This window comes from Lycorma delicatula, chromosome 8, assembly GCF_047948215.1.
Source record: "Lycorma delicatula isolate Av1 chromosome 8, ASM4794821v1, whole genome shotgun sequence".
Classification (NCBI taxonomy): Eukaryota; Metazoa; Arthropoda; class Insecta; order Hemiptera; family Fulgoridae; genus Lycorma; species Lycorma delicatula.
Window position 1 is genome coordinate 19,700,719 of NC_134462.1, and position 67,190 is coordinate 19,767,908.

General features: G+C 28.9%; 1 protein-coding gene across 2 annotated transcripts; it reads left to right on the forward strand.

The window, feature by feature from the left end:
* Positions 1-15,309: 15,309 nt before the first annotated feature.
* On the forward strand, positions 15,310-48,798 carry LOC142328824 (uncharacterized). 2 transcript variants are annotated; one of them, XM_075372892.1, is made up of 7 exons: positions 15,310-15,445; positions 21,361-21,510; positions 27,443-27,601; positions 38,979-39,058; positions 45,112-45,249; positions 45,712-45,895; positions 47,600-48,798. In XM_075372892.1, exons 1-7 carry the CDS (start codon positions 15,368-15,370, stop codon positions 47,741-47,743), a joined length of 933 nt encoding a protein of 310 aa, XP_075229007.1. In that variant the 5' UTR covers positions 15,310-15,367; the 3' UTR covers positions 47,744-48,798. The 2 variants fall into 2 exon arrangements, with proteins under 2 accessions (XP_075229007.1, XP_075229008.1); XM_075372893.1 differs by lacking the exon at positions 45,712-45,895 and having other exon boundaries at positions 47,600-47,685.
* Positions 48,799-67,190: the final 18,392 nt, after the last annotated feature.

Here is a 67,190-nt window from a genome sequence, read left to right on the forward strand (position 1 = left end):
TCACATATAACGTAATAAATGAGAGTGTTGATAATGGAGGCGAGTGTAACATAAATGTCAAGTAATTACACATATATTTGTAGCTTCACATTCACTTTGTAATCATTATTTAGTGCATTAACCCTAAAACACTGTTCTAAATTCAACTCTTATAGTTTCCCTTTATTTCAATTTATTTTAAATTTAATAAAATCAATTAAACTAACAAGATATAATATTGGTATTTTTAGAAATAAGTTATGTTTTTTAACAAAAACTTTAACAATACTGTAATTAACATTATTATTATGGAATGTATGATAATGTAGTTGAGTTGTATAATGACAAATTCATTACTTAAAAACATTACACTAAATCTTAAATATATATTTTTTAATTTAAACAAAAATAATTACTCATAAATTATTAGTATAGTAAAAACAAGTCCAACATCTTCTGTAAGTATTAGTTAATGAAATAAAAGAAAAACAATTTTTTTAATCAAATCTAGCTATCTATATATATGTGGTATATATATAAAATATACTTCATATATATATTATATATATATATATAGTTCATGTGGTAAAGTAACATGAAATATATATGTATAGGAACTTACAATTTTCATCTTAATCAACTACATTTTCTTGTTTTAAATATGTTATATGAGTATCAATTTCTTCATGAAACACTTATATGATATTCTTTATTATGGATTTTGGTAGTGTCTCAGCTTTCACTTGGAAAGGGCAATTCAAACATTTTAGGCTTGATGTTTTATAGAAGCTAAAAAATTTGTATATTGACTTTCCATTAACAAACTTCAAGCTTGTAGTGAATTAATAATATTACTAATAATAAAAAAACTAATAATATTTAAACTAATATTAAAAAAATAAATAAATTATAGTGTGTCTTTTATCCATAGTTATTGTGATGTGATATTTATTTTTTCTACAGATGTATTATAAAATTTGAATTACACAAACCTGTATTATAATGAGGGTCAATATGAAAGTGATTTTCATTATGCATTATGTTCAACCAATCAAAAGCCTACTCTTATCAACCACGACTAATCAGAAGCGGGTACTGTTTAATGTATAACTTGTTTTTTTACTTTGATTTTAATCCAATTCAGTAGTTAGTAAGCTGAGGTTAATGTGAAAATACACCAATAGGTAACATGTTACATTCTATGTTACATCGTTTATCCTTTTGCTAATTATATCAGATTCTGAGGAAGAAATGCTTTTAACAGCTCTTGATATTAAAGAAAAGGCATTGCTAATAACTTAAAATTATTAGTCATAACCTAAAAGTTAGTCATAGTTCTATTAGCCATAACCTTTTAGGTTATGACTGGTAACTTATTGCCAGAGAAGTGTATTTATTTGAAAAATTAAAAAAATCCTTAACAATGTATTCTATCATTGATTTTATTGATTAACCATTTTGTACTTTGTGTGAATTTTACAGATGTTTTGCTTTCATTTTGTTGTGTATTAGTTATGAATATCTTAGAAGTTCTTTTATGAACTTGATATTTTGTTATAATTGATCATTTTTCTATCAATAGATATCCTGAAACTGGCTGAATGCATAAATCATTTATCAGTTTAAAATAATATTAAATACATGTAGTATGGATAGCATATCAGTGAAGTGCTTACTGAAAACAGCATAGTACTCAAGATTTAATAAGCAAACCCGTTGTCTCTTTCAGTTGAAGCTGCATATGTTAACTTGTTTATCAGTGGGTGAGTATAACCAGTGAAAAAAGTATAGCGAAATAAAATATTAATTAATGATATATTTGGATCTTACCAGAGGAAGGCACATAGATTCAAATCAGACTTCATCTCCTTTTTTTTAACTTTTGTTTTTAATTTAAATATACTGACTTATTAGTAACTATTAACCTCTGATTGTAAAAAAATACTTTAAATAGTAATTCAATGATAACAATAAAACTAATATATGAAAAAATATCGGAAGTTATTAATGAAATAAAATTTTATGTATTTCTCATTTTAAAAAAGTATTTATGTAATTAAATAGGCGTACAAGGAAGTAATGTGGGTTAAAATTCGATTTTTTTATATGGCCTAAAGGTAAGCGAGTATATATATATATATATATACACACCATTTTATATATATATATATATATATATATATATATATATATATATATACACACCATTTTATATATATATATATATATATATATATAACTTACCAGCAAATTAAGTGCGACTCGAGGACTTCGGGTTTATTTCAAAACCACCATCAGGAGTTAAAAATATTTTAATTAAATCAAAAAATTAAAATAATGTCAAAGGTTAAAATACTAAGATTAATATAGTTTTAAACTTAATTATAATATTTTTAACTCCTGATGATGGTTTTGAAATAAACCCGAAGTCCTCGAGTCACACTTAATTTGCTGGTAAGGTATATATATATATATATATGATTTTTACTTTCTTGTATGAAGTAAAGTATTACGATCAAGAAAAATTTCGGTTTTCAGATTTCAACGGAAATATCCATTTTGACTAGTTTCGGCGTGACGTCTACTTACACGTACTGATCTTGCTTAACTCAAAAACGATTAGCCGTAGGATGTCGGAAATTTTGGATTTAGGACTGCTTTAACATCTAGTTGTGCACCTCCCTTTTTGATTGCAATCGACTTAACCAAAAATGTCCAAAAAAGCCCAATATCCAAACAAATTTGGATTTGGGCTTTTTCTTAACTGCAGTAATAAGCACTCATTGAGAGCTTTTCAACGATATAACAATAAGTGGTACTTATTTTCATTGGTTCCAGAGTTATAACCAAATAAAATTTTAATTAATGAAATATTATTTTCTTACAAGGGGAAGACATATGGGTTCGAATTCGACTTCATTTCCTTTTTTAACTTTCTTTTTTAATTTAAATATATTGATTTATTATCAATTATTATTATTGTAAATAAAACTAAAATTATTATTATTGTAAATATTATTGTAAAAAAACTTTTACAATAAATAATATTCAATAACAAAAAAAAAAATGAGCAGTTATTAGTGAAATAAAATTACTTTTAAAAACCTATATGTAATTTAATAGGCGTACAAAGAAGTCATGTGTGTCCACATCAGTTTTTTTTAATAAAAGTAAAGATCTAATTAAACTAATCTTTGATGAATAAATAATGAGAGATTTTAAAAGTTTTACATTAAAATTATTATGTTGGTGAAAATGTTGGTTATAAAACGTCACCTCCCATATTACCATGTGGTCAGACATCTTAATATTACATCAACCATACACACAAAGTTTTAACATATTTAATTTTAAAGGTACTTGTAACTGGTTTACACTTTAATTCTTTGGGATTTTAATATATATGTAGTTATTTTTAGAGAAAAAACTATATTACAATTTATAAACAGAAATTATTTTATTTTTATTCATTTTCACAATTCTTTAATTTTTTTTTATAAGATTCCCAGATCAACTACTATGGTCATTAGCCTAAATGGAAATTTGTAGCATGTGAATAGTGCCTTGCCTAACCAGGATTAAAACCTGAGACCTCCGTTTGAAAGGCCGAGATGCTCTGCCACAGAAAATGCTTTCATATCTATTACTTGGGTTTGTTTGGTAATGCTATTTATTCGCTTAAATATATGCAAATTATATACGACAGTAGAATATTATTTATTTGTAAACAGTAATTTTTTATGTAAATAATAATACAGGTGTCCCAAAAAAAAATGTATACACTGCTAAAGGGTCATAACTTTCTAATTTTTCTTTCTTTTCAGGGTGTAATTAATAGGATATAATGAGTGGACCAAGGTTAACTTTTGAAAAAAGAAAATTTATTTTAAAATACTGTTGGAAGTATGAAAACGTTTCCAAAGTACAAAGACAATATTGCAGGGAGTTTCAGGAAGATCCACCTACTCGACTTACAATTAATCAGATAAAAGATAAGTTTGAAACGAATGGAACCATTCACGATGTTCATAGACAACGTTCCGGAAGACCATGAACATCAACAAGCTTCATAAGCCAAGAAAGAGTACTGGAAAGTTATTGTAAAACATCCAAAAAAATCTGTAAGACAATCAAGTCATGAGATTGGCATCAGTAAATCAAGTGTTCATCGCATTTTAAGACGTTGTAAATGGAAAGGTTACATTCCAAAAATGGTACATGCTATCAATGAAGATGATTCGAACTGAAGAAAATAATTTTGCAAATGGAACTTGAAAAATGTGAACAGGATGTACAGTTTTTGGGGAACATGGTTTGGCCCCATGAAGCTACATTCAAAAGAAATGGCACAATTAATCGATATAATTGCACTTACTGGGCAACTGTAAATTCTCATGTTACGTAGGAACACCATGTAAATTTACCGGAAGTTTTCAGTGAAAATGAAGTTCACACGACTTAAGGACTTTTTTCGCGGTCTTTTCTTCGGAGGGGATATCAGTAATCGTACACTATTATCAGCTGAATCAGTATCAGACATGTGTCTAAATAATGATATAACTCAAGTCGTACAGAAACAAATCTAGATAACTACACTCACATTTCAGTAAACTTACAAAAATTGCAAAAATGTTTAAGTAACATTAGAATAAATAAATATCAGTAACCCACAAAAAATTAATACGAGAACAAAATGTGATCATATGGAAAGATCAAGGGTTTTAATAAAATTGAGAAGACTTAACGTTATTAATATAAACTTTTGATTACATTAACTACTATATAACAAATTAATTATATGGTGACTATGAGTAATGATATAGTGTTGTGTATAACTATGGCCACATTATGAGTCGACACTAATGCAAGGGATGGACTCACAGAATCATGATGGACTCACTTACACAAAGGCAACTTCTGTTTATTTTTCACTCTATAAGCTAACTGAATTCAGTATAGAAATACACTTTAACTAATTTGGGAATAAATAAATTAAATTGTAGTCTTTGCCCTACATTCTATTGTATCAAGCAAATTGGACATGCATTAATCAACAAATTGTAATTAAAATGAAATGTTTAATGAAAAATAAATGGCTATATTTGGAGAATGGAGGATGGAGTATTTGGAGATGGCCTAGGACGATATTGGAATAGACTCCAGGGGAGAGGAGGAAACATGAATGACTTCCAAAGCAGTGGATATCTGGAGTGATGTAGGCAATGGAGAGAAGGAATTTGGAGGAGGAAAGTTGGTGGGCTAGAAGAGTTTGACAGTTGGGATATAAGAGATGGTTTTTGTAGCTGTAAACACTTGCCTAGAGGAAGGGTCGGTCAGTAAATATTTTAGTTGATGCTTGTTGACATATTAAATAACATTATATTTTCTGTTTTTGTAAACATAGAAAAATTGTGTAATGTAGGTTCTTAATTGTCTATTGCAACATTATTGTATTTATCTGGATTTATTGATTAATTTTACTGATTTACTAATTAAATTTACTGATTAATCTTTTTTATATCTTTTAATGCTCTATTTTATTTTATAAATAAGTTTATGGCACTCTATCATATTAAAAACTGGCCGATCAGTTGGTATACTTGTTAGCATGTTGGCTGCTAAATCTGCTGGTCTTGGATTTGAAATTCCTTATTTTGATTCGTTGCCTATGCATTCAGTTTGGATATGTGCACTTGTTTGAAGATCAGCTAAATTTTCTGAATGATTTACAATTAGATAAATGTAATTTTCTGGGAGGTTACAAATCCTGTGATATGATGCCCATTCGTCTGAAATAATAGTAGTAGAGTCTGCCATTATGCAATTAGTTAGCAATGGAAGCTATGAGTGAGCACTTCTATCCAGTATAGCATCCATGAAGCACTCCCTCATTTCACTACAAAACCCATCGAAGACCTGCTGCTGAGGTAATATTTGAATTGACATGATTCTTCCATTTTGAAAACATCCTTTTGTCTATTTTGGCAGTCATGCCAGGCCCGCCAATTTGTACTGGATTGTTCATTTAGTTATGAGCGCACATCTCCCACATGTAAGACATGCAAAATTTGAGCTGATTAGCATACATTTTCCTTTCACAGTTACAGCTTTACAGAATGTTAACTGGAAAGTAAAGAATTTATAACCAATTTTTTATATTTAAAAAAAATATTGAGATTATATTCATTATTTATGAAAATTTCCTTAAAAAAAGTCAATTACCATTTGACCAGAAACCCTAATAAAGAACCCAATGGAAAAAACCCTAATAAAATAACCCAATGGAAGCATAATTGTATTCTTTATTATTATGAGTTACATAAAACTAATTTTGCCTTCTGAAATGATAAACAAGATTTATCATATAATATTAATAAAGAAGAGTCTGATATGACCCTCTGCCCCTCACCACCTTCTCTCCCCTCACAACTACTCCTATCTCATGTCGTGCTACTGTGCTGTACATACAATGGCAATGTCAAACAAAGTTGTTCTGTGTTCTCACAATAGAGTTGAACGACAAAAGCTGTGCTCCTTTCCATTAACTTTTAGATGTAGTAGGCAATGGAGATAGGTTAAAATTATTTACATTGTACTATATTTTATTTTTGTATCTACTCAATAGAAACAATGTTAAATAAATAAAAGGTATATAAGGTGAGATAAATAAATAAATTTAAATAGTTAGCTGTGCAGTTTTATAACATATTCATTGTTATTAAATATTTTAAGACAAATTTGTTTTATAACAAAACAAATACTGTTTGATTATTCTGATTAAATAAAAATATACATTAACAAAAATATTTAAGTACAAACCAGGAAAGTAAACTGAACTGTTCCTTCCATTTGCCTTATAACCAAGGGAAACCATAGTAAAACCTTAGTCAAAACATCGACAATATTTTAAAACATTCAGTATTACAAAAAATAAATATTACAATCAGAAATAATTGTAAGTTCTTCTAATTACAACACAGTCTGAAATAAAATCAACAAACATATAAACAATAATTATTTTAACTTTTTCAACATATTCTAAGTCAATTGTGACAGGAAGGAGTGCTACATTAGTTAACATCAAGGTTTTACAATTGCATTTGCAAATTCATGATTACAAATTCCTTATATATGAACAAACCCTATTTTTAATATTCTAAAATATTAGGTTAGTTCCATTAATCTAGAGGTATTATTTTTTATGCAACATGAACATTTTTCTTTACAATATTTGTTTAAGACTTAAATATTATTTTTAGTGGTAAAGAAATAACAACATAATTACATAAATGAAACATTTCTAAATAATAAAATATTTCTTATTATAAATTTGACACACAATAAAATCAGAAAAAAATTAATTGCATAAATATAAAAAGAAATATTGTATTTACAATAAAAACACTGATAGACAAAAAAATTTTTTAATGTTTCTTTAACTATGATACCATTTCTTGAACTGCTTTTTTGAATACATTACAGATCTGTAAATACAATTTTTCTATACCCTTAGTTTTAAATAAATTATGCTTAAAAAAAAAATTAAGGGAAAATCTGTAAAATTTATAATTTTGCATAGCCATACCTGTGTTAGAATGATTTCGCTGATGCTTTTCTTTTATAAATAGCCTCAGGCACATCCCGAATTAATGTCCAACAGTAATTGGCTAGCATGTTAATATTCCATTTTACTTTATAGCGGCTTTCCATCACCAAAATATCTTGGTGGAGATGTTCACTGTGTTCGTCACTTACATCTTTGAGGTTGTCTGGGAAAAAAATCCAGATCTGAGAGGAGGAAATGAATTTTCAAAGACACATTACATCCCATAGCTCTGTATGAAGTAAGAAGTTGATTAACAATATCGTGGTAATTGTCAGATTATTAAATGTCTTTAAATGAAGCCCAATCTGCATTTCCTACATTATTTAACATTGAGTTAAATACATCATCTTTGACCAACTCTCTTATTAGAGGACCAACAAATATTCCTTCTTTAATTTTTTCTTCACTTACATTCACTTCCACTCTCTGGTAACATATTGTTTACCCCTAGCTTGGCTGTCCCATTCACAAAGAAAACACATGTACTTAGTATAGCCTAACTGCATACATAACAAAATAGCTATAACTTTCAAATCACCACATATGTTCCAGCTATGTTTTTATAATTTATTTTTTCAAGAATGTCTTTCATCAAATCATATGTTTCTTTCAAATTAATACCATAAGTGATTGGTATTGAAGTATATTTGTTACCGATGTGTAGTAGAACCACTTTTAAACTATACTTGGACAAATCTATGAAAAGGCACCAGTTCTCAGGTTTATGAACTTGTCCTAAACACAACATAAGCTCATCAATATTTGTGCAATAAACCAAATTATTTTCATCAATATAGTACTGAGAAAGTTCTTTTTGTTGGCTTCAAAAGCCCGAAATGTTTGTATTTTATTGAATTACATTCCAACCTTGCAGTCTTGATCCTAACAGTTAGCTTGATTTTTTGATAAATTTATATCCCTAACCAAGTCATTTAATTTACCTTGTGATATAAGATGCGGCTTATTGGAAGATAATTCAAAATCAAAATCATTGTTGTCTTCTTCAGTACTGCCTGATTCTTCATCGCTTCTTTCGAAACATACATTCACAGGTGGCTCAGGAACTGGAATAATTTCACTGTGAGGTACAGACCTGATTGCAGATTGCAATGAAGGATATTTTACAGTATGTTTAGATTTTTTAGAAATTCCAGACACGCTTGTTAAACAAAAGTAATAATCGGTTACATGATCCTTTGATTCACATCAAACCATAGGTACACCAAATGGCAAAACCTTCCGTGTACCTTTCAGTCATCTTCTTAAATATACAGAACAATTAGTACATACTATATGAGTAGCCCACATCTTATCCTGATCACCAATTTTACACCGAAAGTACAAATGATATGCTTTTTTAATTAAAGATGTAATGTTTTTTCTGTTTGATTTTACTGTAAACTCACCACATACATAACAAAAGGCATCCACATTATTTACATAATTTCAAAGCATTATGACACTGCACTGTTAACAAACTTTAGACAGCAATAAGACTGAACAAAATTATTTCATTCCTAAATCCAGTGTTTAATACAAACTACACAGCTGTGTCTTCAGCTACATGTTTTGACCTGCACAGGCATGATTAATCTTGTCCATGAAGGCTCACCCTTTAATATTATATATGATGTCATAATATGTAACTATGGTATGATTTAATTCTTTGTCTAGTATTGTTTATTTATAGCATACAATTTATGTTAACAATGTTAAACAATAAAAAACGAGCTAACAAAATACAATATAGGAGCTTAAAATGCCAACTATACGTTGAAAAATGAAAAAAATCCTTTAATTAATATTTAAGTTTTTTTAAAAAATGGTGGGTGATAGAAAGATTCTGAGTTCATATTAATTTTCAACATCAAAAAACAGATTGAAATCATGTATCGCATGTTAGGAAATAAAAATTATGTTTATTAGTGTAATTAACCATACTGAAATACTGTATTAAAATAAAGTTATACTGTTTTAAAATAAAATAAAATTAGTTTCCAGCAATAATAATGTCATAATTCATGCAATAATTATTTGGATATTTTTAATTAAAATATCACAATAGGCGTATATTTTTATAAAAATAAAAGTAATAATAATAATAACAACAATAATAATAATCAATTTGAAATATCTATGTAAATTAATCTCGCAACCTTGACAAATGTGTTTTGGTAAATACTATAACTAAAAAAATAAAATTCTTTGATTCCATAAAATAATTATGTATTATTATTTTTTTTTAAAAAAAAAGATAAGTAATGGTAATTTCCAATTCTAGAAATTCTATTTTAATTAAAATGATTAAAGCTTTAGAAAGGTATGTGTGCATAAGTAGTTTCTCAACTGTTATACAACCCCACTCAATAGTGTGAAGCTTAACAAGTTGGCACTTATGAAATTACTTATCTTAGTTCCTTTTATCTATCAAATTCTATTTATTAATTTCATTTATTTATTCATCCATTCTGTTTGAGAGATTTTTTCAGTTTTCTTAATTTTATTATATAAGTTTGATCAGTCAAAAATCAGGATAAGATTCTTTGAATATGGGAAGGATATTATCACAAAGTTTTATGCAGGTCCAGACCCTTGCGACATTGTAAATCAAAATAGAGAAAATTTAAATATTACAATAATTGTATTGCAATTTTTTTAATTGATCTTGTGTTTGAGATAAACCAAATTTCAAGTATTCTTTGGACCCATTAGTATAAAAATCATCTTATAAAATCAAAATATTTGAAATATATAAAATTTGAATTTCTCAATTCAATACAACTGTGTTGTAGTTTCTTCTAGTATATATTTTGGTTTTTATCAGTAATTATTATTTTCCAATATTTTTATCATTTATACATTCTATTTATAACCTAGAGGGTGGAGTACCCATTATAATGAACAGCTTTGGCTGTATCTAAATCACCCCTTCGATAAGTAATAGTGATAACAGTAATCATCTTTCTTCCTAAACACTGTTTTTTTTTTTTTTTTTTGTATTTTTAATTCATGTAGATTGCTTATAGACAGATCCCTTCTCCCATAAACAGATATACAAATGAACATTGCTATAATACCGAAAGAACTGGAATGGATCCATTAAGGATATCAATTGGAAATTCAGTTGATGAACTGTCTATGTAACCCACAGAAACAAAATAACACTCCCTCTACTTCCTGACAATCTTAATCCATCCTGAGCTTCCATGTAACTGGACATTGTTCCCAATCTTAGTCCTGAAAAATTCTGTAACAATAACAGTTCAACTATATGACTGTGCAAACTTCAGCACGTGGCCCACAATTCAATCCTAACAATTATTATTTCATAATTAATTGCTACTTTTAAACACACTTGTTTAATTAAGGTTTCAGATCACATTTGGACTCATCCTAATAAGATACACTGCACATCTACTATGCTTAAATTAGTTTGTAAAATAAATAAATTAGTCTGTCAAAGTAAAATAACACATCTAGTGAAATTTAACCTATCAGTCCAAATGGATACACCATACAACAATGACGGTTTGTAAAATTTCCATTTTTTACTCACTGCTACATGGATTCATCCTTATTGAATCCATCATTAAATAAGATTTCAATTTCAAATTTTCATTAAAAATTATGTTCTAATACATTTGCCACTGAAATATCTAATATTATAATCGCACAACTTAATGAATATCTTAACTAGGTAAAAAAACCTCACAAAGGAATCATAATTTTTATAATATTAAACCTCAAATTTTTTAATCAGCCACATTCCTCTTCAAACTTGCAGGCCTTCCTTTATTCAAAATTCTACCCCTTCCCAGGATTGCATCCAATTTACAGCACCATATCATCAGCAAACACAAATTGCTTACAACTGCCAGGATGGCATATTTGCAAAATAAATATATTGAATGGAACATTCCCTTACTGAGGAACTTTTTTTGACAGTAAAACCACAGGGCTTTCTAAGATTATTTACCTATCCGTAAATTAGCTTTCATTTTGCTAATCTGCTCCTAATTTTTAAGGTTATAAAATTATTGAAAATCATCAAGCATTATTAAATGTGCCAAAAAAATCCAGAAAAATGACCAAAATATACTAGTCCTGGCTTCCCCTAGTTTAATTGAGTATATCACTAACAATTTATTTTGTTCCACTGGTTGATTTATAATCATAATCATTGTCATTAAAGTTGCATTTTTACTACTTATGCTATGTTAGTTACTTACATTTTGGAGTAAATATTTAGTTACCAGCTGTTTAAATTTATTTCTTATGTATTTTACAAAACTAACCTTGTTTTACGTACATGTAAGCCAACATGTAAACTGAATTAGCTTTCCAATTGCAGGAAACGCATAAAACAGAAAACTTGTAATCTGAAAGTGAAATTTCTCAAAAAAATTTTCTCATTGGTTGTTGAGAGCTACCAAACAAGATTAGAATTTTCTAGGATCAAAATTTTGTAAATTACTGTGAAAAATGAATAAATAATGTTTTGTGTTAATATATTATAATTAATTCACTTTTTAAACTATTAAGGGTTGTGAAGAAAAACATTCATTTGTTGTTTTTTAATACCTCCTAATTAACAGCTGTACTCAATTTTAATAACTAATCAGTTAGAAAAGTTAAAAATGCAATGATTTAATTTTTAGGGGTTGAACCAATTTTAGTCCTCTCCAACTGAAAAGGTTTTACATTAAAAGTAGAAAACTACTTCAGACTTTTTAGACAATTTTAAAATTTGCATTACTTACTCTGTACGCATATCCCTTTTTTTATTCACAAAGTTTTGAATTTTTAAAAAATTCCTTTCTGCATTCTGAAAGTTGGAGAAAAATTTAGAAGAGATCAGGCTTTACCTGTTAGGTGTTTCAGCCAATAGATTTATTGTAATAAAAAACAAGAATCAAAGTCCCTTGGTTGTAACAGTATCTCAATATGATCTAGTAAGATCTACATTCACATTACCCAAAATTTTTATCCATTTTTATCCAGAATGGAAGAAGCATACTACAATTAAAATCAAGTAACTTAAAATTATACAACAATAATTACTTTTCCTCCCCAGGTTGAAGAGTCATCCACTCATTACTGAAGTACAGTTTCAGGCTTTTTAAAAAAACAATTGGAAGAAGTACACTGAACTTAAATAATTCAGTCATACCTTCATTAGACTTTTGGCTAATTCTCAAAGTGGAATCCTAGGCAATATTTCAACTTTAAAGATCTGCAAGTTTGGGATATACAGAGTGTTCATACGTCTTTCTATGATTACAAAAATTTATTACAAAAAACTATTACAGTTACAGCTGTGCAGTTTGTAGCAAGAGAAAGAAAAATAATTATGAAGTTTTTTTTAATATTTGTTTGTTGCAGGTAGAGGGCTGAGTAGAGGGCACTGTGATAATTTTTTTATAAAATGGCGTCAATCCAGGAGAAAGCGCAATGTGTGTTATGGTATCACGAGTTGAAATCACCAATTACTATGCAGAAAAATTTTGGAAGGGAATACGGACAACCAGCACCTGATAGCAAGAGTATCGTTGGATGGTATGCAAAGTTTAAGGAGACTGGAAGTGTAGTTGACCTTCCGTGATCAGGGCAGCCATCCGTTAGTGAAGAGAAGATTGATGTTATGCAGCCAGCATTTCTACATAGCCTTTCTAATTGTACTAGTTGTGCATCTCGTGAACTAGGAATTTCCTGGTCAACAGTGCACAAAATTTTACTCAAGAAACTAAGGTTGCACGCTTATAAAATTCAGATATTGCAACATCTACAGCCAGGTGACAGCACTTGTTGTGCTGCCATTGTGACTGAGATTTTTCAACAGATTGATAACAACAGTTAGTACCTGCAGCATGTGTATTTTTCAGACCAGGCTACTTTCCACATCTCAAGGAAAATAAACAGGCATAATGTGAAAATATGGGGCTCAGAAAATTTGTACTTTACCAGGGAAAAAATGAGAGATTCCTCTAAAGTGAATGTGTGGTGCAATTTGGTGCACAACAAAATCATTGGACTTTTCTTTTTGATTGAACAGCTAACAATTACCTGGATATGCTGCAACACTTTGCTATACCTCAACTAAGTGACTTGCAACCTACGGTGATTTTCCAACAGGAAGGCGCACCACCACATAGGGGATTTTTAGTTTGAGATTTTCTGAATGAATCATTTAATGGCAGATGGATTGGGTGCGATAGTCCCACTCACTGGCCACCATGATCACCAGACATAGCTCTCTTAGAGTTTTTCCTCTGGAGTTATGTTAAGGATAGAGTCTATGTAATACCCGTACCTGATCTGGACACATTGAGACTGAGAATAACTGAAACTGTTGTTAGTGTTATCAAAGAAATGTTGACCAACACATGGCATGAAATTGATTGTCAATTGTACATTCTACGAGCAAAAAAAGGCGCAAATGTTGAAGTTTATTGACATGGTATAAAAACCTTGATAATTTTTTCTTTCTTTTGCCACAAACCACACAGCTGTAACTAATAGTTTTTTTTTGTAATAAATTTTTCTTAATCACGGAAAGACTTTATGGACACCCTGTAAAATAAAATTGTGAAAACAGTTTTCACTATGAAGAGGTTCAGAACATCTCTTGGCTGTGTATATTTTATTTACTGATCAATTTGAATGAAATTTTCCATGAATATCAATATAAACCTTTCAAAATTCTGTCTTTTTTTTTGTATACAAGCAAAATGGTGAAAATAAGATTTCACTTTCCAATGGTTTAAAAAATTTTTTTAATAATAAAACAAACACTTCTTTAAAAAAAAACTGGATAAATATTACTACTCAAACTGAAGTTCCTCCAGAGCTACAAATTGATATCAATGCGTTGTAAATGATATGTAAGTTCCCCTAAAAAGGTCTGTAGGATTTGATGAATTCTTGCTAAAAAACTTTGAAATTTCTCATTAGAATTTATGATATGGTAATACACATGTTTCTTCAAATAGCTTTATAATAACAAAAAAAGTTATTAACTGTTACACCCAATAACCAAGTAATTAATTATTTACAGCATTTTCATAATGAGATGAAACACCAGTTTATTGGAAAATAGCTTACCTTATCTTTTGGAATAAGTGGGATTACATGATGATTTAAAACACCTAAATCTGTCAATAATCTGTGAAAACTTGAATCACAGATGTATAACTAACTATAAAAGTAAATAATTGTTAGTAATTAAAGTATTTGAAGATTATAATTTTATTTTGAAAGATCATACATCTTTTACAAGCAGTAAATAACGTAAACAGTAATAAAGTAAGTATATTTTTGGAATCTTGTTTATGAAAAATTTCAGCTAAATTAGTTGGTAAATAAAATAAATATGACCAATCAAAGATACAAACATTGTGGGATACATTGAGATTTTAAAATGATAAAAATTCATCATAAAATTACTGTGGTTTGATAAACCTATTGTTGCTTAGATAACAAATACTGTTAATTAGATTTTTTTGGTGAGATTTAGTTTTTATACATTTTAAAAAATAATTCATTTAATCAGATATTTTTAATCAATTATGAATATCAAATATTTTATATTCTACCTTTATATTGTATGCTTATCTATAAAATCAAGGTTATCGTAGTATTATTTACCATATTAGAAACAATATATTTTTCTTTCCCGTGGCATACATTAAAATTAAATTCATTTCACTTTTCTACATTTCCCTGGAATAATAGGAAGTCTTTTTTTTATTGTTGCTAAAATATTCTTGTTGATAAATCTTAATAATGAAATTAATAACTGTCATTTGTCTTATATATTTATTGTATTTGGGTGTAATATTATGTCTCTGGGAAGAATTTGCGGTAAGTATACCGCATACCATATCATTTACTATTTTATTTATGAAATTGTTAGAATTTCATAAGTTGGAAGTGATACTGAGTGATACAAACTAATTTCTACTTGATACATAGTAAAATAAATGTAAACATGAAGGGAGCATATAAATAAATATTATTTTAAGTAGGAAATAAAAAATTTTAATATGGCAGTAGGAAAACACAAATAGGTAGAAGTTTAAATTATTTTGTTATTAAACAGTATAAAAACTTGTTTTTTTTTTAAATTGAACTGATTCAAAAATAGTTTTTTTAAATGCATTAAAAAGGAAAAAATAATTATTTTTTAATGCCTTCAATACAATCTTTTAAACTTATTTTTTGAAGTAAGCATAAAATTTAAACTAGTTTCATAATTTGTATCTCGTGTCCTCCAAAATGAATCAATTAGTTGCTGAGTTAAAAAAGGGTTTCATGATTTATTGAAGGCATTATGGAAAAAAATGTCCTTTTCAGTACAATTTAAAAGAAAAAATTGAATAGATTTTGTTATAATTTTTTTTAAATTTTGTTATATCATCGAAGCTGAAATATGAGCAGCTTAACGAAACAACTGCAAAGAAAATAATGTTTTCTTGAAACAAAGCATTGTCTTTTTTTTTCATATGTTTATTGTAGTACAATTAAACAATGGAACAGGACTATGCTCTCATCTATTGCTTAAAATAAGAATCATCAACAGTGCAGAATCTGATCAAAATTTATGCCCAGAAAAACATATATATATATCTGTACCTATAAAACAACTCATCCTGGCCGACTGACTGATTCATCAATGCCCCACAACACTACTGAAGGTAAATTGATGAAAATTTGTATACATGTTCTTCTTACAGGATAAGTGCATACTAAGAAAGGATTTTTTTTTAAATTCAGAGTTTAAAGTGTTAAAATGAGTAACAATGAAATTTACTATTTTTTTAATTTCTTGGTAACAAATGAAGATACTTGATATTTGTTGTGTGTAATTTTCATGTGAAAATTTAAAAATTAATTTCTACATGTTTTGAAATTCTGAATTTAAACAGTTAAAATGGATTTTGAATCTTTTTGAAACCCAGTTATTATTTTTTTTAATTACTCTGTAACAATTGAAGATATCAATTTGACTTTTGGTGTGTGTAATTTCATATAAATATCTAAAAACAAATTTCTAGATTTTTTGAAATTCTACATTGAAAGGGGTGAAGAAAGGTAAAAAAAACAAATTGAACAGTGATAGCATATTTTTTCCATTTTCGATTATACTAAACGAGATATTCACTAGATTAGGGCTTGCAAATACTCTTCAGATAAATATTAAAACTATTTGCGGGTTTTTTGAATTTCGATTTTTTAAGTGATGCGACGGTGTACGGTCCGACAGTTAAACCAACAGAGCCAATGTTACTGTATGTGTAACGCGAATGGCTGCACCTGCCTCCAGTTATTTGGCTCAAAAACATAAAATAAAAGAAATTAAAATATTTTTAAAAAAGGAACAGAAATGAAGTACAGTCACCTCCTAGTAGTGTATATCTGGTAACGTTAAGAACCGGGAAAAATACATTTTTATCAGTACGAAGTACAGCTAACCAAACATAACTAAAAGTTTTAAGATTGAGGCAGATTGTTTTAGAAATTCACATTCCTGATCACTCAAAGTTTCGGGTCCTGTACTGACCAAACTGTTCTAAATAAATTTACAATACACTGATGTTTATAAAATTGAACAGGCTTTAATTTTTATTTATCATTGTTATTTTTCACAAGCATTAGTTTAATGAACACAGAGAAGTTCAAGGGGCAGAGCCCTCTGGCTAGACGGGAAGGGCGAACGAAGCGAGCCATGACCGGCTAAATATACCCTGACCGATGACTATACCAGAGTGTTTATAAAATGGTGGGCTGGCCATACTTTTTCGGATTCTACTTGTAAAAACAAACAAAAAGTATCCTTAGGAAAAATGGCAATTTCTCCTTCGTTCTCACACTGTTCGCCATTTTGTTATTTTTATATAAAAATTTATATCTCAAGTTCGGATAAAGGAATCATCACATTGATATTTTGTAAGCGTCTTTGTAATAAAGCTTTAAAATTATGAAAAAAAAATCAGGACTTAAATACCTTTGCAAATTACAAAATGGCGGCCATTTTTATTTTTCAATCCGTTATATCTCCATAAATATATGTTTTATCAAAATGTATGGTATTGCTAAAATATTAAGCCTTTTATTTTGAACAAAATGACATCTTTAAAATCAGTTAAAAATAGCAGAGTTTTTTAAATTGATGTAATTTTGTGTCTGTTTTCATGTCCTCCACTTTATGTTCAATTCGATTAATTATTAATTCTAATATTGTAAATTAGTATCAAATTAATTAATAATTTTCTCACAATAATAGACCTAATAATTAAAATCTAAAACTACTACCTATGATAATCTTACGTGTTAATTATTGTAGAACATAAGGTATACTTTTTTTTTTAATAAACAGTTAACAATTGTTAAAAGTTATAAGAGATGTTCAGTGTCCACCATTAGAGATTACCACCTTAAAAAAAAAAAAAAAAAATATATATATATATATATATATATATATATACTAGGTGATACTTTATACTGCATATCTGAGAAATATTTGTAGGCAGAAAGAAATTGGGTTCTACATAGTTAAAAAAATCTGCATTATGTGAGTTTTAATTTTTGTCGGCCATCTTGGTTTCGTCATATTGAATCAAACTTAACTTTTTAAAATAGGAAGGTGATATGACACATGATTTCGACTTAAAATTTTCCAAAAAAAGTAATGGTGAAACCCGCATTCATTTTTCTATTAATTCTTTTGTTATCGAGTTATAAGAATACAAAGTTGCAATGACGGAAAAATCATGTTAACAATAAAACGAGGTAAACAGTTAACTTTAAACAGTTCTATAACATAGATAACAATAAAAAATAACTAATTATTACAACGCAGCAACTTAAACGATTATATCAACTGATATTTTTACTTTAAATATTACAATATTTATTTTTACAAAAAATGTTTTCAATCGTGAATTACTGATGAAATAAATTTTAAAAGCATACCATTCTACAATAAATATTCAAAATGCTTCCCACCTCAAGTAATATCCGTTTATAACTTGTATCATGTCTGGTGGTACACCAGAAAATTCGTCAATTGTTCTTTTCAATTCGTCAATGTCTTCAGGTTTTGTTTTGTAAACATTATGTTTCAGTACCCCCAAAAAAAAAGTAATCCAGAAGAGACAGGTCTGAGAGATGGCAGGTCATTCTTTGGCTCCTTTACAATCTATCCATCGATTTGGAAATTGTTCATTTAAAATTTAGACAATAATTAAGTGTCCCATCTTGCTGAAACCAATGTTATTATTTAATTCTTGTCCAACATTTCCCCTGATATTTGGCAAAATTCTATCGACTAACAAGTTGCAGTAAGCAGTTCGTAAGATTACCATCTAAAATAAAAAGCCCTACAATACAATGATAACGATTCCCTCCCAATCGTTCACTTTCTAAGGGTGCTGTGTATGAGCTTCCAACATCCATCTGGGATTATTATCGCTCCAATATCGATTATTTTGCTTATTCACATGGCCATTTAACATAAAACTCGCGTCATCAGTAAATATTATTGAATTATAAAAATTTGCATCTTTCTAATTTTTAAATTATAATATCACAGTACTTAACTCGGCGGTCAAAATCATCTTCTTGCACCAACTATAGCTTATAAGGGTGAAATTAATTTGTTTTACGGATTTTTTGAATTGAAAAATAACCGTTGCCATATTGGACAACTTTCCGAATCGATGAATAAGGGTCTTCAATAAAAGTCTGCAATACAACTAATGACTTTGTATCAGTTGTGCCAGTTCTTGATCTACTGGTGAGAAGACGATTCTTTGCAGTACTGGTTTCTTCAAATCGCTGTACTGTCTTGATCACAGTCGATTTACTTATAGGTTCTCTGTTTGGAAATATATTATTAAATAAATTACATACCTCTTGTAAAGGCCGAACTCTGTTTCCATACTCGTACATCATCAATAGAGTTATTCTTTTGGTTTCACTTTAAGAAGGCATTATTATTATTTGAAGATTTAATATTTAATAAAATTAAATAAACGAACGAGGAAACTAATAATAAAATTTTAACCAAAAAACAAATTTTAACCTCTAGGCCTACAACTTAATTTTTACTAACACTATCAAATTTGACCAATGCAAGTACGTTGAAGTAAAAAATGAAATGAGGAGTTAATAGTTACATTGTTTCAACATAATACAAAGTACATTGTAAATTAACAGCTGATTTACTCAACTAAACTTTTTTTTTTGGCCGAATTCATTTATTTACTTACATTCAGCTTCTAGAGTGAAGTTATAAGCAAGTCATATGACTATGATCACGTGAAAGAGGGCCACCCAATAATAATGCTCAAATAATACAAAAACAATAGCATAAAATAACAAACAAACAATAGTATAACATAAGTAATATAACATTTGATAGTGATTTTGAATGTCCAATCAACATTAACATTAAAACAACAAAATAAATAACAACTTTAAATAGAACAGTAAACGAAAGTGTAACTTTGAAACAGCCAAGAAATACGCAATAAACATGAACACCAAGCCGAATCATCATAACCGGCTATCAACAAGATTAAATACACGGACCCTTTTTAGTCTCCTAATGTTCGCACTGTTGTCTAGCAGATTCAAAGCGAGACATGCTTATTCAACCTAGACACATACCTTAAAACTAGACGTTCAACTTCCTCACGAACGTATGGAATGCCTAGTAATCGTGAATCTCAGCATCCTCGCGAACCTCAGCGCGTGGGTTATGTTACGTAGAAGTTTGTTCTGAAACCGTTGACAGACCTCCACGTTGTTGTTACTGGCCGGTAGCCAGATTTCAATCCCTTCCTATTTGCATATTGATTTCAAGAAAGCTCTGTCGAGCAGAACCTTGTTGAATAAAGAGAGTTGTGATCTCTTACGAAACATCCTTCCTAAGCTTAATTTCAAGCAACTTCCTCTTTTTCCTAATATGATCTCTTCAAGTCAAACGGCGATCAAGGTAAAAGCCAAGGTACCGTACCGTACTGACTTCAGGTATCCTGTTACCGTATAATCAAACCGCAGGACAATATTACCTCCTCATCGTGAACGTCACGTGGCTGGACTTCGCCGGATTAACATTTGTCCTTCATGTAATAATTAAGTTAAGTAAAAAACCTAATACGTTTTTTAAGTTAGTATTTCCAGCTGAATTGTTTCATTTACGATAAGTAACAGATATCAGCCGATATTAACAGTAGAAGTTAATTTCCATTTAGAAAATACTATCAGTTGATATAACCATTTAATTTATTGTTGTGTTGTTAATTATTAGTTATTTTTTATAATTATCAACACTATAGCACTGTTTAAAATACGTTATTGTATGCATTATGAATGTAAATTGCAATAAAATTGTTCATACAGCTCGTTTTACTTGGTTTTATTGTCAACACGATTTTTCCGACATCGCAAATTATCAATCATTACCTCTACGATCCCAAACCTAAATCGACTAAAACGTGAACATCTGAATTATCATTCGCTCATTCACGGACTTACAAATGAGATGCCAGCTACCTGAATTCGGGCCCCTGCATGGAATAAATTTTCGGGTTGGTTCAACAATCACCATCAATATTATTATTATTATAATTATTATCATTATTATTATTACTTAGTTAATATTTATTTTAATAATAAATGTATAGAGACCTGTTAAAGAATTTTACAATAACTCATGTATTCTCAAATTTGTAACAGAACAGAATTATTACAATATATTTTTAATGTTTTAGGGACCTTACTACATTAAAGTTAAACAAATGGGTCGATGTCGTAGAATGGGAAGAGATTCTGTTATTTATTCAACAAAATTACATAAAGTGAATCGGACTCATCATGGATACACTGCGAATGTCACATTTGAAAATGACGTAGACGGTTGGGTAAGTGTACATCAAAAAATCGTTTCATCAAATGATGTAACGAATTAATAAACGATTTTCTGATCATATTACAAGTCAATACAATTTTTTTATTGGAATTAATCATTTATTTGGTTTTGAGTTTTACGTCTGATTTTTTTTTAAGTTGATTTTTTTTTTGGATAATAGTCCAAAAATATTATATAACTAAAACGAGACGCTTTCTAAATTTTTAATTTTATTAGAGGTTTTTATAGTCATTTAACCTCAATTAGCGTCATCAGTCGACAGATGGTTTCTTCTTACATTGAAGTTATTAGCAAAGAGGCTGACTGCTAGCTTTTTTAGTTGATTGTTAGCTTTCTGAATAGTAAATTTTTGATTATATTCTTTAGTGTGACACCATTTTTACATTCGGGCCATCATATCCTTAGAGCTATGCCGCAAGAAGGAAAGTGTGGTAGTCAGTTAAAAATTGGCGTTTGGCATTTTTTTTCATTTCCGACGTTTCATGACCCAGGGATCCCGAAAAATGGGGGGGGGGGGTAATATTCGTACATACGTATTTACGTGCGCTGGCGAGTTTGAAGCTTAATAACGTTTGACTAGATAAACCAGTTTTGATGACATTTTGTACAGGCTCGTACTTCGGGGCAAAATTTGTTTGTAAAGGTTTGGGGTCAATATCTCTAGAAGGGGGGAGTTTGGGATCAATTTTATCAACATTTTGTAAACATAACCCCACTTTATATTTATACTCAATTCAGTACATGTGTGCATGCATATCTTACCATTATTAAAAGAATTTCCCCCAAATTCCCCTTCTCCCCCAAAACCAAAAAATGTATTACCTTTTTGTTTAATGACCGACACGTTATTTATCAAACTTTTTAACCGAATTTTTTTTAATGTTTTCTTAGGCATAGTAGTATTGCAAGCGACCCCCCCCCCCCAACAAAAAAAAAACTTTAGGTGCATTATTTTAGGTTGGGGTAACCGATCAGAGTTTAAAGATATAGATTTTTGAATTTTTCGAACTTCTTTGGGTTTATTTAAACTATTAATAATATCAAAAGTTTAAATAATAAACTTTTAGTAATAATACTACCTGCAGGACGTGCCTACGGCACGCCTCCGCAGCTAGGTCCTCCAGGCGGGTTGCCCTGGCGGGTGGTGTCTCAGAGTGGGATTATTACGTGTCCAAAATTGATTACCTCTTGTATACAAATATTTTTCTTTGAATGATGAAAGTTGGTATAACCAAAGTTAAATTAGAAATTTAATTCTAGAAATTGATACTAACGAATCGAGAATTTCTGCTAGTGATCGGTCCATTCCGGTGCCTACTTTTTGAATAGAGTTCATTATTTTATGAAGAAAACAATCACATAAATAAATAAAAAAATGTTATAACACCACTCTTAAATTAAACGCACTAAAATGTAGAGAAAACAAAAACCCTTTCTTGTTAAATGTGTTTTCATTAAATTTATATTGCTATATTTTAAGTTCATGGTCTTTTTCACTGTGTAAAAATTTTCATTAATGTATAAACTGATTCCTCAGTATTAGACACAGTTTCTCGTAGGTCTTATTTAACAATTTAATAGGATCGCACAAATCCCTAAAAAAGTTTAACGTGTCGTCCAGTTAACGTTATAAGAACTGCTACTTTACGCTCGGGTTGACACGCTGTGTTTGCAATGAAGTATTGATTAAGCCTATCCTAATAAATATCTCAATCTTCAACAATTTTGAATTCGGACATGGATCCAATATTTGAAAAAAGTAACATTTTGTGGAGTAGTAAACGTATCTTTCTGACTAGCAAAATCATTTGCTATTTTTCGAAGGTTATTATGCTCAGATTTAATCTGTCAATTGTAGTTTGCATTTCAGCAGTTTGTTGCTAATATTTACTAACAGTAGAATTTAATTCCTTTATCGTAGGCATTTTTAATTTCCTTTATTACTGTCGTAACAGATTTCTGTTATGAAAAAAAAACTCACTAACACTTTACTAACAGTTCCAAGTATAATGTACTTCGAAAATATACTTTTGCCTTGTCGCCAATATGTAGTGTGTTAACTGTAAAGTTCAGTAAATACTTATATTAGTTAATATCTAAATAATTACTTTTATTAATAAGAAATAATACAAAGTGAAGTACGAGTGTATATCAAAATATCATCACTTTACAATCCCGTCGACATACTCATAATAATAATCATTATGCGTACGCGCAAACTTATTGGTTTCTAGCATGAGTGACGTTTTGGAGTGAAACACAAATTTACTATATTTCACTCTAAAGATCAATAAACTATCAGAAATATGATTTTGATAATTACACGGCATTGAAAGGGTAACGTAAGCGTTATGCGGTAATTTCATGAAAATAATACTCTTAATTTATTTTTATTACTAGTGTTACTGACAACAGGTTAGGTAACTTGATATCTCCCTCCAACTATTACTATTACAACTAGTACTATTCATTACAAATGAGACACTCTTACGTAACTGAAGTAATTACTTTTATACAATGACGACCAGTTGTTATGATTTTAATAGTTCTTAATTTAATTTACGTTTTTAATTTTAATGCTTTAAATTATTAAAAAAAAATTCTCTCTTGAGAATGGTCGAATGACCGAAAGCGCTAGAGACATAATACAAATTATTGGTAAGGTTAACTTTTATTTTATTTTTATAACTAATTTCATATACCAACGGTGCCATGTTTGAAAAAATTTAATGTAGAATAAAATTAATTTTTTTTTAAATCTGAAAATCTGGGTATTTTTTCATATCAACTCATCAGAAATTAAGGACTCATCATTTTGATTTGCGTGTTTATTGAACTCATGTCCCATTAGTTTGAAGAAATATATGTAATGTGGTAACTGTTACCTTTTCTTTAATCTCTTTTCTTCAAAATTTATTTTACTGTAAGAAAAGTTTGAATTTTTAATGTTTTCATTAAAATTACTTTGAATAAGTTGTTAGTTTAAATATCTCACTAACAGTGATTTCAATAGTCTGGTATGGTATTTCCAGATGGAATTTTTTTTGCAGTTACAATAATTGCAATTTAAAATAAATTACAATTTTTGCAAATAAAAATAAATTTGAAGTATGAAATAAAATTATATCCTGTCTAATCTTATCTAGATTTAAATTTGATGAGTTAAAGGATATAAAAAGATTTACAATCAACAAACAAATAAAATCTTGACCTGAAAAAAATAAATGTAAAAGGAAATATCTAAAGAGATTTTAAATAATTATTGGTTAATAAATTAAAATTATGTAAGAAAGGAAAATTCTATTTCTGATTTTATTTATATGTTGAATAAAAGAATTCCATACCAGGCTAACTAAAGTAATTGAGGAGTGAAATAGTTTCTGTTTATCTTCTTCACAGAGTTGAATTTAATTTTGAATATCAGCATGCCAACAACATAAAAATTCAGGTGACATTCAGCCATATAAGCAACTTCTTCACTCATTTTACCATGAGGATTTGCTTACAATGAACATAATTACAGAGAAACAATATTCACTAATGCCATGTGCACTGAAAATGATTTATATGTGTTAGAACCATAAGAAAGTCTAAGACAAATTGTATAAGGAATAGCATGCCATTTGCCAGGTCTCAGCATATACATAACAGTCTATCTAGATTATTAATCCTCTGCCAATTTTTTTTTGTCCATCCATAGTTCACTTGCATCTGTTAATGTAAAACAACAAATTTTAACCATTTCTGTGGGAAACTAGATTGTATACACTGTCATTATCAGTAAGTGAGATTTCTTAGAAGTTTTTCCTTTAAAACAAATAATTTTGATTGAAGTAAAAATATAAGTGAATTATCTAATATTAAAAAAAAAAAAACTTGATAATTTATTTAGTCTTAAGCTGGAGATAATTTATAATTTATTTCTAATGAAATACAATTAAAAATATTGTAAAAAAAAGCCAATATGATAAGTTTAATAAAATACAACTACTTAAGTGATAATAATTAAATAATGTTATAAAACTTAGTATAGAATACATTAAACATCAAAATGAATTAAAGGATTGACTTTCAAAATATGAAGGTTGTTCTTAAGTCTTCTGATACTATCAGCATTATCCTCATGAGTTTACTGCAGCACTTTGGTTAATGCAATTCTCTTAAAAGAGGTTAGGAAATTGCTGTAGTATGTATTTGAATAATAAGAGGGTCATTGAATAATTAAAGAGGACAATTCACTAAAAAAATTATTATTTATTTAATAACAATAAAACTAACACTTCTTTTCAACATAATCCCCAGCTTAATTTATTGCATTTGTCTCATCTTTCTATAAGCTTTCTTATTCCAATAATAAATAGAATTATTACCTTTGGAATCTTGAGCCATTCTTGTACCATATTTTTGACTTGCTCAGTGTTGTCTAACTTGGTTCTTTGTAAAAATCTTGAGAGGATCAAATAAAAAACCTATTTGATTGTTCAAAATTGGGATTGTAAGGTGGATGTGGCAACCCCTTCCAACTCAACTTTTGAATAGCTTCTGGTGATTTTGAGTGTTATGGGGCTGGCATTATCATACAGGAGAATTTTCTGCTATACCACAATAGTACTCACTGTTGATCATATATACATTATTCTTCCAAAAAATTGCAGTAAATTTGACCTTTATAGTCCCAAAACACTGTTAGAGAAACACTTTATGCCTGACTAATATGTTTTGAACTTTTTCTCTTTGGGCAAACTTGGATAATTCCATTCAGTACTCGTGACATTTAAATTCCGGTTCAAAATGATTAGTCTGAACTTCAATACATGTTATTAAGCAGTCTAAAAAAAAGTGGTCTAAAACCACTGTTAAATTTTTGTTTTGCAGTAATTCAGCTTATCATGGATAAAATGAGCTGTTTTGCACTACAAATTTCAGTGATTTCCCAAATTCTTATTCGTCTATTTTATGAATAAGATCATTAATGTTATTTTGCATGGTGTTGTTTGAAACTTCCTCTTCTCTTTTGCTATGATGAAACTTGACAATATTTATTTTGTTTGATTTAAATTGTTCAATCCACTTATGAAAATTTTCACAGTTGGTATGCTTTTGCCATATTGTTTTAAAATCTGCAATTAAATTTTTCCTAGTTTTAAACCTTCAGAAAACAAAAATTTTATCACATCACATTGTTCTTCCTCAGCACAGCTGATGTTTTTAAATAAACAAAAGAAGTAATAATATTGAAAATACTTTTCGAATAGCTAATATTTTTTATATGGGAGTTGCCAGCTTGAATGTTAGGTAGTTACATTATTTCTTACTGAATACTTTTTACAATTTTGTCATTTCTTTCTTTAATTTATTGAAGAATCCTTGTACAATGTGTTTTTTGTTGAATATATGTTGAATGATTATGTGCTTGTATTTAAGTTTCAAAGACAGGTCCCATTATCAATAGTATTACCAGACACTCCACTGATAAAGTGCAGATTTGAAAGGCCTGTTGGAAGAAAAAAATTCAATGCCTGCTGTTTATAGTTTTTAATAATTAATAATAATTTTACAGTACTACATTTTATCATAATATTCAGGTAGACGTACAATTATATCTCAAAATAAACATCACAGATTTTAGGTTAGTGTATATACATGTAGTTTGATGTATAATGAAATTTAAAAAAAAAATAAAATAAAAATTTAAATAGCTGAATTTGATAGTTTTCTAGTTGCTCAAAATAAAACATTTTCATCAGTTTTAATCCAATGCATATCATCATCTTATCAGTGATTTGTAATAATAATAAGTATTTTCTATTAATTCAATTCTGTTACCAAAGCCCCAAAAAATATGTTAAGTGGACATAAACCAAGATCCTGTACTATGATAATGTTAAATATTCTTGATAAATAATTTTTAATTTATATTACAGATTCAGATGTATGTGGTGACTAAAGGGACAAATGGTCGATGGAACATTTTAACAGATGTGTCTATGGATGCTTGTGAACTTATTGAAAAATTTGCTAAGCGGTTAATAACAGATATATATGAATCTGCAAATGAAGAATATACTTGCCCCATCAAAAAGGTGAGATTTTCTTATCTGTATTAACTTCATTTTATATAACTATAAACAAATTAAAAGCAGTATTACAGTTTCAGTTAAATGCAATTTAAAATTGAACAAAACTAGTTTTCAGATTAACCTAATTTTATTGTAGTAATTTGTCTTAAATATACAAGGTCTGTAAATAAAGGAATGAGACTAGTTTTTTTTGGGAGCCAAAGTGGCAACACTGTAAAGCTACTAGTAAACATCCATATGTTTACTATGAACCATTTACTATAACCATGGTTTACTATAACCATTTATATGAACAGCTGATTTATATTAGGTATTAATATTTTTAATCTATTGTTGCCACGTGAGATATAAACAAACTTTTCGTTAAATGAGTTTTTGTTGTGAGTTACAAAAATGAGTGATACTAATTATGAGCAATGGTGTGAAATCAAGTTTTGTGTTAAATTCGGTGAGAATGCTATTGAAACATCTTCAAAATTGAAAAGAACGTATGGAGATGACGCTCTGTCATGAGCCCAAGTTTTTAGTTGGTTTAAAGCATTTCAGGTGGCCGGGAATCAGTTGTGGATGATCCAGGCTCTGGAAGACCGTTAACGTCAAAAAGTGACGACAATGTTGGGCGAATCAGAGACTTGATGCGGTATGACCGGCGATTAACTGTCAGAATAATTGCAGAACAAATGAATTTTAACCATACCAAATTTTGACAAACGAACTGGACATAAAAAAGTTTGTGCAGAATTAGTCCCAAAGAACCTCACTTTTGAACAGAAAAACAACAGGGTGTAAGTATGCCGTGATCTTTGAGGGCGAATTAAAACTGATCCTGATTTTTTAAAAAAATGTTATTACTGATGATGAATCTTGGATATTTGAGTACGACCCAGAAACAAAATGCCAGAGCAAGGAGTGGCACACTTCAAACTCACCATGCCCCAAAAAAGCAAAAATGAGCAAATCAAAATTCAAAACCATACTAATTTTTTCTTTGATAGTAATGGCATTGTCCATAAGGAGTTTTTGCTTACAGGACAGACTGTAAATCAATATGTTTACCGAGAAATTCTTGAAAGACTGCAGAAAAGATTTGCCCGTGTAAGACCAGCCGTCAAAGAAAACTGGATGCTGCATCATGACAATTTACCTTGGCACACTGGACTCTCAATTAATGAGTTTTTGGCAAAGAAAAACATTCATGTAGTTCCTCAACCACCTTATTCACCTGACTTGAGTCCCTGCGACTCTTTCCTGTTCCTGACTTTTAAAAAAACACCTGAAAGGATACCATTTTGGAGCAGTAGAAAACATTTTAAAAAATGTAACCAACCATCTGATGGATATTCTGGTTTCTGAGTTCCAACTCTGCTATGAACAGTGGGAAAACACATTTTAAGCATTGCACGGCTTCCCAAGGGAACTATTTTGAAGGTGATAGACTCCATGTATAATTGAACTGTAAATAAAAAGTTTTTCTGAATCATTACTTTATTAACAGACCTCATAAATTACTATTAATTAATTTTATTAAAAATCAACTGGATATTATAGTCTTGTGTAAATTAATTGAAAAAAGATTGGTTTCTTATAGAAAAATAGATTTATCATTTGAAAATGACAAAATATCTCAATTTTTTCTTTCAGTATTTAAAGATACCAATGGCTTTAGCAGAAAGACGATTGATTAGAATAAACTGAAACTGTTTGACATTCAAGTCTGCATTCCTGACAGAAAATACCAGCTGTTCAAAGAGAATTTTCAGTATTACACCCTCTTATGTTTATTTAAAAATGTCAGTTCTGCTTGAAATGTGAATTAAAGAATACAGTATGCTGTGATAAGATTTTTATTTTCTGAAGATATAAAACTGGCCCTAAAATTCACTCAAGGATGTAAATAAAATTTGGTAAATCACAAAGATACCTGAATTCACATTTGTATAAAACAAGATGATTTATACAAATGCCAATTTGTATAAATTGATGGTTTTTAGAGGAAGGATGGTTTTTTTGATCGAATAACTTAAGATGACACTTGGATTCATAATTTTGAACCAGAATTAAAATATCAGAGTACGGAATGGAAACACTGAGTTTGATCACATGGAAAAAGTCAAAATCTACGCATCAGTCGGTAAAGCTATGCCAACGGTGTTATGGAACGATAATGGGTCAATTTATTATGATTGTATAGAACAACATACAGCCAATAGGGAGTACTGTTGTGACATGTAAAAAAATAAAGTGAAACCTACAAAAAGGAGCAAATATCCTGGTTCTCTCTCAAAAAGCATAATTCTTCTGCATAATAACCACTGCCCACTTATTGTTTAAGAGATGCAGGAAACTATTCAAAAGGTTGGGTCAGGAGGTGTAACTACCTCTATCCTACAGTCTGAATCTTGCACCATCAGAAAGTTTTGTTTGTTTGGTCCTCTCAAAATGTTTTCAGATGGCACCAAGTTTAGTGGCAATGAAAAGATCAAGAATGTGGTACAAGAGCTGTGAACAATTCTTTGTATGAAATAATAAAGCTAATAGCAAATACAAACAAGTACCTTAATATGTAACTAGATAATTATGTTGACAAGGAGCATTAATTTCATTGTCATTGAATAAATAATGATTTATTATTATACCCTCATAAATAATATTAAAATAATTATTTAGTACTTAATATGTTCTTCTTTAGTTGTAATAATTATTTTAATCCTTAATCAGACAGGAATCAAGTCTACCAGTAGTTTGTACTTTTAAGAATCTCTTTGTTATGAAAACATACCCATATAAGTGATGAAATCATAGATTTCCACCAATCTCCAATAAACCTTTTAGTCATACACCTCAACTCCAGCTCCTGAAAGATCTTTTTGAATGTTAATACTGTGTTTTTTGTTTTTCAGTTACATCATACTTTTTTTTAATAAAGCTTAGTACAGTACAGCCCCGCTAAAACGAGGCTAGATATACGGTCGATACGGATATAACGCGGATTATAATCTGTCCCACAAAAAATATCCGAGTATATGAAAAAAAAAAAGAATGAAGACATGCTAGTCACCCTACCACTGTATTTGATATCGGCATAAGACTCACCATAAATGCTTTGAAATTGTCAACAAAACGCTTGTAATATAACATCTGTCAATTGGTCACGACCAATTTTAATGCCTCGGAATTCCCAAAAACATGATTCAGTAAAAGTAAACTATGATTCTAATACAGTAATAGCTGAAATTCTATTGATATACTGCACATGACTCATTTCCTGTAACAGCGATAAGACCATCAATGTGCTGCCTGTACAAGGCACAGTATACTGTAACTGATTGTTATTACGTATTGTGATTTATTACGAGCTGCTCTTTCTGTGTTTGTCAGTATAGTTAAGTTTTTACGTTGGTTAATTTATTAAATTTTGTAGTGTTTGTTTTCCCTTCTTATTTGCCTAACATGTCGTCTAAACGAAAAACGTATTCTGTAAAGGAGAAATTATTGAAAAGATTAATGCAGGTCGTTCGAAAGCCAGTTTATCCTGCGAATTCGGTGTGCCTGAATATACTGTACGTGGTTGAATGAAAGAAGATAAATTGTATTCATTTATTGATTCAGTGGATGAAACAGTCGGACTAGATCGCAAAAAGGTTAGACTTGGTGATGTAAATGAGTATGTATCTTTGGTTTTTGCAAAAACGGAGTGAAGGAAGGCCACTATTAGGGCCAATATTTCAAGCTCAGGCACTAAATTTTCATGAAAAAATTAACAACGGAGAGAAATTCATTGCTTCTAGCGGTTGGTTATCGCGTTGGAAAATCTGTCATGACATAGGCCAAGTAAATATCGAAGGAAAATCTCGTTCAGCAGATGCAACGACAGCCGAACATTTTTCACAAACAATATTACAAACAGTTATAGAAGAGAATAACTTCAGTAACGAACAGTTGTATAATTGTGATGAAACTGCTTTATATTATAAATTATTGCCTAGTCTGGTATGAAAATGAACAAAGAAAGGGTAACTTTTCTTTTGTCTGCCAATAATAAGTCAGCAAATCATAAATTGAAGACGTTGCTCATTGGCAAGTATGCCAGCCCACGTTGCTTCGAACACGTTAATGTGAATTCATTACCGATTATTTTTAAAAATAGAAAAAATGCGTGGATGACGTGTAATATTTTTTTAACGTGGTTTGATGTTGTAACATGCTACAGATTTACTCACTGTATGGTCAAAGAACACAGCTGCCTTCAAGCTCAAAATTTGTAAAGCTGTATACTAGTATCTAGAGACTTCTGGAATGTTATCTATCTTTTATGCTCTACTTTTTAGACGATTTTTACATAATATTTCATCCAAACAACCAGGATTTTTTTCTCTTATCATCCTCAACTGGTTCCTTCCTTCACACCTTCCCTTTTCTCATTGTGTCCACACATTTCAGTTTCTTTCCTCTTTTACATTAAAATATTTCAACATTTTTCAGGAAAAAATTAAACTGCTTGTTATTTGTTTATGGTCTTCAGCATATATATTATACTACAAAGTTAAGTACACCTTTGACTAGAGAGTAAAACGAAAAAGCGTAATTAATATATATACAAAATTGTAATATACATATAATAAAATTTTATTTGAAAGTCCAAGTTTAAAAACTGCACAGAGTAAAAAATTAGAATTATATAACATCATATCTAGCTTTAATATTTGTTAAATTCAAATGAAATCATCTGTTATTTCTATACATGGCCTAAGTGGTTCTTGTATTATGTGTTACAGTTTAATGTTCTCTACAATTTTAGTTTGGATTGTCTCTTCTTTCCCATTTTTGAAGTGATGATTTGCAATCCCTTGACTGTTTGGTGTCAAATCAAAGAGTTCATAGAAAATCAAATATGTTAACCACACTGCATCAAACAGTGGATATCATTCTAGTAAAGCCATTTTAGTTTGATTCACAATTATATTTTTATTTAAATAGATATTCTGCAGTTTTTATGTCGGATATTTTGATTCTCGGATTATAGGATTGCTTCAGTCTAAAAAATATCTTATTGCTGGATGATTATTTTTGAGAAATTATTACTACTATATTTATCTGCATAGATATATTTTAAAGATAATATTTGAGGAAGTCAGTGACATACACAAATAAGAGAAGTGGTAATAAGAGAAGTGGTATAATCTGTAGGGTGGTTATTTTTGGTTCCCCTTACTGGAGCATGTTGTTTATTAGAAATGCAATTCTGGCACACCACCTCATCAGTGGCCTGCTTAAATATGTGCAGAAACTTAATCATTACAGTTTCTTGAAGATTGAATACCTGCTTAATCTCTAGGTAGTGTGTAAAATACAATTGAACTAATTCTATTATAGATAAGAAGTCAAGTTTTGTTGTAAGGTACAAACAAACATTTCAGAAGTATTAGCTTAAGGTTTCTGGGCAGACGGGATTTACTTGTTTTAAGAATAGTTAGTATTTTTATCTTTTTGAATTTCTGAAGTACTTTTTACCTGACTATAATACAGATATTAGAGGGAAGTTTTGTTAACCACAAACATTGTAATTTCATGGTTGTGATTCCTGTTATTTTTTTTACCAGCTGCTTTTTGATTTCTCATTTGTTTGGTATCTATCCATTCTTTCTCTTTATAGAATGAAGTAGAGATATTATCTGAGGTGGAGTTGCATTTCTTTATGACAAATTTTTCTTGACAGATATACAGAATTTGTAATTTGGCATGATCCTGGATGAGTTTGCAATGAGTTAGAAATAAGTACATGGTTATTTAATTAAATTTTTTTATGTTGACTGAACAACCAGATAGGTTTATTATGCCCTTGATCTGAGAAACACCAGCTAATTTTTTAAGAATACTTCACACTGTTCTACTGGAATGTGGGAAATATAAGCAACTAATTAATTATTACATTTTATTGTAATAAATTATAAGTTTTTGCCGTGCTATATGCAGGTTAATGTTAAAATTAATCTGCAAATGTTAACCTGTAATTAAACTACAGAAGAGTGATATAGCCAGTTTTTTGTATACAAGTAAAAACATACTTTTATATTTTTCCCACACCAGTTGTTCACAATACTGTATTGGTGCATCCAGTTGTTAATGTATTGTATTATCCAGAATTTTTATTAATACGGTTACCCTTCAGAATATATGAGAGGTGGCTGAAATGTATTTAGAGTGTATAAAAGCAGCTGCCATCTTATAGTTTCATTTCCCTATTCCTATCAAACACTCTTTGACCCATGCCCGCTCATTTTCTATCAGTCGCTATTGATATGTATTTGTGCTCATTTGATATATCAGTGCATCTAGAATGTGTAGTGATTGCATTTTTAATAGTGGAAAAATAGAGTGCTACTGGATATTTATTGATTTCTTAAAGCTGTTTATGCTGATGAAACTACAGATCAAAGTACTATGAATAGGTGTCAATAAAATTTTGTGCATCAAAAGCCAGTAAGCAAATATTGATAATGAACCTTACATTGGTCAATCAGTTTCTGTGATCAATAAGAAGCAGCAAAAGGGTGTTGGATGAATTGATTCAGAATGATTGTTGCATCACACAATGCACTGCTATTCAGACAGGCAAATTGAAAAAAACAAGTAGGATCCATTACTTCACAACTGGGCTACCATAAAATCTGTTTGCAGTGGGTGCCTTGTAAACTCACAGTAAAGCATCAACAACAATGAAAGGAATGTTGTAAATACCTTCCAAAATGTTATTGTGAGAATGGGATAATTTCCTTTTCAATATTATGAAAAAGATAAAACTTAGATGCAACATTATGCCCAAAAGAAATACGGCAGATAATTGAATGCCAGCACTATGGTTTGTCATAAAAACAAAGATTCAAAATGCAACCCTCTGCAGAAAAATTTCTCTTAACTGTGTTCTGGAATTCCAAACATTTGTGACTAACTATCTAGAAGCTAGGTCAACTATAAATTTTGTTTAAAACAGAAACATTAAAATACTTGTACCAAATTCAGTTAGCTTATAGAGTTGAAGTAAACAAATTGCACGTACAAGTGTTCAGGTGGCCAATTAAAAAGCATCTTAAAATTGAACATGAGAACAAAAGAGTGATCATACGTGAAAAGATCAAGGGTTTTAATAAAACTGAAAGACATAATATTATAAATTTATAAACATTTGATAACATGAGTACTATATGACTAATTAATTATATGGTGACTAATATGAGTAATGATTACTGTGTTATATATAGAGGCTGTGTTATGAATCAGGACTGATACAAGGGATGTGATTCAGCAGAAACATAATGAAATCACTAACACAAATGCAATGTTTGTTTATTCTTCACTCTACAAGCTAAGTGAATGCAGTATAGGAGATGTGCTTGTTGTGTTGGTTATGTTGATCAGTGGAACTGATAATTCTGCAATGTAATTATGCTTTGTTACACACATTGTGTGCAAGACTTTTGTAAAGATGTAATTTGAACCTATTCCACAGCATCCAACTCACCAGATTTGGTACCCTGCAATTTTTACTTCTTTTCACAATTAAAGAGGGATATTAAGGATATTCATTTCATTACAGATGATGAATTGAAGGATGGAGTAAGGTTGTGGATCAAGGAAAAACCACCAGTGTGGTGTTTTATTTGTTTTCTTCATTCCTTTGGGCAGACATTCATTGCTAATTCTAACCAGAAATTTCTACAAAAGTACAAAATTTTGATAAAAAACAAAATTAATAAATAATTCAATAATTTTAAGAGATAATAAAAAGAATTATGCATGTAGGATGGAATTTATTCAATTATTTTTGTTGTTATTTTTTATATTATATTTATTAGCCTCTATATAATTAGAATTATTTTGCTTGCTGAAGTGGAAAAATGAGATTTTTTAAAGCTTTCTGTGACAATTTCACAATAAAAAAAAGAAAAGAACATTATAACAAGAAAATGGAATAAGCTACTAAAATGGCAAATTAATTTACACTTTGGCAAGTGTTTTCTAGCTTAAAACCTGGTGGATTTATAGGAAATGAATAGATTACATAGAAATTTAGTTTATGATTAATATAATAGTTATACAAGTAACAAATCAAATCAGTTGGTGATTTGTCTAGAAACTGTAAACTGCTTGAAAGACATTGTCAAAAAGTAAATAAAAAAAGCAGTGATGATAGTTAGGTGTATAAATAATGAGTTTTTGCCTAGTATATCAAAATGAAAATATCTCAGTTCAAAAGCAAGTATCAATGGTACAGTATGATTTCTACTACGCTTATGTAGTGTGTATATTTTATTACAATTCTCTTGGCTATTGTATCTTAATCTTGTCAAAATATTTGCTATCATTCAGTAACATGAAATAATATTGTTATCATGATTATCAAATTAGAGCAAGCATGAGTGTTGTTAACATATTAATACAAAGATGCATGTTTTTCATTAACAGCAATGTGGATTGAAGCGTTAAAAAAGCCTTAAACATACAAAACTCCTGACAAGAGTGAAATAATGTTACTTGATGGGATAGCATGGCTAAATATGAATTCATAGAATAATTCTAGTACTATGGAGTACTAGTACGAGGTGCTAAAAGGCGCCAAAAGTTCGGGGAATTTTATCATAAAAATTAAATAGCTTACCATAACTTATAATTTCCACCGTCTCCTTCAAAGTAATCCCCTTGGGCATTGATACAGTGACCCCAGCGTTTTTCCCATGATTCCATGCATCCCTGGAAGTCTGCGGTGTTAAGTGTTCGAAGCACGTTCTGCGTTTCTTCCTGAATCTCCTCAATTGTGTTAAAACTACGGCCTTTCAATTGAAATTTTATTTTCGGAAAGATAAAAAAGTCGCACGGGGCAAGGTCAGGCGAAAAGGATGGGTGGGGAATCACTACCGTCTTTTTGGAAACCAAGAAATTCCAAACGGCTAGCTATGTGTGCGCGGTCGCGTTGTCATGGTGCAGAACCCAGCTGTAACCCATAGATCTGAATGTTTGCGCCTAATGCTTTCACGTAAAACCTAATGCTTTCTACTTCAAAACTTCACAATAGATCATCCCATTGACAGTTTGAGCAAGAGGAACAAATTCGTTATGGATAATGCCTTTGATGTCGAAAAAACAATCATCATGGACTTCACGTTGCTGCGAACTTCGCGACTTCCACTGCGACGACTGCTGCTTAGTTTCAGGGTCATACCCGTGCAACCATATCTCATCACCGGCTATGTTGTTAGTGATGAAGTTATCTCTTGCTGAAATTTTCAATTCACTACAGACAGCTACGCGATTTTGTTTCTGGTCGCTGTTCAACATTCTCGGTACGAATTTTGCAGCAATGCGTCTCACGTTCAAATTGTCCGACAAGATGGGTTGCACGGACCCATATGACATTTATCATATGGGTTGCACAAACATCATGGAATGTTTGTCTATGATCTGCAAAAATAGCCTCTCGCACTTTCGCGATGTTTTCCGGTGTTGCGCTTGTTGATGTTGTTCCTGAACGCTCATCTTCATCGACTATCGTTCATCCATCTTTGAATCGTTTGTACCACAAAAAAGTTTTACTTTTATTCATAGCATTATCACCAAATGCTTCCACAAGCATGGAATGGGTTTCTGCACCAGTTTTTTTAAGCATGAAGCAAAACTTGATGCAGGTTCTTTGCTCTTTAAAATCTGCCATTTAGAACTTCGATGAAGCAGTAAATCACAACGTTACGCATGAAAGTCAACAATGCAACCTGTCACCGTCACAGATGATGGAACACTGATTCACAAAGAGCCACATCTAGCGGCAGCAGGTCGTACCAGCAATGGTTCGCGCGAACCATTTCAAGCAATTCAAATTCCCCGAACTTTTGGGTAGAACCTCGTATAATACTAATACTAGCTTTACTTGAAATCTGACAACAGTGCACAATTGCTTACTAGGAAGATGACAAACTATTGTGTAGTAAGTAATGGGAAACTGTTGTTACATTAAAGCTAAAGACTAGAGTGAGTATCAAATACTGTTTTAAACTCAGGAAAAGTGCATCTGGGACTATGGTATCAAAAGTCAAGTTATAAGAATATGTACTTGCTTATCCTTTGCATAGATATTCAGCCAGTTGTTTTTAAAGTGGTCAAAAACCCTTGAAGATAAAGATAGGCCTAAATGTCCAAAACATCTAAACTTCTATTCATAAAATGGAATTAATTTAAAATAGTAGTTGTTTTCTGTAAGAACATATTTAAGAATAATGATATGTGATTATGAAAATAATTTCAAAAGATTTTTTTTATCTAATAGCAAAGCTATCTATTAATAATAACTTAGTAACCAGACTGGGGCTAAAAGAAATTGTTTCTCAATTTGTACAGTATTCCATGTAAGGTGATCAAAGACATTACTGTATGAAATATACAAGAGACATACTTCTTTTAAAGAGTCAACTACCTGTTGAAATACAAACCTAATCTTCAAAAGTCAACAATAAAGAAAATTCTTTTGTGTTTCTATGATTTACTTTGTATTTAATCCTGAGAGACAAATTTTGGGTTTAAATTTTTATTTGATTGCTTTGTTTATGAAGGAGGATTCATTGGTCTGGTATGCGCCATAAAGCAATTGATACTTCTTCAATGCGATACACTAGATGGTAATTGTCCAGTAATTTTTGACTTAAAAAACAAATGTGTGTATTGAATCATCCTCTTCATTTTCCAAATTTTTTCTTTCTACAATTATTTACAATTTCATAAATTATAATTACCATTAAAACATGTATTTTTGAATACACTGAAGGTATATAGGGTAGAAAAAATTAAAACCCTACGTTTAAAAACATAGAGTTTTTAAACTCTATTATAATAAGAAGACTTGCAATGGTCATTCCAGTCATTGCTAAATGGTGCCAGTTGTATCACTGCATAAAATATATACTTTTTAATTAATTACTAGAACATTCAACTATTTTTTCTGTTTTTTTTTTGTTTTTTTTTATGTTTGTCTCATTTAATTTTCAAACTGTATGGTCATACCTTGATAAAATTTCAAATGAAGTTAACAAATGAAGTTAACAAATGAATCAGAGAGAACTAGATTAATTGGCTATAAAATAAATTTTCCTTGGTTAGTAAATGTGTTTTTACAAAGAAGAGTACAAGTTAAAACTATAACAAATGACAATTTTTAGAATATTTAAATTGAATATCTGTTATTTAAAGTGAAGAAATACAATATGGTGAAGTTAAAACCCAAATGTATTACTATAATTAAGATTTTGATTAACCTTGCTAATGACAAGAAAAAAATGATTTGTTAAATAAAATAATAAAAAAAAAAATTATTTATTTATCTTTTATTTAATTCCAGGGTACATATTATATAAAAGATTATATACTTGATTTTGGAAAAATTACCAATATTCCAGTTCTACCATATGGAGATTACAGGTTGGATTTATCAGTTTATACAAATCACAGTAGAATGAAAATACTTGAAACTTGTTTTTCATTTTATTATGAAGTGAGACCGTTATATGAAATTGTACGTGTCAGTAAAAATAATAACTCCACCTTACATTCTAATTAAAATATGTTACAGTTTGATAATGCTTAAAATTTATACATATGTATGTATAATTTATAATATATAAATAAATATAATAATAAATATAATATATATATTATATATATAATATATAATATATATGTACTCTTTTGGTTTTAATATACTGAGTGTAAGAAGGTTATTTATTCATTATTTTCCCAATTATTATTATTTAATACAAATATAATAATAAATGTTTTAATTTCAAAGGAAAATTGTTTTATTGTTTACTTCATACCCTTCTTAATTTTTTTGTATTGATACTAATCTAATTTTATATATTGGTACCTTCTGCTCCCACTATCTAAAATTAAATGTACAATTTTAAATTTTGCTGAAATTTATATTGAAACTTCTGAATAAATTTCAACAGTATTACGGCCAGAAAATTTTGACACCGATTGGAGGTATCAGTAGTTAAGAGAGAAGTTATAATTTTATTACAGCTGTAGTTATTGGAAAATTTATGTTTGAATGGCCTTCATCATTGCAGTACAGTCTGTGAATAAATGAATATGAAAAATTATGTAATTAAGAACGTAGTACCAGGGTTGTTTGGAAAGTTTTCGCCTGATACATAGATGGCGTAAGTATGACCAAACAACTATGATAAAAAGGATCAAGTATGATTTTTTAGAAGGCATGCTGCAAAAATTGAGATGTGTACATTTCTCATTGCTTGTTTATGGTGATCGAGTAAAGCAAATAAGATTTGACATTTTCTGAAAAGCAGATAAAACTGAAATTCAAGCTGTTATAAAGTACTTTATTTTAAAAGGTTTAATCCCAAGATACATATAAAAAGAGTTAGATTCCATTTTAAATTATTCTTACATCAATTGAAAATGATGTAAGAATAGACCATATTTGTGCAAAAAATGAAGTATATATGGTAAAATGCTCATGATACTCTGAAACCGCAACATCTGATGAAGTTGTTGCAAAACTCCACAATTACAAATTAAATGATCATCAACTGAAGGTATTCGAGTTTGCCAAAATGGCATTTCGATTGAAGGAGCTATTCTGGCTAAATATTCACATCTCACCAAAAGAAAGTTCTTTTTCACAATGATAATGGGCCTGCACATACATCTTGGGTTGTTGATGCAAAACTCCCCTAAGCTTCGAAGAACTTCTATGTTCATTTTATTCACAAGCTTTGGCTCTCTTTCAGTGACTTCCTCTCTCATATCTGAAGAAATGGCTCACTGGATGAAGATTCACTTCAAATGAGCTCAATCTGAGACTGCAGCTTATTTTGTAATTTGACAAATTGCATTATACTTATGGTATTATAAAGTTGGAAAGTCATTGGTCTTAATCTATAAAATTGCAAGATGACTATGTTGAAAAATAAAGAAATATTTTCTAAAAAATCTTCTGTTTTCTTTGTCAGGATGAGAATTTTTCAAACAACCCTCATAGACCATATTTGTGCATAAAATAAAGTACATATGGTACAATGAAATTGTTCATTTAACACTGTTTTCATATTATCAGTTCCTGCCAAACTAATTTAGAATGATAACTATTGTGTTATCACAAGTCTATATTTAATTTAATTATTAGATAGTTTTTTTGCTCTAACCCAAGAAAAATTAAATAATATGAAGATATATATTGCCTTATACATAATTAAAGAAAATCTAATTTATAATTTGTTTTAGGTACATTCTATACCACATAAGATTTTTACTTTCTTGATCAGCTCTGTTGCTGTTGTGAAGTAAATATAATAGTTATAAAAGGAAAGGGAAAGTATATAGATAGGTCCAAAATTGTGATGTCAAGTTTTTTTTTTTGCAAATGTTGATGTTTCATGACCACTGAGTCCAAATAATGAAAAAAAAAGAAAAAAAAAGAAATTTCTGGAAGATGTATGTACTTGTACTGTGTATGTAACAATAAACATTTTGTATATATATACATATATGTAGACCATTTATAAATTAACCTCCAGTTTGGTATTACAAACTGGTTTCCATAGCAACATATCTCATATACAGTAGACATCAGCTAAGCTTAAATATTATCAACCCACAGGGTTGGTCTAGTGGTGAACATGTCTTCCCAAATCAGCTGATTTGGAAGTCAAGAGTTCCAGTGTTCAAGTCCAAGTAAAGGCAGTTGCTTTTATATGGATTTGAATTGTTAGAAAAGTTGGATTTTTTTAAGTACATTGCACAAAGGGTACCAAACCAACTTACAGATCCCCAAATATCAAAAAGAGTAGTAATGGCATTGACTTTTCTTCAGCAATATTAAAATAAAGGAAGTGAATTTCTTGACATTATTATTACTAGGGATGAAACATGGATTTGCTTCATCAATATCGAGACAAAAGAACATTACAAACAATGGATGTATGCATGTTTGCCAAACAAACCAATTCAAACAAAAAAATTATGTCTACCATGTTTTGGAACCATAAAGAAATTTTGTTGGCAGAATTTATGAAGCTGGGTATAAAAACTTCAGATATCTTTTGTAAAATGTTGATAAAGCTTAGGAGAGTAATTCAAAATAAACAGCTAACAAAGAGGATCATTTTTTTGTATGAAATCCATTTTCAGTGGATGAAAATTTACAGCCTCACACTGTTGCTAGCACCAAGGGTATACTAAACATGTTTAAATGGCTGAATATTTTACCATTCCCCCTACCAGCTCTGGCAAGTTAACTATTTAAAAGCAATGATGAACTAGCCGATGGAGTTGATGGCACCATTCTTAAAGAGAGATAAGCTAGAGTCGTAATATGACAAAGGCATGAAATTGGACAGGAACCATGTCAAGAAGTAATATAAGTATGAGTGCAACTTTTGTATACAGTACATTTTTTCAACTGATTTTTATTATTTGATTGAAGGTTTTATATATATATATATATATATATATGCTTGTATATATTAATGATAATATATATATTATCATTAAAGATTGAAATCATTTCAGACAATAATAGTTACATTAAAAAAAAACAATTTTCAGTTCATTTTGGTTTAACTCAATATGAAAATTATTTTTACTGCACTAAGTGATATTACATTTGTTGTTTTTCTATTTGAATTTCTGTATTTATGTTTTGTGATAACTTAAGTAAATATAGGAAAATTTTACATTTAGTATAGAATATGTAATGTTATGCTTATGCTGTTTCTTGTTTTACGTTCTTTAATCTGTAAAATATTCATTATCTTTTATCTGTTATCAAGTTATACAGAAAATATGTTATTTTATTTAAAAAAATAATAAGTATTTAATGTTATGAAAATGAACAGGTAATATTTCATATTTTAATAGCACGATGAATTATTTTAAAAATCATATTATTCTTTGAAAAATTAGAATAAATTATATGAAATTCTGTTATATGTAAAATATATAAATTTTTAATATTAATTTTAAAGTAATATTAGATACTAGTAAGATAAAATTTTGAGTGTAAAATCATTTTTAAAAATAGCTAAGCAGAGAATTACTTGAAAATAGTTTATATTAATTTTGTGTGAGCAATTTTGTGTGTGTGTGTGTGTGTGCATGTGTGTTTTAAGAAGCATGAATGTTACCATATATTATTCTTTCAACTTAAATGAATTTACAACAAAGATAAGTTGGTTGTCTACATGTAAATGGATTTTAAATAGATAATGAACAAATCTGGTATAATACATAGCACAGTGTAGTATAATTCTCGTTTAAATAAGTAGCTTATCACAAATACATAGCAAAATACCTTTATAAATTGTTAGCTCTCACTTTGGAAGTAGTACTTTAACTATTAAATTATTCATTTTGTTCGTTAAAAAGAAGTTTAAAAAGTTATTTATTTCCTATTTGAATGAACTGGTAAATAGTTAAAAAATAATTGACACGTAAATATTAGTTTTATATAATTTTTTTGTATTGACTATAGTAATAGAATATTTGCGGTTTATTTCCTTTTATTATATATTTCATAGTTGTTATTTGTAATCTTTATTTTCTTTTGTTCAATTTATTATATTTTTTAATTACTGTTATGTTATGATGGTTATTGTGTTCATATATCTACATATGCGCACGTGTGAACACACATATACACACACACACACACACACACACACACACCACTATATATAGTTAATTTGTGTGTGTGTGTGTGTGTGTGTGTGTGTGTGCACGCGCATGTACATGCACATAAATGAACGCTTACTTTTGGAATAAATGTGATTTTTATATTCCTAAATCATAATATTCTTGTACAGGTGTGTTTATGTTGTTACTAAGCATTTTACACAACAGTATTTTAGCAAGCCTGAAAAGCCTTTGAAGAGTAAGATTTCAATTAATAAAATCCATAAAAGCCCTAATTGGGCTTTTTGGTGCAGAACCCCCATTAAGGAGTTAAGTAATTAAAGATAGGGAAACAGGTGGATTTGAGAAAGGGACAACTTAGAAAATTAATGAAATAAAAACAAAAACATCAACTAAATGATAGCTTCAGGGCTCCCTTGAATTAATGAGGATCCATCTCTTTTTCAGTTCCTTGAAAGATCACAGTATCAATATGCAAATTAGAAGTAGTGTATTAATGTTAAACAATTTTAAATTCTTTTTTTATTTATTTCTCTGCTCAAAGATTACCCTGATCTGACTATCAACAATATCTAACCTTCTGAATAAAACTACATTGGCACAATGACTCTTTCAAAGTCAAATTACAAGAGTGTTGTAGAAGACCTTAACTGAATCCATTTTGATATGGAGCTGAATTATTATTTTTTATTTTATGCTACATGTCCCAGCCTTATTTATGGCTATGGTATATGGAAAAAAACACTTTACGAACAATAGGCAACACTCAAAGTTCATTTTTCTTAGAGTAATGTTATCTTATATGTAGCAAGTACCTATAGTGAATAGAGTGATGCTGTCAGTTATACCATTGAATTTCATCTCCATTTCAAAGGTGGATTTGCCATATTGATGTGAAACATCAATATTCCTTGAAAATTACAGTGTAAGTATAGCAAGTGCAGTATAGTTTCATTCTTTGCAGTCGGTGTTTTTGTATATAGCCTTACTTGATCGAGGTAAAGGTTGTTATAGTGGAAGCATTCTGGATTTTTTCAAGAAATTCATCTAATATTTGTGGGTAAATTTGTGAATGCCAGTGTCAGTGTCAAGTGTAGCTTACACATTACACGATGTCGTTAATAAGTGGCGTACAACAGGGTTGTTTTCAAATGGAAAACAAAATAGGCAATCTTCCATTAAGATTCCAAAAGCCATAACTGACAGTCAAAGAAGAATTTCTGCTGGTCTGAAAAAAATTTATTCGTACCTTATCATAAAAAAGCAATGTAAAATACATATCTTGAAACTACAGTTTTGAAACTATATTCTAATGTAACAACTATGCAGTAACTTAAGAGAAAAGACAAACTGAAACATTTTAATTTTTGGGACTGGCTTCTCAAAAACATTGTTTTTGCTTTATTAAAAGTTATGAGTCATGACTTCATTTACCTGGGCACATTAATCTGTGCAACACAAAATTTTCACTGGATGTATGAGTGTTCACTTCATGATGAGAAAATCATTATGGTGTGCTGTGTCTGGTACTTGTATTGTGGAAGCCAATATTTTTTGACCGATTGCCAATACAGAAATGAAAATTACAATTTTTTAAGATTTCTATGCCTGGTTAACAGATCATAAGAAACAGTACCGCTTATTCCAATAAAACAAAGCATGTCATATATCAAATTATTCACTACTATGCATTGCTGCAGCTTTTACAGCAGAAGGAATAGCATATTAATTAAGTTCCAATGAAGGCAACCTCTATATTTCAAGTTAAAGGTTCTTATAAAAAATGTTTGTCAATTATATGAAATTTTTATTAACAGGGCTAAAAAAACACATGAAATAAAAAAATTGAATAAAATTGAAGGAGAATTAAAAAAACTTGATCTATTATTGAGTAATGATGTTGCTAATATTCGTAATCAAATTGAATCTGCAAGCATTGATTATCTGGAAGCACAGTAAGTTTATTTTATGATGCATTTTTTATATATTAAAAATTATATTTTAGCAAATATAATAACGTATGTAATAACTGTTAAAATTAGTTACTAATGTATGATTAATATAGTTTTGTTTACTTTTGAATTAATTTTCATAAGGATATTCATTTTTATTGGTTGTATGTTTACTAATTGAAATGTGAAGGATTTGTTGAACACATAATTCAAAAGATCAAACATAATGTTCTTTTTTTGATAGATTTGTTTTAACACAGTTAGTGTTGAAGAATATTTAAAACTGTAATTTTTAATCTAAATTTAATTAATTAAATATGAACATAATTAAGAATATCACATACATTATTATGTTTTCAATCACTCTTGTGGTCATCTTCAGTGTAGTTACTATACTGATCAAGATTTGGTATAGTTCATTTTTTATTTAGAAAAAAATTATTTTTTTTATACAATTTGTTTTAGGAAACGTAGCGACAGAGCTGAAAGAGAATTTTTAGACGCAAAACTAGACTTATTTGATAAAAAGGAAAGAAAAGAATTACTTACTAGTCATCTTTGCACTATTATTGAACAAAACGAAATGCGTAAAGCAAAAAAATTATCGGATCTTATGATGCAGTTAGAGATAGCACCAAAATCATCATTAGTTAGTATCTTCTTGTATTATTTTTAGTAATTTTATAATTTAATTTATTAAAGAAGTAAAAAGTGTTCCTATACTAAAATACTTACTTATACATTTAAGCTGTTCCATTTTCCTTACTAATATTAAATTAACTTCTATAGTGACTTTAAAATTTAAAATAATTTTGTTTCTAGGGCTTTTTTAAAATTAACTTCAAAATGGCTGGAATAAAAAACAACCAGGTTACCTAAGTTTACTTACATATTTAAGTTACTTTTCAAAGTTGAAATCTCATTTAATCAATTATAATACTGGCATATGGCTCTTGTTTCATGAAATCTCTTTAAGAAACAAGGGGATGTAATTATCAAAAATAGATCTAAGTTTTGTTTAACTCAGTTTTGTTAGCACAATAGAGAGAAAGATGTTGTTAACATCAAAACAAGATTATAGAGAGAAACAATTCTTGGAAATTTTCCTTTTATAGTAATACTAAGTTGTAGGTTGAAGTGTTTTGTAAAATAATGTTTTTTCAAATGTAAGTGGGAAATTCATACACATTATCTTATAATTTTACTCAGCGCATGCAGTAGAACTGTATATATGATATGAGACGGATTCCTTCAAAAAGAAAAAAATTAATGAATATTATTTTGTGTTTTCCAAGAAAGTAGCTCACTGTTCTAATTTTTAATTTGAGAATAGAGACATATAAAAAAAAAATATGAATATTTGCATACATATTTAATTACAAATGTGGCTGAAAGGTAATGCACACTGGAACATTCCGACATACAAAATGTCGCACAAAGTGACAAGTGACAAACCACATCTTGTGGTTTCATTCCCTTATTACTAATATTCCAAAATTCAGTGAACCATACCCTCTTATTTTTTGTCTGTCACCAATGGATGGAGTTGAGTACATCTGTTGTCAGTGAATCTACAACATCCATTAATTGAATTTTTAATAGTGAAAAATATGAACACTAGTATCATTTCTGTAAGCAATTTATAGTGAAGAAACTGATGATCTAAGTACTGTGAGTTGGTGGGCAACCTTGTAGTAATTGATTGGTTTTGGTGGCTGATGGGAAGCACAAAAATGAGGTGGATGAATTGATTCTAAATGAACATTGGATTACACAAGCATTGTCACCTGGATAGGCATATTGAAAGAATGAGTAGGACGTATTATTGCACAACTGGGCTACCATAAAATCTGTTCACAGTGGGTACTATACAAACAGAAAAGAACAAACTGTAATAAAAGGAATGTTGTTAAGAGATCTGAAACATTATCATGATGACTTTCTTTTCAACATTCTGACAAAAGATGAAACTTGGGTCCATCATTACGACCCAGAAGAAAAGTGGCAGAGCATGCAATACCAGCACTGAGAAAGTGCTATCAGAAAAATTCAAAATACAACCTTCTGCAAAAATAAAACCCCGGAAGCTGGGTTATCTGTAAATTGTGTGCAATACAAAGAGATGTTAAAATACCTTAGGGTACATGTGTGTCATGTTCAGCAATCTACAGAGCCACTAACTGTGCAATGCATTAATGCTCGGCAACACTCATTGCATGCAACCACCAAGGCTCTTGTGAAATTGAAATTTGAACTTATTCCAGTTGGCTGGCAACTTCACATCTTTCTTATACCATCAAAAAAAAATGTTTAGTATTTTCTATTTTTAATAATTTGTACTTTCTTTTTTCAGATAACATCTCAGATAAAAGTTGATTATAAAACAGAACAAGAAGACGAAGAGAAAAAACAGAGTATACAACAATTAAATAAAAATAATACAGTGAATAAACAAACTGAAATGATAGAGGAAATAAAAAATGCAGATGATTCATAATTATAAGCAATATATGTCGACCTCTCTTGTTATAATACTTTCTTAGTCTTCCAGAAACTTTGTATATATATATATATTATCTTAGTAAAATCAATTTTTTCTTTATTGTTGCTTATATCTCTCTCTGTACTAATTATATTAAATAAAAATAAAACTAAAATTCAATTATCCACCACAGTGCAGAATCCAGTAATATTTCTTACCTTATCTCATTACTTGTTATTTGTAATCAAAAGCACTTTTGAGGGTTACTCTCATTGTCAGTTGATCATAAAATAGAAAAAACATCAAATTACAGATTAAAAAAAACATCAAGAAATTAAAATTATCGCGTACATAGTGTAATATATTTAGTCACAATTAAAATTAAAATTAAAAATTCTTAATAATATAAAACTCTTTTTTTAATTTTTAAAACTCTTAAATATGCTTGAAAACTCTTAAATATCCACCACATGAAAGTACTCTATGTGGTGGCTAGCCACAAGCATATTTAAGAGATTTAAAAATTAAAAAAAAGAACTATATTATTAAGAATGTTTCATTTTTATTTTAATTGTGACTACATATACTATATATGCGATAATTTTAATTTCTTGATATATTTTTTAATGTGTAATTTGAAGTTTTTTAATTTTGTGATCAGTTGACGATGAGGGTAATCCTTGAAAGCGCTTTTGATTAAAAATAAGAAGTAATCAGATAAGGTAAGAAATATTATTGTTTTCTGTACTGTGGTGGATACCTGAATTTTACTTTTATTTTTATGTAATGTAACATATATGTAAAAATAAATAGTTATTTTTTCAATAAAATATGAAAGGTTCTGTTCTCTTACAAAATATTTGGAAGAGAACAGAGAATATTTAATATCAAATATTAATAAAGAGCTCATGAATTGTTTACAAGAAATAAAAATTTTTGGAACAATTTTTGGATTGTTCTTATTAGGAACATTTTTTTAATTTTGTATACTAAGGTAAGGGAACTGAATTGCAAACATATATTTTGATTTTTGTAAAACATTTTTGATCATTTCTTTATGATATTTTATTTCAATAAGGTTTTAGCAGAGCATGTTTTTGTATAGTATTTAAACAAAAAAAATATTTTCATGACGTACTGAAAACTAAGTGTATTTACAGATAAGAAAAGAATGTTAATTTTTAAAATTATACATGAAAAATATGTAATAAATAATCTTTTAAAATTATTATCTGTTTGTGATTTTTATTATTATTATCTATCATTTTAATTTAGTGCTTGCATTCAATATTGTCTATCATGACATGAATATATGACGTCTTTTGAATTAGATGTACATAATTAATTAAAAATTTAATACTGCAAATAAGGTTATGGAAAGTTTACTTTTTATTGATTAGGAGTGGTTGTTATATGAAGTATTTTAATGCTAGTGTACATTAGTGCATCTAATACTTTTAATAACACATTTAATGTTTCCTTAACTTTGCCATTCAATATAATAATCATCTAGAGAAGATACTGGTATAATTAATTTTTACGGATATTGCACATGTTCTAAATTGTAGTAAAATGTTAATAGGTAGAAATATTGCACATAGTTTCTGACTTGTCACACTCCATTATTAACAGCAATGTAATACAATGCATACCAGCAACATACAACGCATAGGCAGACGTTAGCCACATTGCATTCCTACTTCCTTTTGGTAATCATATTTTTCATTTATATTTTGAGAATGATAAATTTTTCAAAAGAATCACTAGAAGTAATTTTTATAGAATAAGATCATTAAAATTTGAAAATAATGTAATTTTTAAATTTTGTCTCCCAGTGCAGTCACCATTATGTAACTTTTACGTAAGACAATTTTACTTTCTCAAAGACAATTATGTGAAAATTTGTTAAAATTGTCGTTGTCATAGACAAATTTAACCTTAATTTGGTTATTCATTTAAAATATAGAAATTTAAGAAAATGTGGGTACAGGAAAAAAGATGGGAAACTTGGTCTTCTACATTATAACTGAGAAAAATATTAAATTAATGTCTAATTAAGAGATTGCATGCAACTAAGGCTGTATGTATAAACACTTATATAAACCTATATCTAAACATACACGTGCACACGCGCACGCATAAAGCTTGAAATCAGGTTATATGAGAATACATGAAGTATTCTCATGAACTTTAAGAAAATTAGTTTTAATCTGTATTTGTGCAGAATATTAACTAAGTATCACCTTAAATAAGTTTTCTGTTGTTAAACATAGAAAATGAATTTAAATAATGTTCCTACCTTGAAAACAATCCATTTTTTTGTATGAGAGTACCAACTCCATGTTCCTTGGCAGAACAACGGAAATCTTTTAAGTACATATTGCAGGATTGTGACATCATTTTAAAGGGCACTAGAAAACTAAATTTTTACTTACCAACAACTATACTACAATAACCTAACGCTTCAACAAATGTAACCCACGTGGTGTCCATTTAATAATTTGCACACTAATTTCAAAAGTAGTTTACAATACCTCATCAGTAATTGCTCAACAGAGATACATACAAAAAAAAAAAATTGAGCAAATGCTTCTATTTCAAATTAAACTATTTCTTGGTATGTGCTCACTACTCTGTGTTTACTATAGATCACTTTTAAAATTAGGTGTGAAAACTATTTTAATTCTTGTTGGGTTTGTTACAGCCAAAATATTTTACATCAAAATTATTTTTCAATGCCCTTTGTATATGTCACAACCCTACCATTCCATTTAAAATGTCTGAATTGCCTCTTATTTGGCTTGGGAGTGTGGTGGAGTCATACTGCAAAATTATACATTTTGAAATTGGAACATTTGTTCAGTTTTATTTTTCAATGTGTAATGGTTGAAATGTTATTTAAGAGTTCACATACATTATAAAAAATCTGTAAAAAATTGTATTTTACATTAAAATATCTAATATTATTTAAGGAGATGAAAACACATAAAAATTTCTGTATGTCACAATATAATTTTTCATTTAAAAAAAATATTCACAGTGCCATTTACAACACAAATTACTAAGGAACTATCAAATGTTCCTTGCACAAAATAAAAACAAAAGTTTTCAAAATTAGTGCATTTGGTTGTAAGTTTTAAATGTAAATATATACATATTTATAAACGTACATTTTTATACAGTACTTATTTATACAGTTTAGCCGGGAAGTCACCATATCCCCTAAGTTAGAACCAAAAATTTTGTAGTGAGTTATAAATAAAAAATGCGATATAATAAGAATTATTTTATTTATTCACTTGATACATAATTTTAATGGTCAGGTGGGTCTGTGTGTTCACCCTCATGTTGCACCCACTATTCTACACGTCGCCATGTCCTCTGTGACATGTGACAGAGCATTTTTGGTGTTATGTTATGGAAGGCGTTCCTCACAGTGTAATGCAATTCTTCATTTGTGGTGCAGATACGTGTGCCTTGATAATTCCCCATAATGAATTATCTGGTGCGGTGAGATCAGGACTTCATGGTGGCCATGATAACGGAGTGGTGATGCTGGAGTACCGTGGCCAATCCAACGTCCAGGAAATTTTTCATTCAGAAATGCATGGACTGATAGAGCAAAATGTGTAGGTGTTCCATGCTTTATTTTTGTTTTCTGTAGGAAGTGGGAAAATTTACCTGAACCAAATGTCCAGCAGCTACACATACTGGGTGTGTGGGGTTCACCGCCTATGCAGTGCGATCCAATAAAAACCCACTCCCTCATGTAGGGTAGTGCTGGAATTGACGTAAAGGCATAACATCTCATTGTCACAGGCACACTTCCCATTTACACCAATATTTACATAACACATTCAGAAACTATTTACACTCAATATTTACAATTAACAATATATACAGCTCAGAATATATACACTATAGCTATGCCGGCCTCAGACAACAGCAACGCGTCCCACAGGAGCCATTCGTGATGACAAGCCGAGGCATCCCCACCACCCTCATCCCCGAAGACTGGCTCCCATCGCTGTCCTCAACCGACATCTCGGTGTCCGCCTCGCGGTCCTCCTCTATTAGTTTCTGCTGTGGTACCCTTTTAAACCACCGGGCATACGCAGTCTATTCCTCACCGGAAAAGAACATCAACCGCATGACTTCCCCAGGTGAGTTCAAATCGGTTACGTGGTATCTCCTCCCTCCATCTGGGGCACACAAAGAAGGTGTGCTTTACCGTATCCACGTTATCACAATACTGGCACAATTCTGTGCGTCTGTTTCCGATCCTACAGAGGTAGACCCCGAACCACTGGTGACCCAACAACCACTGAGTCGTCCAGAAGTCCACCTCTCCATGCAGTCTATTGACCCAGGTAGCCACCTCCAGGATCAAGGTATAGGTCCAGTGCCCCTCCTTCGCATTCGCCACCTCTCCTGCCAGTCAGCCAGCAAGTGGCCCCTCGGCTCCTTTCTACCATCTGTGGCTCTATCTCTTCTCCTTTGGCCAGCAGGTCCAACAGCGGCATACCAGCCACCACCAGTGAGACATCCAATGATACCATCCGGTAGAGCTGCGCCACTCTTTTCGCCAGCCTCCTATATACGCCATTCAATCTCCAGGCATTTTTCAACACTCCAAAGACCTCCCACCATACCGGTGCCGCATACAATAACATCGATACCACGGTAGATGCCAACATTCTGCGCTTGATTGTCTTAGGACCCCTGGCATTGGCCATAAGCCTCAGCAATGCCGAGGACATTTTTTCCGACTACATCACCACTTGAAATGAAAAACCCCTTGACCTATGGAGCCCGATGAAAATACTGTATGTTCTAAACTCATATCCTAACTCACATTTTTTGTTAACTTAAGGGGTACGGTGACTTACTGGCCACGCTTTATATAGGTTAGCAAATTTCTAACCCACATTTATATATAAGTAATTTATATATCAGCAATTTTCTTTGTCGCAATTGAAAGTGATTTTTCTATCAAAACTTTTTTAACTAGAAAACTTTTTTTTTGATGTGCTTCTCTCTCCTTTACACGAATCGATCGTGTTTTATTTACACTTAATCACTAAATTTATTTCACTGAAATAAGGATTAAAACCATAAAATACCTTTTTTTTAAATATAATAAAACTGTTAGAAAACTGAGAACTTTTTCCAATTCTTTAGACTTTTATTAACTAAAAAACAACTAACTTCGTTATTATTTACTAACTAACCAAATAATGCAAAAAATAACATTAAGTAGCTACAACTGAGTGTGAGATGACGATAAATAAAATACAGAAATATGTTGTATTATTTTTTAATTCAAGTTTTTTCACGAATGGTCCTAAATTTCTATGTGAAAAAACGTTATATCAGGCTATGGGTCATTACATAAATAACAGTCAAGTACTAAACAATGATGACGTAGAAGTGAAGAATATGCACTAATTGATGTTATAGAGAATAAGTTTTTGTTCCTGGAAAACTTACAAAACCAGTGTAGTACCATGTTAAAAAAGAGCCATTAAAAAGTTAATTCAGTAAAGAGTAAGGGGATAAACATAGTTAAAAAATTTCAGGTGAAATCAAAAATTTCTTCATTTTCTTAAGTCTATTAAATATTTTTTAACTACGTGAGCTTTTTTTTAATGAATGAAAGTTTAATGACTGATTATACGTACTTTTCCCAATGTGGTTTGTAAAAAAAAAATTCGTAGAGATTCAATCAAGCAAATCTACTATACTCTTTAGGATTTTGGCAAGGTTAATTTGATTACAGGAAATTAATAATCAATAATTAACTAAGGATTTATTACTTAAAAATTTATGATTCTTGTTATATATAATTAAATATGATTGTAATTAGCTGTTGGTTTCAATGAATTAAAAAAATCTATTAAATTACAGCCTATTAAATTACATATACACATTTTTTAAATGAAAAGTACATAAAATTTTATTTCATTAATAACTTGTGATATTTTTTTATTTTTTTTTTTATTGTGATATCAAATTATTATTTATTATATATTTTTTGGTACAATCGCAGATTAATAAGTATTAATACATCAATTTATTTAAATAAAAAAAAAATAAAAATAAAAAACGGAGATGAAGTCGGATTTGAACCGATGTGCCATCCCCTTGTAAGATCCAAATTGCTCATTAATTAAAATTTTATTTGGCTACAACTATGAAACCGATGAAAATAAGTACTAATTATGATATATCGCTGAAAAGCTCTCAATGAGGACTTATTTATCAGTTAAGAAAAAGTTCAAAATCCAAATTGTTTGGATTTTGGGCTTTTTTGGACACTTTTGGTCCAGTCAATTGCAATCAAAAGGAAAGGTGCACAACTAGATGTTACAACAGTCCTAAACCCAAGATTTTAAGATTTTACTGCTAATCGTTCTTGAATTGTGCGAGATGTATTCTACGTACGTACATACATACATAGTACTGACAGACGTCACGCTGAAACTATGAAAATGGATTCAGGGATGGTCAAAATGGATATTTCTGTTGAAATCTGAAAACCAAAATTTTTCGCGATCACACTTCCTTTCCTTCGTACAAGGAAGTAAAAATCATTATAGAGAAATGAAAAATTTGCAAATGAGAAATGTTATTGTCAATGGTATAAACTAATAAAAAAATTAATATATCACAAAGTAGATTGGAAAGAGAAAATAATTGTACCGAATCAAAAGGAAAGAAACTACTTTACATCGGGCAAATGAAACAATCTATTTAGGACAACTGGTGAGTTTTGAGGATATATTAGGAAAGGAGAACCAAAGAAGGATAGTGCTGCTTGGAAAAAATTTTGATCTCTTAAATTCATCATGAATAACAATCAGATGTACTGTACCCAGAAAGGTAAATTATTAGACTGTCATGTTAACACCTTCCCTCATCTACTATTCACAAATCTGGATGCTGCCAAAGACGTTCAAACAAATTATGAGAGTTGCCCGACAATCATTCGAAAGAAGCATGCTCGTTAAGAAAAGACAAGATAATAGTTGAAATTTGAAAAGATAAGACAACACACTGAAGTGGAAAATGTGGTTTAGGTAATTAAAAAATTTAAGTAGAAATGGGCTGGCCACCTTGCAGGGTTGAAAGATAGGAGTTCAAAAAAAAAAAATTACGTTTAGGAAATCAAAACCATTTAGGAAGCAATTAAAATAAAATGAAACTATACACAAATATATATAATAATAAAAAAATAATAATTTTAATATATTGCAACAAGAAAATTAATTATAAGTTAATAATTTTGACTCTGTTACTCTTTCCCAATCAGAAATGTACTGACTTCAGAGTACAATGCACTACATACAACATAGACGCTACGCACAAACATCAAATTTGACTCACAGGATTAGCAAATATGAAAAGTAGACCACTATGCGTCAGCATAATCTTAGAGAAAAACCACACACCCAGTTATCATGACTCTCAAAGTAGGTATCGCTGAATATGCCAAATAATACTGTACAACAACAGTGCACGTAAGAAATGTCTAAGTTCCAACTTGCAGCACCATAACGAATCACGCTTCTAACTTCTTCCGCTCAAATTTTTTCGTACTTTAATTGAGTGTAATTCAAGAACAGACTTAACCAATTTTCATCAAATTTCCACATGCTCAACTTCAGATACACTATTATAGCATGTCTAAATTTCAATGAAATTGAACCGGTTGTTTTGAAAATTTTCGAGCCACAAAATTTTGTACATAGGCCTATAAATAAATGTGTGGTTTGTGGTAAGGAAACCACACTTTAAGTGAATGGTATTTTTGTATTTTCATTTTTCAAAATGTAAAGAAAATCCATTTTCACCACTCCTTCCGTCATACCATGCGACCAAAAGTATTACTGTACTTTTCTTTGAAAAGTCGGAAAAAAAAAAATTAACAGTCTAGAAAGCAAAAAAGGAGTCTAACTTGTTACTATGTCGTAGAAATTTCAATTATATTGCTTTATCAATTAATTGAATAATTGCAAAGAATTTTGAAGAATGTATACGACGAATCTAATTATTAATGTTGGACTCGGCCAATCAGACAAGTAACTTCGGACTCCTCGACTATACAATATTCTATATCTAATATTTAAACTAACAAGTCTTAACAATATGTAACATGTGAGAACTTTTAAAACAGTTAATATTCGTTTTTTTTTAATAAGTCTACAACATACAAGTATGTAATTTATTAAATTAAATTAAGCATATTTTTCCCCTCAATATTCAATATAAAATTACTTAAAAATATATTCCAGAAGAGTAAAAATTTTGAAATAATATAATTAAAAAATTGCTGATTGTTAAATAAACTGCGTCTTTTGAAATTATATCATTATTCTATTTAAAGATGATTTTTTTTATTTGTTATTCTATAATTTTAACCGTAAACATTACATTTCTTTAAATCTTTTAAAGATTATAATAATTATTATTATTATTCAATTAATATTTTCAAGGCTATTTGATACATATTACAAATAACTAAACCTTTGCTGAAGATTGTTAAAAAAAGGAAAATACACATAAGATTATTTTTTAAGGAACTATTACAGGGCAATAACTTTTATTTTTATTTCTTTTATTAATTTATAAAAACCAAGTTTGACAAAATATTTTTTATTTTATAAATAAATTTTCTTCAATAGTTGAAGTATTTTCTATAATATTTTGATAGGGTTCTACCGGGTTTAAGAGAAGTTACATTAATACAAACGCGACCAAACACAAGTTACTCAACTGCTATCTGTTAGTTTCTATCTGAACTAGGTAAGGTTAAATCGAGAACAATTTGCTACATAAGTAATGAAATTATTCAAACAAAATGTTTAGAAAGGCAATAATTATTATACCCATAAACAAATCTTATTTTAATATAAAATTATAATGAGAGTAGAGGTAAAAATACTGAAATTTTTAAAAATTATAATTAAAAATTACAAAATATATCGGAGAGTTTAAAATAAGTAATTTTAATGTTAAAAAGGTTCTCACAAATGACATATTTTTATTCTGTGTAAGTATATAAACAACACGTTTAAAACACCGCATCGGGAGTCCGAAATTACCGGGTGTTATCGGGCTGAGTCTCAAGCATAATTATAAATCTTACAAATTTGTTTGGCAAATGAGTCTGTTTGATTGAATGCAAAATGTGGAGCTCTGCTTTAGCTTATGTGTATTCATGCATGCGTTTCTAAGGAAAAACTTGTTAGAGCACATAAATTCCAAGGCACCTTTTCTGTATCCAATACAAATTCTTCCTACACCTCGGTAATGGCTGCGACTCTTTTTTGCAACCCAATTAGTTAATTTTAATAAAAAAGTTATTCAATTTGATTTTGTTATTACTTTAAAATTTAATAAAAAAATTAATTTTTTAAATATATAATTATTTACTACAAATATGTATTACATCTTCTATACTATAAATTTATTTATTTATTGTATATTATAAAACGTGTTTGATGGAAAGTTGTAACAATGCTAAAATTATGTAAAATAAAAAATAATTTGGAAAGAGATTATAAAATAAAATTTTATAGCAAACGTGGATGCTTGCTCAATGAATTAGATATTAATCTAGATTATATTTGTAGTGACAACATTGGAACTTAAATTAGTTGGTTTTGTAGAGTGAGGGCAAAAGCAATCAACCTTAATATTCTTACACAGTGAGCTTGAAACAGTTCACGCTTAAATAAAAGGGAAGTGGAGGATGTTGTTCATTTTTTTTGTGCCCCATATTTTGTGAAATCAGATTTAAGTATTTTCAGAAAAACAACTCAAATTTGAATGAATTAAACAATTTTTTAAATGGCAAAAATTGGATTGTTTTAAGCAATTTACTTTCATCATGGTTTTAAGTATTATAAAGAACTCTGGCAGTATAGGTACAATGAGGTTAAAAATTTTAATTAATTATCTATATAATTCTTATTTATACATTTATTTTTTGTTTATCGATTTTAATTAATTTTGGTTGGTTCTAAGTATGTGTGGCTAAGAAGCATGGATTTTAGGCAGAATAATTCTAGTATTTGTTTATTAATCTTTTATTATTTTTGCATTTCATACAATTGTTTTTACATTTTTCCAAATTATGTTACTTTTGTATTTTCAATGGATAAGTTGGATAGTTTTAGACATATGTTGTAAAAAAACCATGACAATGTAGGCACATTGTAATTTAAGAATAATTTATTGCTGTTATTTTTATTTTATTGTTACTGAAAAACAGGTTTATTTCTTATTTAAACATATTTAATTTTTTTATAATCTTAAGTTAAGTATTGTAAGGCTGCACTAAGGTTAGTAATGCAAAGAAGTCTGGAAATGTGGCTACACCTGTACTACAAATCTATTTAGTAGTTTTATAAATTATTGATAAGCACTAATTTTGTTTACCAAATATTGATTTGTTCTGGGTTTGTGCAGCATAAAAGGCTGGCATTTTATTCAGAGTTGTTTCAATATTTCTCTGTATATATTAATTTCAATATTATTGAAATTGTAATTAGTATTAATTGTTTGTGTTCAAAATGTATAAATTAAATTATTTAACATGCCTGTAAAAATTAGCACAGTAAAATGTAAAAATGATTTACTAATAATTTATACTAATATGGTAATAGATTTTAAAGTTTTATGTGCATATTTGATACATTGTTTTAATTAGTTTTATATTAAATTGGTTTCATATTTTCAAAGGATATATTGATTTGTTTTGTCTAGTTTAACGAGGCCAGGCAATGTAGGCACATATTAACTTAAGAAACACATTTTAACTATGAACTCCAAAGTATCTTTTTTCTTTGCATCGTTAAAAATGATTTGTGCTGTAGTAAATAGGTATGAAAAGAAGCCTGGTAATATAGGTAAAATTTATTTATTAATTTAGTTACTATAATTGTAGAAGGAATTTATATTTCATTTTTTTTATTGCATGCACTTATAGTTATATATCTTCCTTTTTTAGATTTTTCATTTTTTATAATATTTTACCACTTCTCAGAAGCGGTCAAATGACCATAAGTATATTTTTTAGCAATAAATATTTAATTGCTTTTCATCAGAATGATGTACATGATTGTTGTAATGGCTTTCTCCATAGCAATTTGAAACACACACATACACACAAAAGAAAGAGAGAGCAAGAGAGTGAGATTGAGGGGGAGAGGGAGAGTAAAATAAGCGTAGTTAAATAAATATTTCATCCTACTTATTTAGCAGGGCATATATAAGCCAATCATAATAATCTTTATCTAAACTTATTCTAACTTTGTTCTGATCCCTTACATTAAAGTCTTTTTTTCTTATGCTGTGCAATTTGTTTAGTTTATGATTAAAAAAAATAAACCTTGTCTTTTGTTCACTGCATGAAAGTTTTATTACATAATGTTTCATCACATTTCTCTTGTTTGGTTGTTATGTAGCTTTAGATTAGTGGTTCAAATTATCCAATACTATTGATTACATTTTGGATGATGACTGGACCAAAATTGATGAGTTATTTAAATTTCTTAAATAAATTAGGTGGTTACTGTCTAAACTTTTTGAAGCTTTTCAGTGCTTAGAAGCTTTCCATTTTTTGTTGATGATCTTTCTCTACCCTACAATTAGTCATTATTAAAATGCAAAACAGTAATTTTAATTAATTTATATGTACATTTTATACATTTATAATTATAATTGAGCATTTGTTATGCATATTTATATACATATTCTTTTTTTTACACAATTCTTGCAAAACTATTCTGGTCTTCTTTTGTTTTTTAGTATTTTTCCAAAATTTTATAAATTTTTGTATAATTCATAAGCATCTTGTTGCTGGATTTTTCAGTTAGCAGTATTTGTTAACACAAAAAAAAAAACCCAGCAACATTGATGGAGATGGGTACTAACAATCATAATACTGGTAGTTTTGTTGTACCAATGACATGTGTTAATAAAGTTTAATAAAGTGTATATATCTTTTCTATGGTATGGAGATTTGTACTGCCTAAAAAATGTCAAATCTAAACTAAAATTATTTCCTCTATGAATAAAAAATTATCATAGCATTCAGTCCATTTAGTAAAAAAAATATTTCACTAATTTAGGGAAAGTACTTAAGTAAATAAAAAAGTATTAAATAGAGAACCATCCGACTCCTTTGCAGTAGTTTATAGTAAAAAAAAAAAAAACCAGTAGAGTGAATCATTTTCTTGGCTTCATCAGGACAGCTGTTCTGTTGTTAAAAGTATATAAAATTATAAACCTCCTAAGAGAAACTGAATAAAGAGAAAAATTATTCTATTCTTTGAGTAAAATTTTGAATTATGGTATTCATGGTGATTATATCTTTTCATCCCTTTCATGTTAATTGTGACCAAAACTAAATACTATCAATGCTCCAAATGCAGAAATCATCATGCCAAATTTGATCCAAATCAAACCATCTAATCTGGAGATATTGAGCAAAAAACAGGGCAACATAATTACTACAAAGATTTATAAGTACATGTATCTTTTAGAGTTCTTTAATGTTAAAATTGTGTTTTTTGTTGGAAAGGGTTATAAATTGTTAAGATTTCCAAAAACCAACATGCAAAATTTGACCTGATTAGCATACTGTTTTTCACAAAGTATATTGTACAGCTGTATAGTGCAATTACATAGCTCAAAAATAAAAAAAATGTCCTACAAAAATAAACTGTAATGGTTGTTGTAGAATTAATTTAAAATAAAAATATTTCAAGATACATTAACAATTCAATATAATTACTTTATTATATTCATATTATATTACTTTATTACAATCATTATAATTACAGTACAGTCAGTTTATAAAAAAATGTATTATTTTTGTAATGTAATATGTATTCTTGTAGAGAAAGAAATCTTCTCAGCAAAACTAGATTAGATTTAAGAACTAGTCATCAGTAGTCATTAGACTGGACTGTTAAGGTGCTTCTTAATGCATGTAAACTATTTATAGATAAAAATGTAAAACATAAATGGGGATAACTATATTTTCAAACATTTAACATTTAATTATATTTTCAAGTGGGGGATTAACAAACATTTTCTGAAGTGAAAATAATTGTTATCATCATTGTTTCAAATTAAAAAAAAATATTGGATATAAATAAATAAATATATAACATGATTAATAATTACAAAATAAAAACAATTAAAATTGATGACAGTAAGATTAATGATAATTTTGATTATATGTAAAGTGCATGCGATTAAAGTTAGACGAGAATAACAAATACTTATAATAACATACTAAATGGGAGTGTTGATAATGGAGGTAAGTGTAACATAAATTATAATAAGTAATTACACAAATATTTGTAGCTTTAGATTCATTTCTATTAATTAATAATTAACACATATCACTGCTTCAAAATCAACTTATAGCTTCCCTTTATTTTAAATTATCTTAACTTAATGCAATTCATTAAACTAATATGCAATAGTATTATTGTATTTAAAAAAAAAATAAATTATATTTTTTTAACAAAAAATTCAGCAATATTGTAATTAACATTGTTATTACTTAAATTGTGATAAATGGGTTGAAAAGTATAATGAAAAATTTATTACTTAATAACTTCAGTAACTTAAGTTTTTTTTATAATATAGACAAAAAAAATTTGTAGATAACTGATTGGTGAAGTAAAAACAAGTTCAACATCTTCTGTAAGCAGAAGTTAGTGGAATAAAATAATTTTTGTATAAAAAATTATTTTTTTTTGTATGTAATTGTTGTTATTAAACATTTTAACGGGTAAAGGCATCAATAATTAGAAACATAAAACTAAAAACATTCTAATCGAGATTGAGTGAGTAAGTGGTTGATTGCTTTATTTATTAATTTTATTTATGTAAGTTTAGACTAAAGGTCTGTATTACTGTTTAACTGGATTAATTAATAATACATATATACATCAGTAGTAAGATAATCAGTACAACAAATAATAAATCAGAAATAACTATTTTGACAGAATTAAATTAGTTTTATATAAGTTACTTAAATAATAATATATTAAATAAAAATATTTTAAAATCTTTCTTAATTAGCCCTACAAAATAAAGAAGATTTAAATTACAATAAAACAAAACAAAAACTCAGAGAAAAAGTGTGTGCATACATGCATGTGTGTATGTGTATGAGTGAGCATGTGTGTGTGTGTGTATGAAGCTCTTCCCATTTTTGCACTGCACTGCTGTACAAATCTTGCCATGCATTTAATTGCATGGCTTAATGCATTATACTGATTGGCGGTTCTTTAAATGAATGTAGATAATTTAAAGGTTAAGTAATATTTATTTTCACAAACACATATGAATAGAATGATTAAAGAGTCTGTACCCGCACCTTTTCTTACGTTTAAAATTAGATCAAAAAGTTAAACATTGAATAAATAGAATACTAAATCATAATTGAATATGTTCTGCTTTTAAAAATGAATATATTATTAAACAATACATGTAAAATAATTCAATAATTGATAAAGAAGTTATTGGGTACTGGACTCTTCTTCTTTTTCCTTTTTAGCCTCTGGTAACTACTGTTCAGATAATACTTCAGAAGATGAATGAGGATGATATGTATGAGTGTAAATGAAGTGTAGTGTTGTACATTCTCAGTTTGACCATTCCTGAGATGTAGAAAAATGAAGTTAAACCCCATTATCATGCCTGCCATGTACAAAAATGTACTCTCATATTATGGGTTTAAAGGAGCACTATATAAGCCAGTAGATGGAGGGGGAATGATGCCAATTTTAATAATGCAGTGTTTGTAATGCACTGATATAACAATGTTTGTACTGACATGTAAAATGTCAGAGGTAAAAATTGATTACATTTGTATTTATTCATGATTTAATAAAATTATTTATTTTTATTCCCCAATTATAGTAAATCAGTTATCAATGAAAAGTCCACTAACATTTTCTCGAATGACCATTATTGTTATTGTTATTGAAAAGTTATTGTTATAAACAGTTGAAAAGCAGTCTCATATTTCACTGTAATGTAATAAATTATTATTATTATTATTATTAATTTAATTATTATTATTAATGCCTGTATTTATTGAATTTAAACACAGTGAAATATGAGACTGTTTTTCAACTGTTTCATTTCATACATTCAAAATGTTGGCCCCAACTTCCAAAACATTTGGTTTCAACAAGGTGGTGCCCTGCCTCATTTTGGTTTTCAGGTAAATTAAGTTTTGAATGAATTATTTCCTGGAAGATGAATTGGCCAAAGGGATGAAATAGTACAGACAGCAAGATCACCCAACCTTTCACTAATGAATTACTTTCTTTTGGGCCACTTAAAAAAGTATTTTTATCATAATAAGCCACAAGATATTATTGATTTACAAAATAGAATTTGAGAATCAGCACAAAATATCACTAGGGAAGCATTGAATAATGCAGTTTCATCCTTTTACAACTGACTGGCAAACTGTCAAACAACAGGGGGATACTTTGAACATTTATTAAAATTAAATATAAGTAAAACTAACTTACTCTTTTTTAATAAATAATTTTTAAAAATATTCAATAATATCCAATTAATCAGATTTTTATAAATTTATTTATTAGTAATAACAGTTCCTTAAATTATCAATGTAATTTTTTTCAAAATTGAAATCCTGCCACCATTTTGGTAACAGACATCATACCAACTTTTTATTTATATCATTTTTCTTGTCTTAAAGAGACCTTTAATATGATTATCACATAAAAGCTCTTACCATTTAAAATATTTGAGTTACAACCCCTGGGCCACCCCACAAGAACGGGTTGAAATTTTATTTCTTGTCAAAAAGTAAAGTAGTTGACCAATACCTTATCCTGAAAGTTACAGTATTTTATTTGGAACGGTTTTAAAGTTCTTGAGGGGTTTTCATACTTTTGACTCACTTGTTATATATATATATATATATATATATATATATTGTATATAAAATATATAATATTTCATATGTCATTATAATATAATTAGTTGAATAATGTTATTATTATATATTAAGATTATGCAAGTCTTTAAGGGATTTATTTTTATTTCAGTGTTCTCTTAGGTTAGTTATGTGACTATTATTTGGTGGCCAATCAAATCAGTACCCATATATTATGTTAATCATAAGTTATAGTGTTACATGATGTTGATTCCTTTTCGGTATCTATAACAATTGAAAAAAATTATACATCTTTTTAATTTTAAGTATCTTTTTCCAAAAATCTGCAGGTGGTGCAATTGAGTTTGTTATGGTTTAATAAATCTTAAACATTGGAGTCCTACATTCACTAAGTTTATAATCTATTTATATCATGTTTTGGTGGTTTTATGGCAAATTGATTTTTTCCAATCATTAAAATGTTAGTTTCTTCACCATTTTTGAGTCATAAACTTGATTTCTAAATTTTATTTATTAACAACATTATCCACAACTATATAACAACTTTATGCACTTTAGTAAACCTTCCATTTGAACCAAATTGATAGTTTACACTGTTATTGTGTAATGTGATTATTACAAAATGTTATGTGTGGCAGTGATTTTGAGGTGAACGTGATTGCTGACTGCAGCCATTCATGAAGTCTACCAGTAATTAAAAAAAAATAAAATAAAAAAATGGTAATAAAAAAAGCTGGGAAAGTATTTATTACATTGCTTTCCTGGCTATTAATAATAAAAATTAAAAGCGTTTTAGAGCAATAATAGGCATATTCCAACAAATAACCAAGATTTTCATAGAATCAGCATACTTCTATAAACCAGAAGCCTGCTGTATCAAAATATTATAATGGAAAACTTTTTCTCATCAAACTTATTAAAAATAAAAAAAATATGAAAAAAATAAAAAATAAAAAAATAAGAAATATTTGAAATTCGTAACACACCATATTTTATACACCGGCCACATAATAAGTATGGCTATCGTATTTTGTCATATCTTATCCCAAAGATTTTCTCAGATTTGTCACTGAGCACATTAAATTTCATTTCTATGAAGTTGAAGGATGACATTCTTGATTTTTGTTTAACTATTTAATTAATTTAAACATAAAGGAGAGAACTGAAGAGCACAATATTTATGTTTATGAGGATATGGAGATTTTTTGTTATGTTTATGCTAATTATTCATAAGTTAAGAGTTTTGTATTATGTTTTATTTTTTAATGGAATTGTTTTTTGTTTTACTCTTTATTTATTATTACATGGAAACCCCTGATAAACTGCTGTCAGTTTAGGGGATCCTATAAAAATTTTAATTGAATAAAAAAAAAAATTATTATTGTTGTGGTTGTGATTACTATGATTATTATTTGTTTATTATTGAAATTTATTATTATTATTGTTATTAGTGTTTGCTGTTGTCATTATAGTTATTATCTTGTTTATTATTATGAGTTGTTTTTTGTTGTTTTTGTTATTCTTATTGATTTATCTTAACATTTTCAAATGTCAATCTTTCAATATCCTGATTGAGCCATGAACACGGGTTAATATACGAGAATATATATATTACTTTCCCTTAAACACAGGTAGAAGTCAAATTTTAAAATATTTATACATTTCTGTTGAAAAACTTAGAATTTAAATACTTTTACTCAAATAGCTGATTATACTGTATGAATTATTCTAAGTTCAGTGTAGTAATGCAGTAATAATAATAATAATAATAATAATAATAATAATAATAATAATAATAATAATAAAAAATAACTAACAAGGGTTATTAATTTATTAAATATATGCATTAAATAAAATTATTTTTCTTTTAGTAATACATCATATATAAACAAGAAGATGGGAACAATGTAAATTTCCATTCACTAATCTACTTTTAAAATACAGAAGTAATATCTGTAAAGTAGATAAACAAAAATTTACAAAATAAAATTCTACTTTAGTAATGTTAAATAGAAAACTGCATCTTAACATCAGAATATAATTATTTGTAAAAAAGAAACTTTCCATTTATTTTCGCTCCTTTAGATTAAAAATACATTCAATATTAGAAATAGCATTGAGTTAACCAGAACATTAAAACAAATAGAAATAAAAATCAATGGTTTTGTATATTAAAAATATGAACCTGGCTATGTCAGTAAAGATATAAACAAAATACAAAATGATTCTCAGTAAAAATAATATTCTATTTTATCATTAATTATGATTTTGTTATTTATTATTGTTATAAATAACAAATCATTTGTTTATTTATGTCATTTCTAGCCATCAGGGCTTGCTTTGCTCACCCTTCCCTTCTAGCCATGATCCCCAGCGTATTCATTATCCTCATGCTTGTGAGAATAATACTGAAAAATAATAATTAAAGCATGTTCAATTTATAGAAACCATCATTGTATTATATCTTCAGTGTAACAGTTTGGTCAGCACAGGACCTGAAACTTTCTAGAATATGCGGGTTTGAGAATAGTCAGCTTCCATCTTAAAAATAGTAGGTACTGCTGGTTACCAAAGTATTTTGGATGTTTCTTAGTGTTATTCCACAAACATCATGAGGAGGTGATTATTCGTCATTTCTCATTTTCTTTTTGTTTTTTAAAATATTTTTTGTTACAATTTGTGAATAACATATTGTAAAGAATGGACTTGTATATAATACTTACAGCTTTTCTCTCTGATACATAGGAGTATACATAAAATTCCCAGAGATGACTTTGAAGCAAGCCACATACAATTGCCCATGTGAGAAGCATTGACTCTTCAAATGGAGACCAACCACTTGAAGCGTCTGCCCTTGTGACTTATTGTCATCAAAAAAGTAATTTTAATATGAAACTGGAGGCATTTGAAAGTTAAGGGTAAGTCTAAAGTAATCTATACTGTACATTGTTGCACATTTAAAGCTACTTTTCATGATCACTGAAAGAGATTTCGAAAAGACAAAGAGACTTTTTGTGTAAAGAATTTAATTTCAAATACTGCAAGTAGTTTCTGAATTTGATTTGACCAACATTTTGGCCATAGTAAATTTGAATAAATTTACTTATTCATATTCATAGAATATGTAAATTCATGTTCATATTCATAGAATAAATTTATTTGTTCAAATTTATTCCTAGCTGGCGTTTCGACAAGGAATGTAATCCAGTTACTGCAAGCGATTAAAAAGGCTACCATCTTGAAATAGTGAAATACTTAGTAATAGCAATAGTACTTTGTTCTTTCCAAGTACAAAAAGTATGTTTATGGATAATTTCAACTCAGTCATTTGAGTAGATTTTGCATGAAAGAGTAATACTCACAGAAACCATTTGATTTTTATACACATAATTAAAAATATGCATAAATCAAAATGAATACTATTTATAAGAAAGAAGCTAAAAATAGTCTTAAGTTTAAGTAGCATAATACCAAAAGTATTTTTATAATACAAAAAAG

Excerpts from the sequence above, each read along its gene's own strand:
- LOC142328824 (XM_075372892.1), top strand. The coding sequence starts at position 15,368 with ATGAAATTAATAACTGTCATTTGTCTTATATATTTATTGTATTTGGGT. Across the intron at positions 39,059-45,111 it reads CTACCATATGGAGATTACAG|GGCTAAAAAAACACATGAAA; the intron begins GTTGGATTTATC and ends TTTTATTAACAG. Across the intron at positions 45,250-45,711 it reads ATTGATTATCTGGAAGCACA|GAAACGTAGCGACAGAGCTG; the intron begins GTAAGTTTATTT and ends AATTTGTTTTAG.